This window comes from Sceloporus undulatus, chromosome 2 (genome assembly GCF_019175285.1).
Source record: "Sceloporus undulatus isolate JIND9_A2432 ecotype Alabama chromosome 2, SceUnd_v1.1, whole genome shotgun sequence".
In the NCBI taxonomy this organism is placed as follows: domain Eukaryota; kingdom Metazoa; phylum Chordata; class Lepidosauria; order Squamata; family Phrynosomatidae; genus Sceloporus; species Sceloporus undulatus.
In genome coordinates, this window is record NC_056523.1 from 128427166 (window position 1) to 128493198 (window position 66033).

The window sequence follows — 66033 nt, forward strand, 5'->3', positions numbered from 1 at the left end:
CAGTTTCAGCAACTTCTGTCCATACTGCATACGGAAATATTCGCTCAGATCCTCTTCCTCCATGGTGGTCATGATGTCAGCTCACTTGCTAGGTTTCCCACCCAGACACGCTTTTTAAAGGCCAACACCAATGCACAGAGCTGAAGCTGTCCTTTTTACTCTCTTGAGGATCTTATCACCTCACAGGGCCTTGTGAGGAAGCAAGAAACACCCCGGTGCAACTCTCAGATCCTGAAGCAGTTGGGGCTGTAGAATCCTGAGATGCAGGTCTGGAAGATGCAAAAGGTTGCTTAGAAACCATAGGGCTGGACCACACCAGGGATGATGAGGGTTCTTAAGGAAGCTTTCAGTCCTTATTTTCTCACACAGTGATGGGAACCAATACATCCTACCACCATGGTCATTACTTCCCTTTTGAAAGGGCTGGGCCAGCCAATGAAGCCAAGTAGGATTATCTTCAATCGTGCACTCTTAATGGCCTGCAGCCAGCAGTAGAACTTGGGCTTGATATCAGGACCAAAATTAGATGGGTGGGGGATGACTACCTAGAGAAGGCAGCTAAGGCAATGCTAGAGGCCACTAGAATTTGCTGAAAAATAAATTATAGTCAAGGAGCAGCCAGCCTGTCATGAACATGGCTACAGATGCTGATTTTTTTAAAAAATACTTTTAAAATACATCAATTTTTTCCATGGCAAAATGATGGTTATTCCCAGGTAAATTTGTTTAGCATCTAGGCAGCAAAGGTAAGTTTCAGCCTTTCCCACTGGCATGACAGTAGTATCTTTTAATTAGTTACCAGGGTAAAAAAAACACAGGCTTAGAATTTCCCTTTCTTCCTTATACAAATCAGAGTTGGGGTGAATCCTATTGTAGGAAAAAGATAGGATATAAACCCTTGAAAAAAATAAATTAACAAATCAAAATAAAATCAGGTGTATTCACTTCGTTGTCAAACACAGGGGCAGGACTCTCTTTAGATGCTGATGAACTATCACTATATATCCAGTGGAAGGAATCTGGAGAGCTACAGTCCATCAGTACATGATGTCCACTTCTGGTCTAATGTCAGGAATGTAGAGGCTGGAATAAAGCATGGAATGGCTAGAGAAAGCAAGTTTCAGAGCTGTCAGGATAATGGGAAGTGTTTGGGGGCGGAGGGAAAGCTAAATTAACACTGCCTTTACACAAGGAAAGCATTAAAGAACATACATAAAGATCTTTGAAATGATTGATGGAATCTAATTGGTGTATTATGCATGTATTTGTTTCTCTACAGAAGTGGTTGAATATTTTTGTCTGGTGTGGAATGGCTGTATTTAGTTCAAGATTGAGAAAGCAGAGGTCTGTATGTAATACTGTTTCTCACTAGTGTGTATAGCATAATGGTGCACACTGATTACACACATTGCACAACGATGCATGCAGGTGCAAACTGGGTTGTGCAATGTTACAGTTAACTTATAAGGTGACATTATACAACTGCGGCATAACTCTATGGATGTAAAGTTATGTTTTGTCATGTCAATGTAGAATCGCTGCCTTTATTTGTTAAAATTTTAAGAGTGATGTTAAAGATTAGTAAGGAATGATGTGTTCATTTAAGCTAGAGGACAAATGTGACAATGATAGCTAGCTACAAAAGGGCAGCCAGTGAATCAAAGGGGAGAATTCTTAACCAGAAATGTTTGAGTGCCTCAGTGGCATCACTAAGATTGGAGCTGGCAGTGGAGGGAGGGATCCAGCCATGGTTGCCTCCCTCCACCCATGGAGAAAAGACAGGAGCAGGAAAGCCCCCAGATTGGGGAACCCAGGGATCTCCATGGCCTTGCAGAAGGGGGAGGGAGAGACAGGGAGGAGGAAGAAGCTCTACCTGGCCTGATGCCCTGACAATATCCCTGAAGGCAATGTCATATGATGAGAGAATGGAAGGGGTGGTGAAAGAAGAAGTGGCACTAGGCAGGGAAGGGTGTTCACTGTCTGCCCTCCTCCTCTTGAACATCTTGCCATCCTCTCTGTCCTGGACAAGCTGACTGGTACAGACCTCATCCACCCCTTTCTGCCAGTCAGTGGTGTTGCAAAAGTTGGCATCACCTGGTGTGGGGTGGAAGTGAACTGCCTTGCCCTCCTGCCTGGCCACCTTCCCACCCATCCAGAATCTGGTGCAGCTGCTTGGAGAGCAGCCATGCTGGACTCAGTCCTCTCGGAAAGCCCTTCAGAATCCGGTGTAGCGGCTTGGGCCAGACCCTGAAGGCACAGCCCTCTCCCCAGCAGCTGTTGCTACTGAGGGCAGTGACATTGCAGCCTCCGGAGGGCCTGTTTGGGGTCCGGTGCAGCTGCTGGGTGAATAGGAAAGGGAGGCAATGCACTGTCTCACTCCTCCAGAAGCTGTGCAAGTCATCTTGGGTGTACTGCCTCACTGGCTGTCACCCCGTCTGGGTGGTCCTTTCTCTCATACTCTCTTAGTTATGCCTCTGCTACCAGCCAAGGTGCCTCTCCCATGTGTCTGCTGGGGCCATTGGTGGGTGTGGGGTGAGGCTGCCACTGCGCTGCCCTGTATGGGTCTTGGGACAGACAGTGAGTGACCACCCCACCTCTCTCAGTGGTCACCTGCACCTCCTAGTTATACCCCCATGCCTCTGAGCAAAGGGGCAATCTTTTTTCTGCATAACTGAATCATTACATCCCCTCTGTCTTCCTTTTCCCAGGCAAGGAGTGTGGTCTACAAAGATCAGTGGTAATGCAAAGGCCAGGGATCCCAAGTTCATTCTATTAGCTCTCAGTTCAGCTTCTGACTCTAAAAATGGCTGTAGTGTACAAAGGAAGAACTATAATTTAGAAGCCTAAATTTTTTCTGTTCATTCATCTGGAAAAATGGGCTTACTGGAAAATGGATACAGCACACCTACACTCACATACCTAGGAGTGGGCCTCATTTACTACAATGGGTCTGAGCAGATAAGGTGGAGGTGAGGATGCATTTAGCTAGCTGAACCATTTTGTCCTTAACTAATAGCTCCAACCATGCTAAGCCAATGCTAAGCATATGACTTACTGAAACAGGCTGGATGGGAAGCAGAATGAAGAATGAGATGTGTGTGTGTGTGTGTGAGAGAGAGAGAGAGAGAGAGAAAACGAGAGAGAGGAAGTGGGGGCAGAGAGAGGTCTCAATTGTCCAAGTGCCCAGCACTATGTGAACACAAAATGCTTCATTACAGTTCATTGCTCATGGCCTCCCACTACCACCCACAAAGAGTTACATACAGGCAAACAGGTGGATATGGAGGGTATGGGAAACAGCAACCTTCAACTTAAAGGGCCCTGACTGCTTCAGTGCCTTCTTGTGAGCAAAGAAATTCCTTTTCCCTACCACATTCTACATCTTCATTGCAAATCAGGACTCATTGTTTCTTCTTCTCCTCCAGTCTATATTTATTTAGATTTCTGTAGGCTACCTTGAGTTCCATTACAGGTGGAGTAGCCCTTATAGAATTCCAAAATCCAAAGCACTCCAAAATCAAAAACCTTTTGAGCCATAACACAGGTAGTGTACAGTCAGCCCTCTGTATCCACGGATTCAAGCATCCATGGCTTGAAAATATTTTAAAAATATATGAATTCCAAATAGCAAACCTTCATTTTACCATTTTATATATGGGACACTATTTTGCTATGCCATTGTGTTTAATGTGACTTGAGCATCCACGGATTTTGTTATCCACGGGAGATCCTGGAACCAAACCCCTGCAGATTCCAAGGGCCCACTGTACTACATACCTATACTGCATTTCTGAGTACAGCTTGGAGAGAGACACAGCTGTAGAGAGACAGAAGGATCTGTGAAATTGCAGGAATCCATGCCTCCCGCCATTTTACAAATATTCAGTCTCTCTTCAGCTTCACTGTGTACATGCAAATACAGGTATTCCAAAATACAAAAAATAAAATTGATTTTTAAAAAAAATCTGAAATATGGAGCACTTTTAGTTCCAAACCCTTTGGATCGGGTATACTCAACTTGTATTGTGCGGAAGGCAGGATATAAATGAATTTCATCTCCATGCCACCCCAATTGCTTCTTGCTGTTCTTGTTTCCTGGGCTCTTTTTGTCCTCTCAGCCATACTACAACAGACAGATTAGCCTAACAACAAAGTCATGTGATGCATTTTCTTAAATCCCAATCCTTCTTTTTCTGAAGTATTTGAATCTGGCCAGGGGGGGGGGGGGGTGGTGAAGGGTTTTTCAGTTAAGAAGAATCAATTGCAAAATGGAGGAATCAATGGCGCGTTACAGACTGCCGAAAAGCGGCGGCCTGCACTCGCCCCTTTCCCCGCCGGATCGGGGCCTCAGTGGCCAGAGCAGCAGCCGCTGAGGCCCCGATCCGCCGCTTTCCAGGCTGCGGGGAAGCGGCAAAAGGCCCCTTGCCTGCAGCCTGGAAAGGGGTGTCCTTGGAGCTTGAAACCCCAAGGACACCCCACGGCGGCGGGGAGGAGGAGAAAGGGGCTGCTTGGCCCCTTTCTCCTCTGCGTTGCTGGGCGCAGCTGTCTGAAGGCTGCGCCCAGTGACGCAAACGGCAAAAGGAGCTCTGTTTTGGAGCTCCTTTTGCGGCCGGGGAAGGGGCGTACTATGCGCCCTGGCAAGGCGTGACGATGTCACGTCCGCGCCGCCCCAGTGGTCTTGCCGTCGTAATGGCAGAGGCCGTGTGGAACGGCCACCACCATTTTGTGTGCGCTCTGCACATGCTAGGGTTGGGGGCGTCCGGAAAGGACGCCCCTTTCTAACCCTAGCATGCACGGAATGCACACTTTAAGGCCTGTCTGTAATGGGCCAATTGCAAAATGGCAATAACATTAAAGAGGTGCCACAAATGTTTTAAAATTTCATTCTGTAATTAAACACTGAGGTTGTACTTTGTACTCTGAGAATTCCCATTCTTGGACTTGCTATACAAAGTTTTTTGTGGGTTTTTCGGGCTATGTGGCCATGTTCTAGCAGAGTTTCTTTCTGACGTTTCACCAGCATCTGTGGCTGGCTTCTTCAGCTATACAAAGGCTAGATCCCAACTCTTTGAAGTTACCTGGAACCCTCTCTCTGCTTTTAATATGAGCTATTAAAATTCCCCTATTATATATTAATTTGTGGGTGCCATCTCAGTAACCTAGCAATTTGCATAACAGGGCATTGGACAACAAATTCCAAAGATAGTATTCCAAACTGTTTTCTCATATTATCTGAGCTTCTATCTGGGGATAAGGTGAAGAATCTCTTTGCAGTGGTCCTCTGAGATCCTTGTTTTGCTTCCATCTCAGGAGGTAACTGCTGAAATCACTGAGAAGTTGGATCATTGCTGTTTTCTGACTGGAACTCTTGCATTTTATTCTTAATGTTTAGTCCAACATTCCTTGTAATCAGTTAGCATCTCAGTCTTTTATTACTGTTTTCATTATCCTGTCAAGTCTCCAAATAGGACAAGGAACAGTGAGTCCTCCACTTATCCTGTAACTTCCAAAATGTTGGCAATGCTTAAACAGGATAATTGCCATTTCAGAGAACAATTGTCTGGCCACAAAATAGTGCTAGAATCAGAGGGAAAATATGCTAAGAATCAATAAGAGGTGAAAATCCATCCTTTATCTGTCAGCGTAGGCTGTTGGGTTGACATTCCCTATCTAGCCATGAAGTGGCTAGTGATTCTCTCTCTTTCTCTCTGTTTCACACACACACACACACACAATATTTGTTTGTCTTTGTTTTGCCTTGGCATTTAAGGATCTGATTCCAAGTAAACAAAGACATGTTGCTTGACACTGCTTTCGCATTAAATTTGGCTTCTGTGTCAGTAATATTTTTGGGGGGTGGGGAACCAAAACCCTACAGTTATAGTTGTCAGTGTAACACCTGATTAGCTTAATCCAGTACTTGTGCATTATATAGTGTGCATATAGCTGTTACTGAATGCAATAGGCCTGAGTAGACTTGCATGTGATTTGCACTGCCAATAACCCCAATTAATCCGAGTGGAAGAATGTCCCAGCTAGCCTGGACCTGGGTTTAGCAGCTTTAAATTCATACTCATTGTATGAGCATCAAAAAACCTATTTCACAGTGTTGCTTATAGATTCAGATCTGTCAACTGCATTCCCCTAAAGTTGCTTGTGTGTTTATGTGCTTTCAAGTCGTGTATTGATTTATGGCAACCCCATGAATTTTATAGGGTTATCTTAAGTAAGGAATACTCAGAGCTGATTTTGCCAGTTCTTTCCTCTGAAATGTGGCCTGCAATACCTGGTAATTATTGGTGATCTCCCACCCAAATACTAAACAGAGCAGGATCTGGTGCCTTCAGGGTATTTAGACCTCAAAGTTGGTTGAGTGGAAATTAATACTTCATTGATGGCAGCAGGATTAAGAGGCTGCTTGGATGTCTGGCTTGTTTGTGAAAATAGCAAGGGCAGTTCCCAAGGTGGCAGCTCTGAAATTGTGTCACTTTAATTGTTTTCTTGGGGAGCACAGTCCTAGACAGTCCTGTGAATCTGTCCTGTGGAAATGGGGTACTTCGTGATTCTTTGTGATTGGGCGGTCTATAAATAAATTATTATTATTATTATACTGAATTTCCTTTCAGTTGGCTTTGAATAAGAATTTAACAATGGTCTCAACTTCTTCCTTTCTTTTTAACTAAAGGCAGGAAAAGTCAAAGCAATTTTTTCCATTTTGAATCAATACAGGGCTCTCTATCCATCAGTGCAGGGTTGTAGTCAAGAGCCAAAGCAGAGCAAGGGTTTCTCAGACAGGTGTGCCAATTGGCTAGTGGGCATGGTGACCCCTAATAAGGTGGGAGGTATTTTTGCTAGTGCGAGAGCAAGTGAACCTCCTCCTCTTAGCTCCTTTCCCTTGAACTACCCTGCCTCCGATTTGAGACTACCACAGCACCAGCCATCCTGCAGAAATACCAGCTGGCCCTTAGCAAGGTGGAGGAGAGAGCTGCACAGTTTATTCTGGGATCTTGTCACTGTAAGAATCTAAGTGCTAGTTCTTGTAACTATCTATTGGGGGGAGTGTCTAAGATTTTTTTGAAACCAAAAGCTGATTCCACAGAGCAAGGACAGAATCTGCATATGCATCTAAACTGTAGAAATGATGTGGTTTGACACCACTTTAACTACCTTGGCTCCATCCTACAGAATCCTGGGATTTGTAGTTTGGGGAAGCAGTAGCACTTTTTGGCAGAGGTGGTGAAAGAACTTGTGAAACTACAATTGCAGGTTTCCATAGGATGGAGTTGACGCACTTAAAGTGGTGTCAAACTGCATTATTTCTACAGTGTACATGTACCCTGCATCTTCCAGCCCACCCACTGTAAGCAAAGCACTACTGATGAAGAAAGTCTGGGAGAAACTTGCTGATCATGCATAGAGCTGAAATGTTTTGGGACTGCAGCTTCCCAACCCCCCCCCCCCCCCCCCGATCAACTTTGAGAGATTTGCTGCAGATATATTTCCAATGGATCTGATTTTGCTATCCTTGAATTTTCCTGAAGTCAGTGTGGGAAAGGAATTGGGCTGCCTGCTTTCACTCTGCCCCTTGCCACCCTCCTTCAGTAACTTTACCTCAAGAGAAGAGAGTCAGCCTTGGTGAATGGAGTCTTAATGGGCTGTTTTTGTGCTTCACCCCTCTCTTCCTGTGGCTTTATCTCTGCTTTCTCACTGAATGTATGGCTTCTTGATACATTCATTGTATGTTTTAAAAGCTCTGCTTCTTTCTTTTTCCTTCTCCATGGCAACTGCATCAGCTACCCATGAATAAATTACCACTGGCACAACATCACTTATTAGAAGAGAACAAATGTCATTTCTGAGTCAGATCTTTCTGATGGGATTATTTTCCCCCTGTTTTGTTTCATCCCCCCTCCTGTCCAGTCCTTGGTGTGAAGAGAATGTAAGCTTGGCATTCTCTGGGTGGGCAGGCAAAGTGTCTCTCAGGGGGCAAGGGTGACTTAAAAGGTGGGCAAAAGCTCCTTATCTTGGTGTTTGGGGGCTGCTGAGAGATGGAAAGAGATGCTTGCTTGGCATCTGCTCCTCTCTTTTTACACTAACTTTTTAAATTGACTGCATTGATCTCAACATGCCGCACCCCCACATTGTCTCTATCCTTCCTCAGGGGACTACAAAGTTATAGAGATAACAGCTAGAATCTTGTTGATGTCTTACTGTAGCTTAACTGGGGGTTACACAAATGTAAGTACTTTGGGGGTGTTACAGAAAGAGGTAAGCAGTACATTCTTTTATTCACCACGCTGTGCAAAGACAACCTAGCAGCACCATGGTGATATCCATAAAAATAAGAGCTCATAACCCTGGTTAAATTAAGCCAATGCCCACACGGCAGGAAGGAGAATTTGTAGTTTTATTTGCTGCAGTGAATATATGTCAGTGGTCTCATGATCCATTGGGCCCCATATAAGGCATCAATGGCGGCCCCTACATCCACTCAGTAGCCTTGGGACAGAGGATTCGCCACAGTGCTGGCCAGCTGTGGTTGTGCAGCTGGGATAAAGGAGTGACCTTTCTGGCTCCTTGATACCTCCAGAAAGTGCATGAGAGGTCCTCTTCCCCCCAGATACAAAACTGCAGATCTATAGTGCCTGGCTTCCACTCAGCTTTCCTGGCCACTGAATAGTTGTTGGGGTGCCCTACAGCCAGGATAAAAGGGAAGCCTAGATCACCAGTTGCTGGTTGATCTTTATACTCCGCCAGGGTTTGTTGTTGTGGTGTGCTTTCAAGTCATTTCTGACTTATGGTGACCCTAAGGCAAACCTATCACAGGTTTTTCTGGGCAAGTTTTTTCAGAGGGGGGTTGCCATGGCCATCTTCTGAGTCTGAGAGAGTGTGACTTGCATATAGGGTCAAATTTGCCCTGGCCGCCATACACAGTTATTCTTGCTTTTCTGTGGCGTTCAGAACTAAATACTGTGGGCTGGTTGCCACCCTGGGCTGAGAAGCAGGTTATAAATTAAGTAACTGAGTAAAATTCTGTCTTTTGAGAACTAGGAAGAATTGTTTCCTAGGCATGGATTCAACATATGTTTGCTCAGCATTAGTACATATGCCTTAGAATGGTTAGGATCTCTTGGAAATCCATTTACACTCTCTTTGTGTGGTGACCAAACAGAATGACTTGGTGGCTCTTCTTTCTTATAAGGGCAATGTATTCCACACTTTTCTCTTTTCATCGATCCATCCATTCAGATAGCAGCATCCATGGGCAGGGGGAGCTTATGCATACATTATCTCCTAATTGGAACAATTTTAATGAGATAGCTTACAGCTGGATTTTCAGTTACCACCAATAAAGCTTTTGTGGAAGAAAGATGGATTCCTCTGTGTGATTTGTTAAATAAGAGCCCTATAAACTGAGCTCTGGAGCTAGGGCTCCATGTTTCACCAAACTAAAGTTGAAGCCATGTGGCTGACAACATGGTTAAGATCAAACAGCTACACCAGAATCAAAGAATTAAAATAAGCAGACAACCACTATCAAAGGCTTAGCAGTAACAGAAGCTGCTGGTGGTCCTGCACCCTAATCTCAACCACTAGGCAGGTGAAGGCTGTGCATTGAGACAGCCATGATTGTCTATGTGTTTTCTGATTTCTGTAACTTCACTATTGTTATTCTCAGATGACCCCAAAATGTCAAGGAGAAAGATCTGAATTCTATAAACAGAATGGTCCAAATGGAACTGTTGTCTATTGAATAGCGGTTGTTTCTACATCTCATCCTTCTATAACTTGAATGACCCAGACTGAGAAGAAGAATAAGAAGTAGAAGAAAATCCTACATTTCTAAGAATTAAAAGAGGCAAGACATACTTCAGTGATTCAGTGTAATTTTTGTTACAGATTTTGGGAGGAGGAAGGTTTATACTGCACTGTATTGAGCGTAAGGCGTCACAACAATAGACCTCTTTGTTTTAAGATTGAGGACTTTATTACAAAAGACTAAAAAGTGAGATTTTAACAGAATAAAAATGGTTTTGGCTGTTACTTAGTGCACAACATCATTCCATCCTGATGCTCCTTGCATTCCATTCATTACTCTTATGCACATTTTCATGGATGGGCAAAACCTGTCAATAAACTCAGCCTCACTCATTATTGCCTTCGTGTGATAGATTCTTTCCAGTGCAGTTCTGCTTTTCAGACAGGCTTCTGGATGTTGCTGGCTTGGCCTAGCTTCCTGAAGCCATTTGCTATATGCGCATTCACACTGCAGCTGGCATGGGATGGTGCTTGGCTGCTGTGACCACTTGTCCCTCCTTTTCCTCCCAAAGGCAGCATTTGGCAGTGCAGAAAACAGACCATGCAACTATGTATGGCTAGGGTTGCCATAAGTCAGGACCTCCAAACTGGGACAAATGTAGGACAACATTTTCATATGTAGGGCACCCTTTTAAAAAATGGAGGGAACACGAAAAATTTTGATGATTTTTAAAAATATGTTAATATAAATGCATGTTTCTTAGGCATGATCAAAATGAAGGACATTCTGGCATTATTCCTAGAAAGATGGCAGAAACGTACTTCCCTTTCTGCCCAAACCACCCCCCCTCCATTCCAAAACACACAGGACACACATTTGGGCATTGAACATGGCTTTATTTAACATTGTCTCTTGCATATTTCAGAGGCTTATGAACAAACAGTGGGCACATGCCTCAGAAGCTGGCTAATATCAGTATCACCATCTTCATCATCATCACTATCACTGTTAAAAGTGATGAAGGCCTTGAGTTCTGGCCCCACAACACACTCCAGCTCCCAGAATTCCACAGCCTTGAGCTATAAAAGAGTCAGGGCTTGGGTTCTGGTCCCCACAGCACACTACAGCTTCCAGAATTCCACAGCCTTGATACATAAAAGAGTCAGGGCTTGGGTTCTGGTCCCCACAGCACACTCCAGCTCCCAAAATTCCACAGCCTTGAGCTATAAAAGAGTCAGGGCTTGTGTTCTGGTCCCCACAGCACACTCCAGCTCCCAGAATTCCACAGCCTTGAGCTATAAAAGAGTCAGGGCTTGGGTTCTGGTCCCCACAGCACACTCCAGCTCCCAGAATTCCACAGCCTTGAGCTATAAAAGAGTCAGGGCTTGGGTTCTGGTCCCCACAACACACCAGCTCCCAGAATTCCACAGCCTTGATACATAAAAGAGTCAGGGCTTGGGTTCTGGTCCCCACAGCACACTCCAGCTCCCAGAATTCCACAGCCATGAGCTATAAAAGAGTCAGGGCTTGGGTTCTGGTCCCCACAGCACACTCCAGCTCCCAAAATTCCACAGCCTTGAGCTATAAAAGAGTCAGGGCTTGGGTTCTGGTCTCCACAGCACACTCCAGCTCCCAGAATTCCACAGCCTTGAGCTATAAAAGAGTCAGGGCTTGGGTTCTGGCCCCCACAGCACACTCCAGCTCCCAGAATTCCACAGCCTTGAGCTATAAAAGAGTCAGGGCTTGGATTCTGGTCCCTACAACACACTCCAGCTCCCAGAATTCCACAGCCTTGAGTCAGAAAAGAGTTAAAGCATTGCCAGCCAAACTGGGTTATTTCTCTAGTGTGGATGCAGCATGATGGTGCCACTCCCGTCCCTCCCTCCCTCCTGGGCTCCCTTTTGCCTGGTGCCTCCCTCTCAGCCCCCCCATGGCCCCCACGAATCCTGGCTTCCCTCTTGTTGGGAAATGCAGGCCTGGCCAAGGAGGGAGTTGGGCATACAACAACAGCAGCAGCAGCAGCAGAGATGGAAGGGGGGAGGAGGAGAAAAAAGACAGGAAGGAGAAAGAAGGAAAGTAGGAGAAAGAAGAAGAATAGGAAAAAAGATAAAAAGAGGAGGGAGAAGAGGAAGAGGAGAAGAAAAAGAATAGGAGGAGGAGGAGGGGAAAGAAGAAGAGAAAGGGGGGGAAATGAAGAGGAGGAGGAGGAAAAGAAAGAACAAGAGAAAAGGGGTGAAAAAAGAAGAGGAAGCTCCTTGCCGGTAAAGCCCTCTCCATGCTGCTCAGCCTTGGGCCCGCGTGGGGAGGAAAGAGAAGCTCCTCCTCTGGAGGCTGGCTGGCCAATGGGAGAGTGGAGCCGGAACAGCCCCGCCCCCTGCTAGCTTTCACAGGCTCCTGCAGCAGGCCAGCCAGCCTGAAGGGCAGGAGACCCTGCTTAGGGCGCAAAATGGAAGCACTGGAGGGCTGCAAAGGCCGCAGCAGTGGCGGCTGCAAGAGTGGCCACGTTGGTGGCAGACTGGCAGTTGGCAGCAATAGCTGCAGAGTGGCTGCAGCTGCTGCTGCTGAGGCAGGGACCAACTCAACCCGGGGCAAACCTGGGGGAGGGGCAAAAACGGGACGGGACCGTGCCAGGGGACCAAAAAACGGGAAACTCCCACCCCCAGGCAGGATATGGCATCCCTAGGTATGGCCAAAGAGTTATCATGGAGAAAAGTATGGAAAAAAAAATGCCAAATCTGTATGCTTCTATTCTTAAACTAGCGGGATTGTGGCAGGACCACAAGATGGGGTGATAATGTCCAGGGGCTACTGGCCAGCAGGTAGGGTTTTTTGTTTGTTTGTTCTTGCCCTTCAGATACACAAAGAAAACAAGGGGTCATTAGTGAGACCCACAAAGCTGCTCTCCTAATCCCCTTTGCTTTCTACAAACAATATTTAAATTGGCTATCTTAAAAGAAAGGGGAGCAGTTCTTCCCTGACTCCTCTGTAATTCAAGCTCTATTTAAAATGAGTTCTCATCTTCTTCTCCTCCTCCCCTGCACCCTCAGTCTGGATTGAAGAGTGTGCCCTTCCATGTAGTTTGATTTTCAGACTCATCAGTCTGTGAATGTGATTAATTACCGGGCTGCCTTATTGGCCTTTGGATGATCAGATTACAAGGGCAGGAAGACACTGGGTTCTGTGACCTTTGCTGCAAATTTAAATTCAAGAAAATGATAAAAGAGAGGATACTGAAATATTTGGCTTCCAAATCCTCCATGATGCCAAGACCATCAAAAGATTCCCCTTTATTAACTCTCTGTGTTTACTCTCAATATTCACTCAGTATTTAGACCACTTGGCTTATAATTAGGTTTTCTGACAGATTTCCTGTGTTCCATTTGATTTTCTAGATAATCTCTACTGTGGCAACTGATGCCTGATCGGAGGAAGGGCGGCATATAAATAAAAATTTTATTATTATTATTATTATTATTATGCCTTTGGCACAATTTGAAACCTAATTTATTCTTAAAGCAAAAATATCTATGTTGTCCATGAAAAAAAATCCCCAAATCCATTTTAGTGTAATAAATGGATTAGATCAAACAAGAGAGCACAAAAATGGATGTAAGCTTTTGAGATCTCCTGATCTCTTGATCAGCCAAGATATCACAAAAAGGCAGGGAGAAGGAAAAATAGGCTTGATTTTGAAGTCATGATTTGTGCAAAGTTTGGAAAAGTTACTTTTTGAAATAGAGCTGCAAAAAGCTCCCAACTGAGTGGGGGTTCTGGGAGATACAGTCCAGAAAAATAATCTTTCCAAGACCTGGGTGTCTGAATGATGTTCTGAGATGGGAATGAGGAAGTAGAGGTCATATGGACATTGAAATAAAAAAGTTCTAGCTGGTAGTTTCACCTGAAATAACACCTAGCAATGTTATGAGCATCATTCCACAAAATGGGGACACTTTTGCAGATTGCAAAGAAAATGGTCTTCTCAGAGGAGGTAGAAAAGAGGTGGGATGTGATGCGATACTATATTCAGCAAACATAACTAAGCAGGGAGTACCTCTGGAGTGAGTAGAAACCTAGATAATGAAATTAAAGTGAGGGCTGCCCAGTTTCACCTAAATATGGGGGAAATGAGCTTCCTTTGCTAACTCTGGGGAATGGTTTAGATGTCAGAATAAGTCAAATGTGACATTGGTCTTCCTTTAGTGAGTTTGCAAGAGGCAACAAGGACTTTGAGGAAGTGGAAATGGACACTTACAGGTCTAACAAGGTACAAGGGATGAATCACAATGAGAAGCAGATAGTGAAGAATCAGGACCATACCCAGGGAAATGCTTGTGTTGTTTTAAAGGTAATTTCTTAAAACGGTGCTACTCAAAATGGCAGTTGGTCCAAAAGCCATCACCTGCCAGTCCCTGACAAGTTTTCAAGGAAGGAAGGAAGGAAGGATGGATGGATTGTAGCCCAAGGGCACAAATATAGTCTTGGTTCCTAGCATATTTGGAAACAAATGGCTGGTTCTCCCAAATCAGAAAGCTTGAGATAAACCACATTAGAAGAATTCTTTTTTTTAAAAAAAAAGGGAGAGAGAGAGGGAGGGGAAAAAAGAAATGTGGCAGCACCTTTAAGTTTAACTGGTTTTTATTTTAGCACAAGCATTCATAAATATAAACCCACTCCTTCAGAAGCAGTAGAAGTGTTCTTTAGAACTAGCACCAAGGAAGATCCTGCCTGCTTGAGGCCAAGGTCCTGTGGGTGACATACACTGGGAGACTTATAGCCAGCATAAGCCAATTTGGCAATGTTAGAGAAGGAGGTATTCAGTGCCTTTTCATGCAATACATGCCTCCAGAATACAGCTTTCAAGCAGTGGACCATGCCCCCAATGAAAATTTCCTGTCAGGGATGATGGGAGTTGTAGCTCTTCACCTCTGGCTCGAACTCACCACCTTGTTACGCACCGGTGCTGACCAGTTTTGGTCAGTGGTTAAAGCTTTGCTCTAAAGCAGCAGAGTTACAGAGAATAGGCTGAAGACCCTGACAAACTCTCCAAGCCTTCTCACTCTTGCTTCCACAGAAGTCTTCACCCTTCTTCAGGATCCAGCTGGCTCTTGTAGCTTGACCCAAGACACCAGACAACTCAGTAGTCTTATATAAAAGATCTACTTTATTCTACTATATACAGCTCCAAAACTATCCAACACTACTCCTCAGCTACCCACAAAATACATTGGGATTCATAGCCATTATTATAGTCATTGCAAGATACCACCCACTCTTGTCTGTTTCCACCCAGTGGGCGTGTACAACCATTTTCATTGGTTCTCTTGGTTCATCCCACAATTAATGATTTCATCATTTCACCTTGTCCACTTTAACAATTCTCAGGTGCTTACAATTATCCACTTAGCATTTCTGTCCTTGGCATTTAGGACTTGTTAATTGCATTACCTTTTACACCTGTGTGGCTCCTAATTGCTTCTGCTGAGTCATCCTGACTCTCACATACATGTTTTATTTCTTTCACTGTATATCCCATGTTGCTTTTTCCTTAACATTTCCATCAGTCAATCTAGATCTAAAATTGTAAAGAGTGAAATGTTGACAATTGTTCTCACACCTGGAACTCTTCTATTTACTGTGTTCACATCCTTTGGTCACTTTGTCTGCCCTCTTTTCTTTGGATAAGCTATGTTTCTAAGTGCTTGACTGAAAGGTTAAGTTACTGCAATGCTTGAGATTTGGGGTTGTTGTTGTTGTGTGTATTTTTCATTATCAATTTATGGCAAAAATTGAAATGCAACATTTGCCTTCCTCTGAGGCTGAGAGAGTGTGACTTGCCCAAGGTCACCCCTTGGGTTTCCCTGGCTGAACAGGGATTAGAACCCCCTTCTCTAGAGTCCTACTCCAAACCACTACACTACGCTGGCTCTGGAAATTTGGAGACTGAAATAAAATTTCATTTGGGAGGGGAAAAATTCTTATATGGAGGTGGCAATGTCCTCATTTTGCTCACCCTGGAGCTGCACCCTTGGGTTCAATGACACTGGCTGTTTTGTTTTGTTTTTTGCAAAATGAAGGAGACTGAAGCCAATGGCTGAGGTTTTCATTCCCTCCCTGGCTTGTCCTGCATATGGCCATGCTAGGTGAGAGTTATAGTCAAAAGCATAACTTTCAAAAACATAACTCATTGGCCGTAGTGGAAGTTGAACTAAAGGGGCTTTGGGTCTGATCCAGCAACATGGCCCTTCTTATGTTCCCTGTCATCCCAAATACCATTACATCCAGAGCACCAGTCATTCAAAAGACACTACCTATCAGGTTTGAGATAGGGGACATCAGTAATCTGTAGCCAATCTATACATGTTTGTTTCTATCGAGGATAGAGTCAGGCAGTTTGTTTAGCAACTCACGCTCAGATTTTAAGTAGCAAGGGGCTACATTTTCACATGTCACTGATTGGCTCCTTTATATTTTCATGTTAAGCAGCTCAAGGTGAGAGGACATTTGTCTGGTTTGGTCCCCAGCCAGGGTTGTCAGTTGAAATATGGGACAGAGCTTCTGTCTCTTTAATGGTTGAGCAGAAGAGGGAATTTTAGCACAGATTGCTTGTTTGACACAACCATTAAAGGGACAGGATTCCTGTCTCTTGTTTCTCCTGGTAATCCAGTCCACAGCATGGTTCTACCTACATGCAAGATAGAAATTACTCCAAGGATGTCTCTCTAAGTTGTGTTTCATCTGTGATACGACACATGGTGGTGCTGTTGCAAGGCATCCTAGCATTGGCTGGAACATAAACATTTTGCTTTGCTCAGCAAATATTCAGTGGGCCATGCTGCTCAGAGGTGGAGGAAACCTGAGGGTGGAGTGCTTTATGGTTTTACTCTTGGAATTTTCTACTGTCATTCTGTCACTTTGGCCCCTGTTGTAATCATCTTCAGTCAAGTGAATACAAGAAAGGTAGCCACCTCTAGGCAGATTTGATGTTATTAAGCTTTGATTTTATGGGGAAACACAGAGTCTCCGAGGAATCTGGACTGTAGCCTACTGCAATGACATGCATATCTTCCAGACACAGATTCTCACACACATTTTGTTTTCTTTTAGCAATGGAGACAGATATCAGTTGAAATGATGGTCAGGCTCTTTGCTGCTCTTCCAAGTGAGCCAGTTCATTGTTTGCTTGTCTTTCTGTTGCTCTTAGCTCTCATCCACCCCCATCTTGCACACCTGGTAGACAATTAGGTCAAGTGAGGAAGCATTGAAAGAAGGAAAAGGAGGAGGTAATAGTGTAACAAAAATTTCAGGAAACTTAAAATTCTAGGACTGACAGAGCAAAGAATTGGCAAGAGGACCTAGTAAATTTAAAATCCATAAGTTTATTTCCAATTGTCGACAAAGGAAAACATTGAACTCAGTGGAATTCAAGTTCCAAAAAGCTGAGATCCCGAACAAGATAAAATGGCTCTTTTTATATTATTGAAGACAAAGAAGCTTCTTCAATACACCTGATTGGCTAATTACAATTTAAACATACAGAATTCTTACAATCAGAACAGAAATACATGCATACATTAAAACTGCATCATCACTCCTTACCCTCTCCTTCAGGAATTTAGTAGCTTTCCTTCTAACTTTGCTTCTGAACATCAACAATGTATCCTTATCTTAAATTGTGTATATTATGTCTAATTCTGTTGGTGCCAGCTTCTTACGGGTCATGAGGCTCTTTTTACTCCTTTGCTCTAATTTTTTTTCTAAACTCCAAGCCTCTATTTTAAAAAACCTATTTTTCTTTAACCAAAGTGACTCCATGTTTCTATGGCTTTTTATTTCAACAAGGAATTTCCACCACAATAGTTCATCTATGGAAAATAGTTCTATCAACATGAGGTTTTATAGGGTGTTGTTATTAATTGTTTGTGGGACTGGATCTATAGCAGGTGCTTCTGTTTCTGACTTGGGTGTACATTATCAGCAGCACTTGGAAACAGTCCTGGAAAATGGATAGATTTGTCCCCACATGGGACAAATCCTGTGCCAACAACTGTGAAACGGTCCCAGTGGTGATCCTCATGAAGAAGTGTGTGGCAACAGAACAAAACAGGCTGTGATCCATGTGATTCTTTTGTGATCCACGATATAAATCCCATGCATGTGTCCTCTTCAATAGTCACTTGTTCCCATTATAAAGGAGGTAGTTTGCTGTGTGAAATTAATGTCCCTCTGAATCTCAACTGAGTAATGAAAGCACAAATTCACTTAATCCCTTTTCCTGGTTTGTGTTTCTTCCATGATGAGACACTAAAAAACATTAAGTGCTGTTGTAAGAGCACTGCTGTCTGCTGCTGCCCACAGATAATGACAAGGCACTTGGTGACTTGTAGTGACTCATCTGTGAGGCTGTTTTACACAAACCATTTTCCAATTTTAAGCCTATTTAAAAATGTCCATTGGGATGTCACCACAGCTGCTCCCAAGGATGCACATTTGCACACACAGTCTTAGGGCTTTTGTTTGTTCTGCTGATCCTTTCTGTAGACAGGTCTGTTAATAGCCTTGACATTTAGCTATCTTTGGCACCAAATTGAGAGCTACCAAAATCCCATTTTCCTGCAGGACTTGAGTCTACACTGAAACATTTAATGGGTTGGATCTTGTCTTAGTCATGCTCAGACCAGGTCACTGAAATTGATTGGACTTGTTCTTCATGAGGCTTGATTGATTTTTTAAATAGAAATATCTGTATTACCTAGAACTCTTAGGACATCTTCAACTGAAAGGGGGAAAGGGTTACATTTGATGACCATGGTTTCTGTCCAGTTCCCTGACTTTTCCAACCTGACTTGACATGTAAGTGTTCCTTTATGTGTCATGCAGCCTTATCCTATGTATATTTTCTTAGAAGTAAGTTCCACCTTCTTCTTAGGAAAGTTTACATCAGCCTGCAGCCTGCATACATATACTTTGCTGAGAGCAAGCCCCAGTGAACTTAGCAGTCTTCACTTTAAATACCATAATATACTTTACTACAAGTTGACTTCTTGTAGAAGTCAAGGATGGGTTTTGAGGCCAAAACTATGGATTTTGACATAACCCATGGATAAGTTGAGGGTAAAACATAGGTGCACATAACAAAGGGTCTAAATGAAAGGATGAAGTGAACAGTGCCCAAAAAATACTTACAAATATCCAGCAGATATGTTTGTGCTCATAGTAAAGGCTGGATGGATGAGAGAATAAACGGGGATCAGTGCTTCCAGGAGATATTATGCTCTTGCCTTTCACCAGGGAATGGTTCCTTTTTAAAATAAGAGTTAAAGTACATATGTTGACCTGTGGATAAGGTGACTCAGTTTTTGGAGTTTTTGGTCAACCTTTGTGACTAAAATTTCCAGCCTTATACATGAAAACATAGAATAAATATGCTTAAGACTCAGCAGATACTGACCATCAAGTGGCAATATATTAAGATCTGAAATTTTTATCACATTCTACTGATTCAGATCTACTTTAGAATTAATGGTGTAAGCTGATCCAGAAGAAGGATGCCTTTGACACTGTGCCAAGCCACAACAGCAGTTATTAGGCTAAGTTACAATAGCATAGATTCCATTTGAAAAGGCTGTACATTTAGTTTATTGCAATAATAACCAACAACACAGCAACTCCTTCCTAAGTCATGTATAACTGCTATGAAATTGTTGACATATGATGGTTGGCAACCCATGCAGTTCCCAATCCCCCCCCTCTCTCTAAACAACAAGTAGGTGCTGAATTGAAAACTAGTCACACAAAGTTGACAAGAAGGAACACATAAGAACACAAGTTAAGCAAAGTGAAATGAAAGGAAAGCAAATGAAATTGGTTGGGTCACTGTGTCTTGTGCCAAAAACTTGAAAATACAATGACAATACAAGCTCTCCTTGGTCATTGGTTAGAGGTAATGGTAACACACCTATGCAGGATACAGTGGCCATGTACAGGAAATCATTATAATACCTCCAGAGAGCCCAGCTTGCTAGCCAGGATGCAACCTGCTACTCCCTATATTCATCTCTCATATATCTCTGAATATCTCTGCCTATATTCATATCTGATGAACACAGGAAAAAGACCAAGCTGTTAATGTGACATAATGTGGGGTTGTCTGTCAGGGTACCATTTAGGAAAGAGAGGGGACTGTCAAATCAATATGGTTCCTCATGAAGGGTATCCCCTCCCTCTCTCCCCCCTCCCTCTCCCTCCCTCTCTCTCTCTGTGCATTTCCTTCCTTCCTTCTGTTTTTAAATTGTTTACATTGTATACTGTGCTGAGATCCTGTGATAAAGAGTGGCATAGAAGTATGTTTGTGTAAAGAAAGATAAGGAGGGAGGGAGGGAGGGAGGGAAAGAAAGAGTTTGCTCCCCTTCAGGAACAGGAGTCCCAGGGTAACATACAATTAAACAAACAAATAGAATTAAGCCATTAAAAAGGAAAAACCAATAGTGCAAACAGATCAAATGAAACTACTAGGCATTTGTTTCTAGTGAGCATTATGAATTATTAGTGATCTCCACTGATCCACATAAGTCAAGTGTGCCAGTATTACAAAGCTGGAGGTTATTGTTGTATGGCTGAATTCAGGACCAGTCTGTTGTGAATAGATGGACCTTGCTTCAAGAAGGAGCTTCTCCCTGATTTTGAGGGGGAAACTGCCTCCTCAGTACATGTGACCCCTTCAGCAGCAACATCCATCATCCCTGGATTCCCTTTGTAGCATTTTCAAAGGGCTGGAAGGCTGTCATGGGAAGGATTGGGGGGGGGGGAGGTGACAGCAGTGGTGTGTGTGTGTGTGTAAGTAACTGCTGGCATGTGTCTGTGTTGGTATCCAGCCATACATAGTATTTACTTGAATAGTTCTGGAGTAGTGTTGTAGTTCTGTATAGTAGTTCTGCAGTGGTGCTATTTGTCATATTCTGCATCTTTAAAGCAAGAGTGCACATTAAAGTTTTGACTTCTAGCTGACCTATGTTGTGATCCTGAGTGAGCACTGTTGATTTAGCTATGCAAAAAGTATGTAAAATGTAGAACAGATCAGATTACACTCATCTATTTCTGCATTCAGTCTTGCTTTCTAAGGCAGGAAAACAGAGGTGTCTGAAGTCAGGGAGCAGTACTTTCAGGCTTGCAACTAACCAGCAGGTCTGTGGGGAAAAGTGAAGTCCATTCTGTTTTATGGGAGGCATAAAAGAGCAGTCACCAGGTAGGCCACAGTTTGTCAGTGGCGTCACTAAGGGTGTGTGAACCACACTAGGTGACACCCTACCACTGTTCCTCAAATATCTGCGTTTCGGTAGAAAAAAAGACTGTGTCATTCACTTGTTTCTGTTTAAAATGTTGTAAGAGATGGGGTGAGGGGGAATGAGGCTCAGTGAGAGGAGAAAGGAAATTCCCTAGTGACATTAGACTCACAGAACAGCACATTTTAAAATTCTCAGATACAGGGCTAGGAAAAGTTACTTTTTTGAACTATGGCGCGTTACAGATGGGCAGGGGAAGACGTCTTGAAGGTGTCTTCCCCTGAATACGGAGCCTCCAGACCGCCTGCCCCGGGGGCGTGGCTAAGGTGGAAGGGGCTTCCACACTGGGGGTAGTGAAGACACCTCACCTGGGGCCGTTTCTTACCCGCAGCTTCCATACCGCCGCCTCGCAGGATGCTGCAAAGAAAGAGGCAGCTTCCGCACTGGCGGCCGTGAATGCGGCTTTTTTTCTTTTGCCGGCTGGCGGATGCGCAGCTGCGCCAGTCAGCACCGGCGGCAGAAAGCGTATGTGCACATTTAAAGCACCCAGGCCCCTTTAAACTTTTCCCCCCCGCCCTACCCAAGAACAAAGGTGGCCTCCTGCCAGCTGGTGATCAGCTGGTGTTGGCATCCTTGTCCGCTTGCACGTTGCCAGTGTCACCAGCATCATGGATGCCTCCTCTCCTTTGGTCCCCGTGCTCTTGCTGAATCTGCAATGCACAGCCACAGCTGTCGCCGCTGCCACCGCTGTCCCCCTGCCATCCCCCATCACCTCCCTTGTACATATGTAAATATTTAAAGTGTTAGCGTTTTTTTATTGTTAGGTGAAAATGGCACAGGAATGTGTGTAGGGGTTCACTTTAAATTCCAAACTTTCCCTTATCACTTTCTCCAACCAAAACATCCGCCAGCAAAACTTACAACTTTTCACGATTCTAGCAGTGCATGTGTACATGTTGCTCTAGGGTTAGGGTTACGAGCATTAAAACAGGGTGCAGCTGCGCCGCAGCTTCCACATCTGCATGGCATCTGACGCTCTAATTAGAGCCTCGGTGCAAACTGCGCATGTTCCAGGACCCTGACTCATTATGTGACACAGCTGACTCGGAGCCTTTAAATGGGCAACTTAAATTTGCGGCATGACAATTGTGGCGTACCGGTGCAGCAGCTTATAGACAGAGATGCGCAGTTGCGCAGTATATAGAAAAGAAGCGGAAAAAAGCGGCACCTTTTTAATGCTGCTTCTTCCCGCTTGGGGCGTACAGGCAGCGCGTTCATGGCGGCATTCAGGTAAGGGCCGTCTAAAGGCTATACCTTCATGATGTCATGAGCACACCCCTTTTTGCCTGTCTGTAACCCTCCTCAGTTTCCCAGAAATTCTGGAGCTGTAGTCTAAATGGTTCCAGTATCCTGAACTGTTTCCAGGTTCTGGACACCAAGGGGCCAATCACACTATTAAACAATGTGAAGTTGGGATCTTGTTTGATACTGATGGAGTGTAAAAATCCATCAACATACTAGCGCAGGAAGTCCACAAGGATTCGACTGTCAGCCTGGAAGTGGCACAGAAGAATTCTCTCCCTGCATCCCCAAAGCAAATCAGTGACTGTTCAGTAACTCCAGCTGGAAGCCATTGTAAAGCTGGGTGAAAATCATTCTGCAAAAAGTTCCTGGTACATTTCAGAATATCTGAAAAAGGAGCTCCTTTGCATAATCTCTAGATATGCCAGCATAAATCAATAAGCGATTTATATCTGAAATTGATGCAATATGAACCAGTTTTGGATTCAGGATTCTAGAGAGGAGGGACAGTGGTGTCAGTAGGGGTTCAGTCTGCACTAGGTGACTCCTCAAAAGAAGGGAAAGGTACCTGGTTGGACCCTTCTCCTGCTGTGGGGTGACAAAGGATTTCACTTGCATAATCTTCAGATATACCATCATAAATCACCAAGAGATTTATGGCTGAAATTGATGCATTGTGAAACATTTTCAGATTCAAGATTCTAGAGGGGGGGTACAGTAAGTGCAGCTCTCATCGGGTCACATCTGGTTGGGCCCTCTCCTGCTGTGGAGTGAGAAGGGGCAATTGCACCCCTCTCTCAGCTTCACTGTAGCAACAGCTTCCTCCTGAGGAGGAGGCTATCATCATGGAGAAGGAGAAGAGCTAGTGTACCCTTTTGGCTACCCCCCTGCAGCCCCCCAGCACTGAGTCACACCAGGATTGGGGACGCCACTGGGGGAGGGTGATGTTTACCCATATTTACTTTTTATCAGCGCATATTACATAAAAACGAGAAGAAGACAGGATATAAACTGGATATTTTTAGTTTAGGTATGAAAATGTCAAAGGTCAGTACTGGGTACTTGTTCTGATTCTTGGGATTCTAAAATAAGGATCCATTATAAAATACTGTCCCACGGTGTTATCAAAAGGACAACATTTGGCAGTTGTTCCCAGATTGCTGTCACTATGTCATGCCATTATTGGTGACAATCACCTGAGAACCACTTTGCTTTGGCAACCCCTGAAAGCTGAAATTTGACATGATTGTGTTTTTTCTTTATTTATTTTGTTTTGTTTCAACAGTAGTGAGATGGAAGAAGTAGTGAAAATGTTGGAATACTCCCACAGTTTGTTTTGCCACCTGCTAAAGGAAGCACCACAAATCACAATATTTTGAAATGTCACTTACTGGCTAAATCATGAACCTGACAACATGCATTCCAAAGTTCTTTGTTGTTGAATAAGCATGTGGGGGTGGAATGGGAATTGATATATTTTCTGTCTGTTGAAGATATACAGTGCACAACCTTTAATGCTGTTCTGTTAGAAGAAGGTATTTCAAGTTGCTTCCATCCTTGTTATAGAACAGGGCAGTTCATATATTACTCAGGGTTTCCTGGCTATCTTGAGGGCTTGGGCCTACTCTTACACTTGTATCAGCAGTTTAAGACAATGTCAGTGGATTCAATGCACCAGAAAATTGTTGAAGTGCTAGCAGTGCTCCAGTGCAAAGAAAGTAATATGAATGCTGTAAGATCTTTGTGGTGCTGGGTTTGAATCCTGGTTCAGCCATGTAAACCCACTGGGCAACCCTGATCGAATCACATTCTCTAAGCCTCAGTGGAATGCAATGGCAAACCCCCTCTGAAGAAACTTACCAAGAAAACCCCATGATAGGTTCACCTTAGGGCCACCATAAGTTGGAAATGACTTGAAGGCACACAACAACAACAACACTAATGCTGTATCATCTTTATGTTGATAGCAGGACAGTCTGTTAAACAGACTGGTGGGGCAACTTTGAACCTTTAGCTTTCTGTGGTTCATGGAATGTCAAATTCTGGTCCCAAGACTATCTATGATCTCTGTCCCTCAATCTCCCCTCTCACAAGCTACTGAGGGGCAGGGCATGAGAGACAACCCTCTTCTTTCATTTCCTATTAGTGACTAGAAGGGGAAGTGTAGGCAAAGCATTTTATATTTTAGACAGCACTGAAACTGTTTTATACATTATATTCAGCTGGGGAGTGGGGGTTAAATGTTGCAAACTTTAATACATTCTTGTTATTTAAACCAGATTGATTTTTGTTATGGAAATACTGGAGCCATTTGCAAATGACAAATACCCTCCATTTCCATTATTATCCTGAATGGCAGGGTGGTTGGTGACTCAGATCTTTCCCCACCAGCTGAAATGAAGCATGCAAATTACCTGAGGGCCAGATGGTGAATGATTGTTCAATTGATGATGTCAGAATTGGTCCACTGAGTCCTAGCCTGCTTGGAGAAGATATGTCAATAATCCAGAATTTTGTTCGTCTGTCATGCCTCATTTGAAAGTAAAAGACCAAGTACAGGATGTGCATTTATTCTTCTCCCGCAAAAAGCAGCAGAAGTACAGAATAAGCTATTTATGAGTTCATTGGGCAAATGTGTTGGGAAGTTCTGACACTCTGGCCATTGCTTGCATACCATGAGGCTTGATCTTAACCTGGTCATCTTTTTCTTTCAATGCCTCCAATGAGTCTTTGTCCTGCTTGTGCCAGGAAGGAGATTCTGGGAATGCCATCTGCCTTTGGCAGAGATGGCTTCCATGACAGTGACAGGATTCCACACTAGTCTGGATAGCTTCTGTAGACTGGGTGAGGGGGATACCATGCTGGGTGAGAAACGTCAGTGTCCTGGACTCTGGGGAGGGTTACAGGTTAATACAAATAGCTGTATTTGAATACCCACAGTAGCTTTTGGATGGTGCTACTGAATAGTGAGCTCTCAAAGGTTTAGAGAACATAGCCAATTGAATATTATGTCCAGGGTATAACCATCAGAGAAAGACCCAGACATAAACATAATTCATATTCACACCGTTACAAATTGAATGAAAGTATTCATAGATTAACTTGGCTTATCAGGTAATATGGCACTTGCTGAATCACCATCACCATCCTCTTCCTCTTCCTTTATTTACCCTGGGACTAGGGAATTAAATTGAAACAGTCACAAACAAAAGTTCAGATCCTTAAAATATGCCCTTTGCTCTCTTTGCTTCCCTTCTGATGGTTGTGATTTCTTCCTGGGTGACCATGCTGGCTGGCTGCTTTTATTTCCCCCTGCAGATAACAGCTTTTCTGTAGCCACCAAGGGATAAGATGCTACAAGGAAGTTAATTCAGAAGGGAAGCAATTTGACGTGCCATTACATTTTGCACATATAATATAGTCGGTGTGGGCATTTTTCTGAACGGTCATGAGGCAGGAATGTGTCAGGATTCTGCAACAGTGATGCTGAATGGGTTTGCTAGCAGAGAGGAAGTTTAGTTAAGGAAGTTTAGAATGCTACAGGTATTTGGAACAAGCCAGAGAAGCCAACTTTTCTAACCCACAATCCATACCTTTCCCTACACTATATGCTAAAGATCAGAGCAGGATCAGTCCTGTCATTTGGCAGAATGAAGCTCACTGTGGATACTCTATGACTGGGCAATATACCTTTATTAAAACCAATCTAAATGGAATAAAATAATGAACACATTTTTGAGTTCTCCAGAGGTTGTCATTACACCAGATATGCTCCTGCCAACTTCCTACAAACATTAATTCCACTAGCAAACTCATTCATGTTATGTGGCTAGTCAGTGTGCCTAGACAGAAGGCTCCCTGAGAACCCCATGTATGCCACCTCATGTTTCACGATGGAAGAAAAGTGTGTATAAAGATGCTATGTAAGTGAGAGCCAGCATGGTGTAGTGGTTTGAGCATTGGGCTATAACCCTATGGAGATTAGGGTTCAAATCCCCACTCAGTCATGGAAACCCACTGGGTGACCTTGAGCAAGTCACTCTCTCTCAGCCTCAGAAGAAAACGCCAACCCTTTCTGAACATAGCTTGCCAAGAAAACCCTGTGATAGAGTTGCCATAAGCTGGAAACAATTTGAAAGTATACAACAACTAAATAAAATGTTCTAAATAAAGTGAAGCAGCAACTGAAGATGAGAGATTTTTTAAAACTGTGTTAATGCTGTATCCATAAACTCTGGTCTTTTTAGAGAGAGAGCTGAGGAAGTTAGTAAAGGATGTCCAGCCCTACTTAAAATCTCTCCCTACTGAATCATCAGTTGTACTGTATTGTTTGAGTTTCTCTGTATCTCTGACACACAGAAACCTCAGCAAAACGTCACAGCTCCCCATTTGTCCACCTTTTTGAATTGGCCATGATGGACTGTGTGCCAAAGTTCAAAGACATAACCATGTTAATCTGGAAAGTCAGTATGCAAGGGATTTTGTAGCACCCTTGAGACTAACAGTGGAGTTTATCACACCAGAGGAATTTCTCTTAATTTCGAATGAAAGGAAAGTGTGGCCAGAACGCATTCATATGAATCCGCTAGTTCAGCGAATTTACGTGAATTCGAATTTCCTTCGAACTGACTTCCCATTGCCCGAAAATAGCTTGCCCTTGCCTGAAATTGTGTGTGGTAGTCTATCACGCAATAACGTGAAACCCCATTATTGTGTTTGGATTGCCATTGGATTATACTTCTAAGCAATTTCCCTTGTCTGATAAACTCCTGAAAAAAAGAAGCTGGTAGCATGAGCTTTCAGAGATTTGAGTCTACTTCCTCAGTTGTGTTAAAAGTTCTGGTTGATAAACAGGAGCTTTCTATATTGTGGTGTCCCTTTTTACATTACAGAGGCTGTTTGGGAACCGCTTGTTCATTGGTGCTCCCAACAGCACCACAAAGGTAGGGCCAACTGTACATATTCCTTCCCTCCCAGTCACAATGCCAATACTTGCACGAGAAGGAGCTGCAGTTGGTCCTGCCCCCTAGCTTTTTCATTTTCAAATGCCATGGCAATGATGTGAGAGCAGGCCATAGAAAAATGGCTGTACCATATAAAGGCACTTGGCAATGACATGTTGATTTAGGAATGTGCAGACAGGTTCCGTAGCAGGACAAAAAGACACTCATGTATCCAGACAACAGTGTGTAGACAGCAAGCAGCAGTCGTTAGCTTTCAAACAGATCCTTAATCTGTATCTCCATGACATATATACATGTTCAAGAAAGTGGCAGAATATCTTGTATGGGCCTGAGAATTGCATATCCTGGTTTATGCAGGAGGCTTGCAAGCTACATGTAAATTTCTAGTAGGAGTCAAATATTTGTGAAGATGTGGCTAGCAGAATGCTCTGTCTTTCACTTCTGTGTAAAACTTATTTCATAATACTTTCCCTTGTTCATTAAAAGTGTGGGCTTTTCTTTGTAAGTTAACTGACACTAAGAGTCCATCTACCTTCAGGTTACACCAGTCTACAGCAACCATTGGCATGGCTACACACTCTGAGGCAACTTCAGGAGAACCATCCACACAGTTCTCCCTTTCAAACACACACCCAATCCAATAAATTGCAATATGTGTGGCTATGCCAGTTTTCTTCTCTGTACCCCCCCCCCTTGCATGTACGTGAATGTATGTATTTCTGAACCACTTCCCAGCCTTACACTGACATTATTATGGAGTGCACTCCACACAGACATGCAAATATCCAGATCTCCTAGTCAAAACCAGGATGAATTCCCTGCTTTTTGCCTGTGGATTAAAGCTCTGAGATGATGAAAAGGCCTGGATTTAGCCCCAGTCATGCTATACATTATTTTATCTGCCCTGTGTAGACACATCCTAAATTGTTACTTAGCTAAGAGATTCCTGCACCTGTAGCCAGAAGGTAAGGTTTATTTCCCCCCTCCTATGCAACTATTTGAAGGGCAACAGTATGAGCCATTGTCAAAGTTTATACACTTAAGATGGGCAGATTCCTGAAGATGGGGTGCTGATACCAAATTTGGACCAATCCCATAAATTCCATAATGACAGAATGTGGGGCCATTCACACTGCACAATTATAGCAGTTTGGAACCACTTTAACGGTCATAACTCCTCTTATGGAACCCTGGGATTTGCCATCTATGGTCACTAGTACACACACCTCAACTGCACCACACAGTCTCTGGTGCAAAATTCTAAGTACCTCACTAAACTACAAATCCTAGAATTCCATAGGAACCGTGGCACTTAACATAGTACCTAAATACACCTTCAGGTGTTCTAACCAATGTCGCACAGTCATGGGGAAATATGCACACTCCAGAACACAGAACATTGTAGCCATGTTAGTCTGTTATAGCAAAAACAACACAAAGTCTTGTGGCAACTTGAAGACTAACAAATTTATAATGACTTAATCTTTCATGAATTACAGCCCACTTCATCAGCTGCATAAAGTCTGTACACATGTATTTATCTGTGCATGCATGTAGAGACCAACAGACAGATGCATGCACACAGCATTGAGTATTGCGGTGGTGATAGAGAATAACCAGTGATGTCAGAGTGCTATTAAAAGCATCTGTGTATATGTGTGTGTGTGCACGCTTTTACTAAGGTATTCATCAGTGCCTGTACTTTTGATGCACATCTTTGGAGAGATAAAAATCCAGAAAATTGCCCCCATGCTTTCACCTGCTGTGTAAAAGTGTGAAATTGGAAGAGTCCAGTTAGGACCTAACAAAGTGGTAGGGAAATCCTATGTTTTTTTTTTAAATGAGAAGGTAGTATAGAATGATACTTGGAAGAGGATACTTGGAAGAGGAAGGAATTAGCGAAGGTGCTTCTAGAGAAGTCCCCAAAGTCAAATCTTGAAAAAGGCCAGTAAGGAGTTAGAAGTGTCTATGAGCCAGGAAGGGACATTTTTCTGATATGTCATTTAGTCCCCTTTAGAAGGCTCAATGATAACATGCTTTTTAAGGGAGGTGTAAAGAGTATGTGTGTAAACCACATCCTGTTTTCCTTTGCCCTCCAGAACATCAATTTCTCCCTTCCTCCCCAAATTTCATCCTAATCATTTCAATTTCATCTCCTTTGACCACTGTGTCATTCACTTCTTGCAGCTGTGATTTTCATTTTCTCTTCTAACTGGAGTGTGAAGCCATTAATGCAAGTTTCTTTGATCTAAACCTTTACTCCACATTAGCCCTCCAAGCTTGGATCCAATTTTGTGAAGAGGGTGGTGTTTTTAAAATGACATATTGCATCCCTGTCAATACCCATTAATTGTTGCTCTTTGGAGTAAAAGGAAACCCACTTACTTCCCAGTCATGATCTCTGTCCTTTGGAGTGTGAGCCCCCTCGGCCATCTCCCAGAAATCCCACAGAAGATATTCCATGAAGCTGGAAAAGGTGGCCATGATATTAATGCAGAGATCCCTGTGTTTATTCATCTGCACACAATTTTTCAAATAAAGTCATGGATGTGCAGGGATTCTGCAGAATTCCCATTCAGTTTGACAGCTAGAAAGACTATCTCAGGTTTGGCTTTATTGCTTAGCCCATCCCTGGAAAAGGCTGGTATTACAAAGATTATAGCTAGCCAGCCAGCTGTCCAGGGCACACTCTTTCAGCTTTGTCTGTCCCAGAAATTCCAGGCATGTATTTCTGATGCTGGCAGAAGCACAGGCATGAATGAAGGAAAGCTGAAGCTCTCCGGACTACCTTGATGACTGCCTGGAGATGTGTGGGAAAGGATTATGGAGAAGAAGATTCTGTGTGAGGCCCTGTTTCCTGACATTAAAGTTTAGACTTGAAGAGTGTGACGATGTCCATGACCAACCACATGGCTGTGGCATGAGGCAGGACAGAAGGAAAGGCTGTAATAAATTACTGTAGAGGAAGAATATCAGTTTGCTAGGCAGCAACTGGTAAGAAGCAGATTGCACCAATGGGAGGTGGACTTTTTAAAGGCATGAATAGCTTCCTTCTTTTTTTCTTTTTCTATTAACTGAAAAATGGATATGAAGATGCTGTTGAAACTTTCCACGGAATTTTCAATGAGGATATAGAATATGCCATGAGAGGTGGTTTAAGATTAAGAAATTTATCATTTCTGGGAGGCCTATGTTCATTAATGCATGCTCTTTCCATTGTATGTAGAGAGCCAAGCCCTACTTACAAGGCAGAATGAGGTAGCCACCTCAGACTTCAGAAATGGAGTATTGTGAAAAGGCAGTAAATGGTTATTAACATGCTATTGTTGTATTTTTACTTCCAAGAACATAGATAGAGGTGCTTGTGCCATTCTTTCCCCTCATTCGACACAATAAATTGATTTGGAACCAGCCCTCCATATCCAAAGATTTTGTATCCATGGATACAACTGAAAATATGTTTTTACAAAAATAAATTCCAAAAAACAAAGCTTGATTTTACCATTTCATATAAGGGACACCATTTTACTATGCCATCATATATAACGGGACTTGAACGTCCACATATTTTGCTATCCACAGGGGGGTCTTGGAACCAAATCCCAGCAGATACCAAGGGCCCACTTTTCTTGATGGGGGGTATAGCATTTGCAGGCAGCAAAATTTCTTGGACCAGCCCTGCTTGTATGAGAACCTCATCATATGTAAAGATTATACAGGTGTATATTGTACCATATTAGCATAATGCTCATATAGTTACAGTGAAACACAATTGTGTGCATTCACACATGACAATGTGCATGTAGATTCTTTTCATCTAGTTCCACCTAGGTAGGAAAGCCATCAGCAGCCTTTGATTTTTACTACTATCTTTGTAGTAAACAGAACAAGAATAAGGGTGAGCTCTCTGAACAGGATCACTGCTGGTTGGTAATCTAAGAAGAATGCTGTCACTTAAGTAGATTGCTGACATTTTGCACGTGGAAGCAGGCTTGGTGGAGATGATACAGTACAGCAAGAGAGCCCCACAGTTGCTAGGTAACTTCACTGGAGCAGGGCAATCTGTCTGTCACCTGCTAACTAAGGAATAGATTAAGAGGAGCAGCATTCCCCATGACTGGGCTTTGGGAGCGGGAGTGGTTCTGCAGTGGTTCTCCCTGCTTTCAGATCACCTGGTAATAAAAGAGAAAGACTTAAATCCTTCTACAGTATGGGCAGAGGGGGAACCCTGGCAGTAATATTTTATTCCCATTCTACTAAATCTTTCTTGATTGTCTCCAGTAGCCTATTTGCAAACAGCATCCTGAATGAGAAGTCCCCATCATCCTCTCTGTAGTATTAAGGGTTGGGATAGACAGCCATCTTAAAATTTTGTCCATATTCTCTCTCTCTTTTAGCCCATTATCACCTGGATTGTATATGGTTCCTTCTAAAAGGCAGAGGGTGGATATTCATCTCCTGGGGCACCAGATGGTTTCCACATGAGCTTCCAATTTCCATGTCTTCTGCAAAGAGAGTCCCTTGTCTCTGCTCTGTAGGCTTGTGAATCTGCTATGATTTGAATGGATCCAGTCGACCAGAAGGTGGGCAGGGCTTACCCATGAATGTGTCTTGTGTTGAAAGGAGGGAATACTGACAACAGTGCCAGCCTACATGACAGAGCAGGTAAAGCCACAACACTCCTTCAAAAGGGTGAGGCCTGTCTTTGTTACATACGGTGTAGATGTTTGCTGTCCTCTTGACATCACCTTCTTCTCTTTTGCAGGAGCTGTGAAGAAACAACTGGTTATAGCTGCTATAGGACCTCACTGTGAACCATAAATGTGCTTAAACACAATTTCAGTTCAAAGTGCATTGAAAGACAGAGCTTTGAAGCTGGATCATTACCAACATGTTTGTGCCCTGAGAGTCATTTCACAATCTGAATAAACCATTTGAAATAAATAGGATTGCAGTTAGTTGTGTGACTAAGCAGTCTCATTCTTTTCAAGGGTTTACTTTAGCTAGATGTATTTTTGGATTAGTGTTGTGTGAGAGCAGCAAACCACCATTTGCCAATGAAAATCCTAACACCATTTCACAAAGAGAATCTGTCAGCCCTTTCTGCCTGGTTTGTACTTGTACAAAATATGTACATTGAAAAGCTTACAGTTGACTTTTTTGGTGTATTGCAGTACCTCTTGGGTATAGATTTGAAAAATACCAACTGTGAAGTAGCTGTGAGAAGGCTGCAGAATGAATCATAAATGCTATGAACAGGACAAAAGTATATGTCTCTGTGTGTGCTGGCTGGCTGGCTGGCTGGCTATTTCCCTTCCAGTACTTTCTCCTGTGTTTTAATATGGGAATACCAAAGATGGTCTCCATGTTCACTGATTCTCTCTCTCTCTCTCTCCCCTCATATACAATCAGCCCTCCATGTTTGCTGCTTTGACTTTTGCAGATTTTATTATTCGCAAAATTGCTTAATATGATCTCTCTAGGAATCTCTAGGTCCTCCAGCATGACTCTGAGGTCAGCTCCTGCCAGAAGTCACAGTGGAGGACCCAGAGATTGCCAGAGAGAACATTTCTCTAGGCATTTGTGGGTCCTCCAGCGCAATTCTGTGGTCTGCTTCAAGCAGATGTTGACCATAGAGTTGTGCTGCAAGACCTAGAGACTCCTAGAGAAGTGTTCTCTCAGGTAAAAACAAATAGTGTTTTTTTAATTTGAAGGTTTTCCACTTTCACAGAGGCCCCTCGCCCCTAACCCCTGCAAATATGGAGGGCCCACTGTATATGGGACATTCTATAAACGGAACTAAGTGTATAGCACAAGGAGTAAGCATAGACCAAGAAGTATCTTTCGCATGCACCTCTACTATTGATTTGGAGCAGGCATCTGAAATAAAAAGCTGTTTAAAGACTGGGAAGGCTTTGCTTGGGAAAGAGCCCTAGTTTGCAGAGCAGGAAGTTTTTTTGTTTTGGTAATTAAATACAGGTTCTGATTTGCAGCCAAAGAAACTGTTCCATGGGACAGAAGCTCTGATTTGTGGCCTGGGAAGATGTTTTATGCAAGTGAGCTGCAACCTGCAGCCCAAGAGATTGTTGCACTAATGATCGTTCCTCAGAAAACACACATAGAATCGAGCCGTTCTGTGTAGGCCTTAAAGCCATAGCACTAGGTTTTATCCCTCGGTAAGTGGGAAGACACCCCAACTAGATTTATTTCTAGCCCCACCCACTTCTGGATTGCTCCCAGCCCAGAAAATGTTCCCACTCATGCTCCATCCAGCAGGTTGGACAAGACTTGAACTGAAATGGCAAATTACAATTTCAAAAGAATGATAGAATCATGGAGTTGGAAGAGACCACAAGGGCTATCCCATCCACCCCTCCCCTGAGCTTGTCAATATTCCTCTTGAACTGTGGTGCCCAGAAGTGGACACAGTATTCCAGGTGAGGTCTGACCAAAGCAGAATAGAATGCACTATTACCTCCCTTGATCTAGAGACATCTAGAAGGCAATGCCATAATCACAAAAAGTCAACATGGGTTTCAGAGAAACAAGTCATGCCAGACAAATCTAATCTCTTTCTTTGATAAAATTACCAACTTGGTAGATGAAGGGAATGCTGTGGATATAGTATATCTTGATTTCAGTAAGGCCTTTGACAAAGTTCCCCATGACATTCTTGCAAACAAGCTTGTAAAATGTGGGCTAGACAAGGCAACTGTTAAGTGGATTTGTAACTGGTTGACCGGACGAACCCAAAGGGTGCTCAACAATGGCACCTTTTCATCCTGGAGAGAAGTGACCAGTGGAGTCCCACAGGGCTCTGTCCTGGGGCCAGTACTGTTCAACATCTTTATCAATGATTAGGAGGAAAAAATTGGGGGAATACTTATCAAATTTGCAGATGACACCAAAGTAGGAGGAATAGCTAATACCCCAGAGGACAGGATCAAAATTCAAAATGACCTGAATAGACTAGAAAGCTGGGCCACAGCTAACAGAATGAACTTCAACAGGGAGAAATGTAAGGTATTGCACTTAGGGCGAAAAAATGAAATGCACAGATATAGGATGGGGGACACCTGGCTTAAGGAGACAACATGTGAAAGGGATCTAGGAGTCCAAGTAGACCACAAGTTGAACATGAGTCAACAGTGTGATGCAGCAGCTAACAAGGCCAATGCGATTTTAGGCTGAATCAATAGAAGTATAGTGTCTAGATCAAGGGAAGTAATAGTGCCACTATATTCTGCTCTGGTCAGGCCCCACCTGGAATATTGTGTCCAGTTCTGGGCGCCACAATTCAAAAAGGAAATTGAGAAACTGGAGCGTGTCCAAAGGAGGGTGACTAAAATGGTGAAAGGGCTGGAAACCATGCCCTATGAGGAACACCTTAGGGAGCTGGGTATGTTTAGCCTGGAGAAAAGAAGGTTAAGAGGTGATATGATAGCCCTGTTTAAATATTTGAAAGGATGTCATATTGAGGAGGGAGCAAGCTTGTTTTCTGCTGCTCCAGAGACTAGGACCCAGAGCAATGGATGCAAGCTGCAGGAAAAGAGATTCCACCTCAACATTAGGAGGAGTTTCCTGACAGTAAGGGCTGTTCGACAGTGGAACACACTTCCTAGGAGTGTAGTGGAATCTCCCTCCTGGGAGGTCTTCAAACGGAGGCTGGATGGCCACCTGTTTCGGATGCTTTGATCTGGATTTCCTGCATGGCAGGGGGTTGGACTGGATGGCCCTTGCGGTCTCTTCCAACTCTATGATTCTATGATTCTACTCTCTTACTGATGCAACCTAGGATCATGCTGGCTTTTTAAGCTACTACTTTCTCTCAGGAAGAATCCTCTGAGGGTCAAAGGGGAACAGACTGCCTCTGAAAGTGATGAGCTTGCATTCATAAGAGGTTTTTAGCAGAGGCTGGATGGGGTTGCTGCTGGTTTATATGCCATCCTTCCTCATGAGAGTCCAGAGATGATTATGTAGCAGAGGATCTCCTGCCCTAGCTGAATTTTGGACTAGAACACCTTTGAGGCCCTTTTCAGATCTCTGGTTTTATGTTGTTGTTATTTTTTACTTTTGATATACAGTTTGCATGCATGATACAAGAATGACTGTGACAAATGGTGCCCATGTAGAAAACAGGTTGGTTGCTCAAAATGTTAACAGATGGAGGCACTGAATTCTCTATCTGCCATAACCAAAACAAACAAACAAACGACACCTACACAGATGTGTATCACTTCTGCATTATGTCGGCAGCAAAGTATCATCTGCTGGTTTGTTGCTGAATGTGCCAGTTTATGGGCTAACCTCATAGCAGCCTGATAACCAAGTGGTTGCCTGAATCACTCACTACTACAAAACAGCAAATAACAGAGAGAACAAATGTAACTACAAAGGGACTTGTAGCACATCTGAGACTAACTGAAAGAGAGAAGTTGGTAGAACAAGCTTTCATAGACTTTTGCCTACTTCCTCAGATGCAAATATGTAAAACAAGACAAATTATGCAAACTAATTTTGCCTCATTTTTACAGAGCACAAATTGCAATGTTTCTCAGTCTTCTCTCCTTCCCTGTGACTATATGTATGTTTGGCTGTGGATGTGTGGCTGCACTTACCAAATCCATAAGCCCCCACAGGGCTGTGAAAATAGTGTTATATGTACAGTGCACCTGCATCATATGTGAGTGCATCATATGCGGCTTTCAGCATACGCTGAAAGCCGCGCTGGCAGAAGCCTCTGTGCACCCTGGAAAGGGAAATGGTGTGCGCGCCTATGGCCTATTTTTAATGGGGCTCAAGCATACGTGGAATTCCCCTTACGCAAAGAGGGTGTGTGTCCAGAACAGATCCCCCGCATAAGGGAAGAGACCACTGTACCTACCTGTTTTCAGAACGGAGGTTTTGGAGAGTTTGTTCTTCAAAAACTCAGCCATTTCCTTGTCTTCTTCTTGTTCTCTGTGAAAGGAAGAGGTTGATTACTGCTCCATCCATGAGATCAGCACCATAGCATGAACATGCCTTGCTTGTGGGTGAAGATATGATTACAGTCCACAGAGCTGGGGGGAAGAGTTGGATTCAAGGGATATGCAGTTGAATTCAGAAAAAGTTACTTTGTAGAACTACAGTTCCCACAATCCTCTGGCTAGCTTGGCCACTTGACATACTATAAGGGAGATTCTGAGATTTGGAGTCAAAAAAGTAACTTTTGCAAGCTCTGCTTCCTCATTACAACTCTCCAGATCTTTCCAAAGAAACAAGCTGTTTTGTTCATCCTTGATTCTGGGAGTATCACATTTAATTTAATATAACCTCGGAGCCCTTCCAGGTTTTTTTTACTCTTCTTTAAAATATCTTAAAATGACTGCATATTGGGTTTTACCTTGACCATTCTTCTGAACCCATTTCTACTAGTACCCCACTTTCTGTTGTCAACCTTCATTGGAAAAGCTTCAATTATCTGTAACAGAAATTTCAGGAAACTTAGATTTCTAGGATTAGCAGAGCAAAAGGATTAGCAAGAGGACCTAATAATTGAAAATCCATAAGTTTATTTCCTTTGTCGACAAAGGAAAACATTGAACTCAGTGGAATTCAAGTTCCAAAAGCTGAGCACCCCGAACAAGACAAAATGGCTCTTTTTATATTATTCAAGACAAAGAAGCTTCTTCAATACACCTGATTGGCTAATTACAATTTAAACATACAGAATTCTTACAATCAGAACAGAAATACATGCATACATTAAAACTGCATCATCACTATTTACCCCCTCCTGTAGGAATTCAGTGGCTTTCCCTTCTAACCTTGCTTCTGAATGTCTTTATCTCAGTAGTTTATGTTATGTCTTTCTACTGGTGCCAGCTTCCATCTAGGTCAAGATGCACTCACTATTCCTTTCCTCTAGTAACTCCAAGCCTTTATTTAAAAACTATCTCTCTGGCTGACAAAGGTGACTCCATCTTTCTATAGTTTTTATATTTCCAAAAGGAATTTCCACCACATATCTTCTTTACTATATGAGATAGTTAATTTTAAAGTATGCAGAATTAAAATTGCCTTGTGAATACAAATAAAACAGTGTGATTTGGGACCCACATCTGTATTTTTAAAAAATCATATTGTTCTAGCAGTAATCCTCTCCAGTTGAATGAATGAGATGCTGGAGATCTAAGGAGAGCTGGATTCATATCTCTGGTCCCTTGGCTAATTTCCTAGGGGAAGAACACAATTCAAACAATAGCTTTGAGCCAGGAAACAGGCACCCATCTTGTTTTCCATGTGTACCTGAGCCTTTCAAACTCCACATCATCCACAAGGAAATCACGGGTCTCTACAAGTTTGTGAATCTGCTGCACTAACTCCTCCTCCTGCTTTTTGTCTTCTTTTGATTTCTTATTCTCTGTAATGTGGGGAGAGAAAAATACACAGCAATACATTCATTGTGTGAGAAATATGTCAATGCCTCCTTTGAGTGGAGGTGGATCAGAGACACTGTCTTCTCTTTAGTTGTATCTCAATTGTGGAACATTCTCCTGCAAAAGGTTCAACCTTGTTGTTTGAGCTTTTTAATACAGTTTTAACCTTGATACAGTTTTATAATGTTTGGGTTTTTATGATTTAGGGTCAAGATCTTGCACCACCACCGCCACCATGATGACAGAGCTCTATCAGTATCCCCCCAACACTACCTCTGGAAAGTGTCAGTGCCCTGCCAAAGCATTTCTGAAGTGCTGTAAATGGAAGCACTGGGAAATGTCAACCACTATGTGCTCCTGATTGTGATGTTTGTGAGGTGCCTTGAGAACAGGCAGCTGGAGAGAGACTTTAGGGTCTTGCCACTACTTCTTGACCCAAGGCATCCTTGTGCAGTGGATATTTTCTAGTGCCCTGATCTCCAGCTCCTCAGTAACACTTTAGTTGGTACACTGACAGGCTGTGAAGGAAAGAATTTTTTGGAGTCATTCATGACCATAAATGTTAATCTCTGTACTCTCAATATCCAACGTCCAGCTTACAATATCATAACTGCTGAACAGGATGCCATCAATGCTGTTTTCTTGCATTTAATTTATCACAGTTTTTGTATTTAAATTTTAATTACTTTTCTCCTTTCCATAAGTTAGCTTGCTAAAGAATGACATAAAACATTCCTAATAAGGAGCCCTGGTGGCGCGTGTTTAATGCCTGTACTGCCGCCATTCACTCAAAACCACAAGGTTGCGAGTTCAAGACCAGCAAAGCCCAAGCTCGACTCAGGCTTGCATCCTTCCGAGGTCACTAAAATGAGTACCCAGACTGTTGGGGGCAAATTAGCTTACTTGCTAATTAGCTTACTTGCTGTTCACTGCTATGATCTTTGGAATAGTGGTATATAAATAAAACAAATTAATTAATTAATTAAAAGCTAATTCCGATGAAAAATTTTCACAGTGCTAAACAGCAGTTAATGATTTCTTTTTGAAGGACAAGTATTCCCAAAAATAGTTGTACCTTCTCATCTACAGTGTGAGTAATTGTTTGAGCAGGGGGATTAGAAATCAGAGCAAAAGGACTGTAGGCTGTGGGTTCAGCACTGCTGTTAAAGACCTAAAAGTTAAAGCTACAGATGGATGAAGTGTGACAACTGAGGGAAAATCACATTCTGGTTTATTAGTTCTGGAAATGTGGACTGCACAGTTGATATTATGTTAAATGGGCCTAAATTAATCACATTCCTCTTCTCCCTGTCATCTGTCTTGAATCTAGGGTCTGGACACAGAAGACCAATCTAATAGGGTACCATCATGAGACTGAGGTGGATAATACTGAATGACACCATGGTGAAAAGAAAGATAAAATTCTATTAAAATACAAGGATATGGTTGAGAAAAGAGTGATTCCAAATGCTGACCCCAGTGTGCCATCTTGTTAACCATGTCTATACATTGTCAATCCAACTTACCATATACAGTAGTAGTGCTTTGCACAGTTGAGGATTCGTAAGAGCAATGTGTCACTGTCTCTTTCAATAATGGCCGGTGAGTCATCCACCCTCCTTCCATGATAATGCCTCTGAATTTTTCTACTCTTCATATCTCACTTCCTGATAATGCCCTTTGCCTGGGACTGACAGATGATTTTATTCTCGGGACATATATTCATGAAACCATTAATTTTTCTTTCATCATACTTGTAGGAGAATGGGATTTATACATTTATCAACCATTCTACCTTTTACACAAATTCCTATTTTTCTCAGACCTTGTTTAATATAATAATGTAAACATTCCCAGGTTTGAGGCTAGTAAAGTCTTGAGTAATTTTGCAGGTAATTGTATATATGTTCCTTTTCTGCATCCCCTCTTGGGGTGGGTAGAGAAAGTAGAGGTAGTCAAATGATCCTAAAGAAGGCAAACCTCATGGGTAGATCTGGCTCTTTGTAAGTTCTGGCACGAATGTTTGGGAGGAGTAGATCCTAAAGTATACAGGTCTCTCATGGTGGTTTGAGCACTGGATTATGACTTTGGAAAGTAAGGTTTAAATCCTGGCTTGGCCAAGAACCCCATTGGGTGACCTTCGGCAAGTCACACTCACTCAGCCTCAGAGGATGGTGATGGCAAGCCCCCTCTGAAAAAACCCGTCAAGAAAACCTATGATAGGTTCCCCTTAGGATTTGGCATAAGTTGGAAATGACTTGAAGGCACAGAAGAACAACAACACACAGGTCTCTGGGAGAGTTGTTGGAGGTATGAGCCTTACCTGGCAATGCAATCAGTTTCTGTAATTCCTTTTTCAACCTGCTGATTTCCTTACAAAGCTGGATATCATCCATCCTGTGAAGACAAGGGGAGAAGAAATCTTCAAAAGATCACATGGGTGGATCCAGCCTTATCACAGGCAAACTGGGCCCTCATCTCAGGTGATGGTTTAAAGGAGGAGCCTTTGGGTCCTGCAGAGGGAGGGAATACTAATCTGTGCAGTGCCCACAAAGGGACATATGCAGGCATGAGGGAAATATAGGCACTAACAGGAAGCCAGACACTGATAATATTTTTAAAAAAGAATATTAAGATCCAGCACTGAAAGATACATGTGTTTCAGTTATACTTCTGTAGCTGCAACTCTTGATACTAACAACCCAAACCCACCCTGTAAGCTTCATAGTCTCCCGCAACACAACCATCAGGAGTGGGTCCAGCTATTTTCCCTTAGATAGCCATGCAAGGACCTCCAGAGGGCCTTGTGGCATTCCTCCAAATGACATCCTTGCAGTCTCTCCAACTAAAGGAAACAATTGTACTTAGATGCATTATGCTGATCCCACCTCCTAGTGCTTCAACACCCCAGATGTAACTGAGTGGGAAGAGGGTTGTGTGGGCAGGGTCATTGAAGACTCATATTTCCAATGTATGCAATGTCCAAAAAAGTGAGTTGCAATGGCATAAGTTGGATTTAATGTCATCATAAATCACTAGCAGGATGCCAGCCTCACTCTATAAGCTGATGTAGTTGTGGGGAGCACTGAGCACATTGTCAAAGAACTGGGAGATCAACATCAGGTCTCTTATCTCAGTACTCCCTATCTCCCACCCACCCACTAAATGGCCATGGCACCATGTTCTGGTCACTAGGAAAATATAGGTACTAGCAGAAAGTCAGACACTAATAATAATTTTTTAAAACAAATATTGAGATCCTGCACTGCTGCAACTCTTGAGGATAACAACCCACAACTACATTGCCCTGTAATGCTTCATGGTCCTCCACAACACAACCATTGGGATGAGTCCAGATATTTTCCTTTAGCTAGCCATAGGGACCTTTCAGAAGATAAAATAACATGGAAATTCCAGGGTGGAGCATTACCCTCTGCCTGCATGATATAAGATGCTAGTCTAGGAGTTATAGTTCCAAAAGATAACTAACAAGCTCTTGGTCTAACATTGTACTTTCTACATATACTTTAGTTTTTAGTTTTACACACAATTTAGTAGACTATTATCAAAAGTCAAGATATGTGGAAGGGAAATTTTGAGAGAGAGAGAGAGAGAGAGAGAGCACTTGTTTTGGATGTAGTTGATCTAAACTAATACTTATATAGCCCTCAAACTAATAGGTGTCTTTTAAGCAAGTCAGTGTCTCTGAGCCTAATCTGCCTTAATGCACATGACAGTAAAGGGCAGAAACAGTGAACTATGTCTCTGCCTCTCTCTATTCCAGCAAGGTGCAGCCAGTTAAATTTAATTAACCTGACTCCTTGAACAGTTCAGTCACTAGATGCAGTTTTAAAAATGGCACTTTTTTCTAAATAAGTACCCCAATAATTTTCTGGTCATCCTAAGAATACAGCCAAATTTGCTGATGCTGTTGCTGACTAAAAACCAAGAGGAATAATATTTTGCATCAAATTATATTCTGTTGTTATCTTTCTCCAAGTAAACTCCATCTTATGGCAACTTTGTCATAGGGTTTTCTTGGCAATTTTTATTCTGAAGAGGTTTGCCACTTTCTTTTTCTTCCAATTCCAACACTCAAACCACTATACCATGCTAGCTCTATTCTATCAGGCTCAAACTGGAAAGTAGCCTTTTATTCTTTTGCCTTTCCCTCCAAATCTCAGTTAATTTGGCTTTAACAATCTGGTACATTTAGGATTCTTGGAAGCATGCTTGGACACTGTGTTTCTCATAAGGGAGCTAATAACTCTGGATTGCTGTTTTTGTTCAGAATTATTAATATAAGTATTCTGTTGTCATACAGTTTTGGGGATTGGGCACCACAGGGCAGAGGATTAAGATGTATTAAGAAACTTAATTTATCTCCATGAAGATAAAGCTAAATGAGGCCATTGGGATTTCCAAGCAAACATACATTTGGTTTGCACAAACTTCAAGCAAGCTATTTGCAATTCAGAGGGCCAATCCAGGTTGATGACAGTTAATGGCAAGAAATATAATCACTGCCAGGTACAACTCAGAACTTTGGAAGGCAAAAATTATCTATATTGGTCAGTGCTTGTTGATCATAGTGATGCTAGGCATGATCTATGACCAGCAAGCCACAGCCAAGATTTAATGACTGTATGCTGGGAGTGTACAGGACTATACAAGGGAACAATTTGCCATCCTGGGGGAATTTGAAGGATTTTATTTCTTATATCACTGTTCCACAACCTTTCATGATCATCTCCAACATGGGTAGGCAGAATTATTGTACTGATTTTCATTTCATTTAATTGATTTCTTAGCTACCTTGTAAAATCAGTCTTCCATGACATCTTTGGTTTACACTATATAAAAGACTCTCTTAAAAACAACAAGGTTGTTGCTAGCATTTATTTATTTATTGGCTAACTATACCACCTTTTCCCCAGTGCAAGGCAGAAGGGACTTACAAAATGAATTAAAATAGAGTATGATTTTTTTTTTAAAAAAAATATTAAAATAAAGAACTGAAATAAAGCAATTTAAAACAAAACAAAGATGAAGTGATATTGTGTGTCTGTTTGTTGTGCAATCATGGAACCAAACCACAACAAATACCACTGATAGTCCCCCATGCAATACTAACCAGGGTTGACCATGCTTAACTTCCAAGTTCAGACAGAATCTGGTGCCTTTAGAACCCACCATTAAAAGATGCTTCCAGACCAACCAATTAAAGTCCAAAAGTGTGTCTAATTAATAATTTGTAACAATTATCTGCTGGTAGAAGGAGAACAGAGACGAAGCCAGGCAGTACTATTTCCCTCCTGGTGTGAGAGCTCCTGCTTTTGAAAGGATACTCTAGCAGAAATGTTGGGCTTTTGAAGGGCATTAAAAATATTCCTGAGCAGTCTAAGATTCTGTCCTCTCCCTGCTCTAGGAGCATGACTGAACAAGTAGACATGGCATTTGATTTGTAAACGTTCCAAGTATTTTTATTCACAAGGGGCGGGGGGGGGGAGCCATGCAGCTATTTTTACACTCAGCTGGATTTTTGTATTACTCACTGTAATTTGAAAGTAAATGTGTGCCTTAGTGATGTGAAATTTAAAAGTAAAACTTCCATTCTCTGCAGCCAACACAATTAAAAATGACTTTCTCCTGTATAAACAAGCACATGCAAGCAATGTGTTACAGAATAAAGGTGTTTTTTTAGTGTTGCCTGAGGACATGCCTGAGCAAGGAGGTGAGCTGGATTATTTCAAATATTGCTTAATAGGGCAGACATCTAGTTTGTAAGCCACTACTGCAGAAGTCATGTGGCTCAGCAATTTAGCTCCTGTTTTGGGTTGACAATCTCAGTCCAGTGTAAGCTTATGATACTTCTTTATATCCTTCTTTCTGAACAGGGGCATAGTTCATGGACCAGAGTTCTCAAGGGAGAAAGGTGCAGAAAATCTGAGTGTATATAGCAGAGCAGCCATCCTTAGCTGCTCAGCCTTGGAGCATCTCCATTAAATCACTCTTTCCCACATAAAATATAAGTTTGCCCCAAAGAGTTTCAGATCATAATTCTGATATTGGCTGCCTGTCTTGCTTTGGCTTCTGAGTGTGCCAACCCATGGAGCAAACATAGGCAGGCAACACTGCAGCCGCGTTATGCTATTCTAAGAGGTTGAGGCTGTTTACAAAAGATATAACTAAAAGGAGCCTTCAGCCTTAGGAAAATCCACATTGAAGGAGGCAATGATCTATTTCTTCAGATTTTTCCTCTGGTGGGAGGACAAGGCAAAGCAGCTTTGAAGGAGATGCCTGTGTCAGGAGAGAGAATTGAAAGCATGGGGGGTCACTATCAAGTGTCACCTCTGTAGGTGGCTGTGTGGGAGAATTCATTAGATGTCAGGAAAACTTGGAAGGAAGATGCAGTTAACAAGCCTGAACTGTAACAAGGACAAAATATATCTGGTGGCTGCTTTGGCAAAGTCCCTAATGAAGCTGGAGGAGGGAAACAGCAGCTCACAGGCTTGCACAGATGAGAGATGCCATAACTGTGATCAGTGGGTTTGCTGTAACCCTTGCAGATCCAGTGAAAACTATAGCCTGCTCCCAGGCCCTAAAAATGATTTTTGAGAGAGAACTTGGCATTATTGCCAGATTTGTCTTTCACCCACTTAAATCATTTGGAGGCCTCCCCAGTTTGGGGGAACCAAGCATGGGGAAACTACTACTGAATGAAAGTAGATGCTCTACCAGAAGCTGCTGTACCAGGTGCTTCAGCTGGGAACCCAGTTTTACTCCTCTTGCACCTTCTTTGTGTAGTAGGGGAGTGAGGACAAAAAAAACCAAACCCAAGTAGGCTGGATGTGGTTGGCTTCCCATCTCCTCATACAATGAAGGAAGGAGTACATAAAGGTATCTTGTAGCACCTTTGAGACTAACTGAAAGAAAGACATTGGCAGCCACAGATGCTGGTGAAACGTCAGAAAGAAACTCTGCCAGAACATGGCCACATAGCCCGAAAAACCCACAAAAAACTATGAAAGAAATACATTGGCAGCATGAGCTTTCCTAGACTTCAGTCTACTGAGGAAGCTCATGCTGCCAATTTCTTTCAATTAGGTGCTACAAGATCTCTCTATGTACTGATTCTACAGACTAACATGGTTACATCAATGAAGGAAGGAGGCTTTCCTTGTAGAAACTTCTGGAAGGTAGCCAAATCCCAGCTAGTGATCAGTTGGCTCCTGGAAGTGCCAGCAGGCAATGGGCAAGAGTATTCCCATTGCCTTTGATCAGGGACTGGGTATATAGGGACTCCTTTCCATGCTTCTCTTAGCTGGGCTTAGGGAGGGATGAAGAACCCTGCGGATCTGTGAGCTGGATCTGGTCTCTCTGTGGTACAGAATTCACTTTCCAGGCCTAGAAGGACCAGACCTTGTTCCTTTGCTTCATTTTTCTGTAGCTTATGTGTCTGATAACTGCAATCCATACTACACAGAGCTTCCCCTTCCCCTTCCCCTTCCCAAACATTGCATTGAAGGTAAGATCAACACAGAATAATAAACAACATATTGGCAGCCATGATAGTTTCCACAGAGATGATTCAGAAGGTTCATCTGGTACAGACCTACTGGTAAGTTCCGGAAGGTACAATCATGTTCAGCCTGTTCTGCACCGGGCCAGTTGGAATGATTGCCAACATGTTTCTCAATTCAGTTTCTCACTGTTGACTTTCAGCTTGCATGCTTGAGCTTCCTGATTCCTCAAGGATTGGAGCTCATTTGTTTGTTGTGAGGGCCTGCCATCAGGCTTTGCAAGGGCAAACAGCAGCAGCTCTGATGCCAGTGCATGATTCAGAGCATCATCCATCATTCTTCCAGTAAAGGGTAGAAGAGATACTGCTAACTTTTTTGTTGTTGGTAGTATCATAAAAATATTGGAACTTTACAAGAAGTTTAATGGTTATTTCTGGAGTATATCACACGGAGCTTTCTGGAGATTTTCCGGCTCAGTTCCGATGTGACTACACTTCCAATGATGCGCATTCACGTCGTAACATGAATGTGTTATCAGATGCCATTCCTTTCTATGGGAGCTCCTTGCAAGGTGCTTCCGTAGTGATTCCAAAGTGACTTCTCATTTTGGTAAACCCGGGGGGGGAAAGTGACTTTACAGAATTCACTTCTAGGCTCACTTCGATTGCACTGCGAATTGGTCTGGTGTGGAAAACCACTCCAATGTCACCCCCCTTGGCCCCCTGCGTCCTGCTCTGTCATTCCCCTCCTCCTGCTTTATGTCATCTCCTTCTCTCTGCCAACCAGCCGATCCCATCATCCCCTGTGTCCCCTGCGTCCTCCTAGACCCCGATCTGCTCCTCTCCTTCAGCCTGCCACCGATCCCATCATCCCCTGCCTTCTCCTAGACCCCGATGAAGGATGACAGCTAAGGAGGGGGTAGGGAAGGAGGGCAGTGTCCAGAGCCCCACTGAGCATGTGCAAGGGTGCCGATTCGAATCGTTGAACCCTCAAAGTATGCTCTGGTGTGGTAATACAATGTGCACTCACCCCCCCTTTGCTTGAGTCCGCATCATGTGACTTGCTTGGAACCGAACTGACTTCGCTTCCCCCTCAATTCGGAAGGGCAACAGAAAGGCAACCAGGTGTGGTAAAACATATGTTTTAACCTTAATTTGCATTGCTAGACAGGAGTGACTCTGAATCTGGTGTGAAAAAAATCACGCTTTGATTGCTAGAACAGGAGTGACTGCGGATCTGAGCTGCAAAACCCCCTCCCTCCTCACACACGTGATAAGGTCCTCTGTTATACATGTGTACAGTAGGCCTTTCACGTTTACTGGAATTAGGGGCACAGGACCCCTGTGAAAGTGGAAAAGCCACAAATTTTAAAAAAACAAATCTTTAAACCTGAGAGAACACTTCTCTAGGAATCTCTAGGTTCTCTGGTGCAATTCTTTAGTCAACATATACTGGAGGATGAGAACAGAATTGTAGAGGATCTACAACTGCGTAGATAAGTGTTCTCACTAGGAATCTCTAGGTCCTCCAGCATAACCTCTGGTGGAAGCTGACTACAGAGTTGTACTGGAGGACCTCAAGATACCTAGAGAGAACATATTAATCAAATCCGCAAAAGTCAAACCTGCAATTTGGAGGGCTGACTGTATTTTTAATAGTATATTACAGTGCTCTGGTTATGTGTGCTTTTGTCTCTTTGCACTTGTATTTACAATTAATTCATTTTTTAATGATGGTTTTAAAGGTCAATTTTTGATAGTGTTCTTCTGTGGCTATTCGATTTTCACCTTTTTTTCCCTGTCTGTCCATCCATCCATTTTATTGTAAACTGGTTTGAATAACTGGAAAGTAGTAATAGAAATATCATTGGCTCGTTACAGACTGCCAAAAATAAAGCTGCTTCGGGTCTCTTTGGAGGTATGCTGTTTAAATGATGCATGCATCCTAAGAATCCGGAAGCTGCACCAAAGCTGCACTCCAGTGCTTAGGAATGGAGTGTGGCTTTGGCGCGACCTCTGAACTCTTAGGATGCATGCATCATTTAAACAGCATACCTCCAAAGAGACCCAAAGCTGCTTTATTTTGGCAGTCTGTAACAGGCTTTAGTGAACAAATAGGAAGCTTTGAAGAGAACAGTTTAAGAAAAACATGGATCCAGGAAAGGGGCTTCCTACATTTCAGCCTTATGTCCAGGGGTCCGGTAGTAACTGCAAAATGTCCTCTACTTTGAGCCATAAAACTTTTCTTTGTGTCATCCTCTAGCTAAACAGATTTGTTACTGCCCCAGCTGCTGCAAAAGGCTGTGGAGAAGACTGTTGCTGACCATGTGGTTTTTTTTGTTTGTTTATTTTCTTACTGAGGTGTGGAAAGGAATGGAGGATCTGGGTTGTTGAAGTTGATCAACAGCACCAAGGGGAAGGAGGGGCCAAAGTATATGATCTGGGTTGAGGAAGAAGCAGGAGGGATGAGAGAACAAATACATTCAGTGAAGGGTTTGTTGCTAGTAAGGTACAATTTTAAGCATTTCTCTTGCTCAGAGTTCTGTAAGTATATTGCAGGCCAACAAGGTATTTTAATGAAGACAAGTTCATGGGAAATATATGGTTGGGTACACAATAAAATGCAACATATGTAATATTTTTGTTTGTTGTTATCCACCCTCGAGTCAATCTCGACCCATGGCGATTCTGTAGATGAGACATCTTCAGGACTCCCTATGCTCAATAAATAAAACATATGAAATGAATTTATATTTATATTAGTGATTTTAGCTTTTATTTCCTAATGCTCTATGTTTTTTCTCAAATGACCTACATTTTGTGGTGTTTTGTCCTCTTTTCCAGTTATGACATCTGGTCACTGTAAGCAATAAGAACATACCTGGATGCTTCTTTGCCACCCCCTGTCTCCACTGATGAGTAAATGGCCATTGGAAAGGAAAGCTGTAGCAGTTTAAAAGGTGGATTTGTGCAGAGTGGGTGTAAGAGGGAGACATGTCATAGTTCCACCTCTGCAGAACAATATGTCTCCCAATCGAGGATCTCAAGCAACATTTCATTAAACTGAACCCTGGAGGTCCTTAAAGTACAACAATGTGGGATAACCAATGCTTTAAGTAAGCAACATAATGAAATACTATAATGGTCATATAGCCTTGGGTGGGTGGACTGTCTACTTATGCTGTTATGTTTTTATTTGCCCCTCTCTATGATTTTAGGCATCATGTTATTAAGGGTAGGTTGCCTTGAAGTAAATGATGATGGATATATAAAATCTTAGCACCACCTTTTACCCTGGTGATACCAAGATGTACTTGTTTTCCAAAGCTTTGGGGGTTTTAATTTAATATTGTTTTATTGTCTTGTATATTTTAATGATATACATGTCACTTTGCTTTATTTATATTATATTGGTTTTTTATTATATCCCAACAATCTGTTCTATAATGGTATTGTGTAGTTTTATTTTGGAATATTTTAGATTATATTCCTTTGGCAGGGGTGGCTGTTTTTGTTGTTGTTTTACTTGTAAAGCACCACATAAATGGATGACGCTATACCATATTCATAAATGATGATGATGATGATGATGCCACTTTCTGCCACATTCACATTTGCTTTTAACACAAGTTCAATTATGCCCCATATCTATATACATTTGAAAGTTTATTTTTAACCCCATAAATATTTTTTCATGTGCACACACACTTTAAAAAAATCACATTCTTGTACACAACATCTCTCTAACAGACACATTTATGCAAGTCATTTTTACTATTGTGAACATTCTGAATGCAATTTTAAGTAACGTATGCATTTTTTGGAAATTAGTAAAGTGTGTCACAAAATTCAGAAAAAAGCAAACAGCAAAGAATAACTGTGTTCTGATTCACGTATTAGTTTGGGAATTGTAAATTAGCTTAGTCCATATTAAAATGCAAGCCATGCAAATTTCCATCTCTGGTGTCATGATACATCCTCTGATAGCATTAATATAGAAAGCTAATTTTATAGTCATCTTAGAGTTCTAAATTGCTGTGCTGTCACAGTCAAACCTAAGATCTGGGACAAGCAAAAGAAGACACTCTTTCATATAATGGAAAATGCAAGTGTGTTGTTAAACATGATTAGGAAAAGGGTTTGAAAATAAATGATATTATACAAAATGTTTGATGGGTCACATTTCAATCACTTCACATATTTTCTGAGCTTCCCATCTCAAAATGTTCACTAGAGAATTCACAAAATATTCACAACACTAGAGAGTTAGAAAAAGTAATTGAAAACTGCACCCTCAGAATCTCCCAGCCAGTGTGTGTGTGTGTGTGTGTGTGTGTGCGTGTGGGGGGGGAATGGGTGATGCAGTCCCTTTCATGCCGACTACCACCTTTGACCCTTCCAGCCACCATCAAATGCCCCTCTCTACACATACACTTTTAGAGGAAAGATTGCCCAAAGAGTGCCTGGGAGAAGGTAATAAAATTTCCTCTTTGCCCTCTGCTTTGGCACTAATGAGAAAATTTTGTTCACCATGACAAGGAATGAAAAAGATTAAAAAACTAAGACAAAGAAAGAAATAACTCCATGTTCATAGAGTATCTTCATTCAGAGTAACTGTGAAATTTCATGTTCATAGAATAGCTGATCAATTTCTACTTTCCATGAGCATGTATTTGGCATAAGTGGGCTGCTTTCAACAGAGGCTTATGTTAAGTGAAAGTTGTTAGTCTCAAAAGTGTTGCAAGATTCTTGGTTGGTTTTGGTGCCACAGAGTAACACAACTAAATGGTGGCTAATGACCACCATGGCAGTGGAGCAATGGATCTGCTCTGGATTGTTAGTATGAACTTCAAAAGAGGAGCTGAAGGTATTTGGGGTTAGGTTTCAGCACCTCTGCTAGCTCCTTTAAATTTCAGATTAAATTTAGAGCTATCTACTACTCCTCCCACTAACATGAAAGCCACAACTATCACTGACACAACTCTCCCTCCCCAAAATATGAGATACTGAGTTCCATGTACAGCCCCTCAGTGCTTGCAACATTTACACAGCCCTGTTCCATGAAGCTCTGTGAAAAGGTTTGGAGGTGGCAGGCAGGACAAGACACCCACTCCATATTTTCCTTATTTACAGAATTTCATTGACTGGATAAGGCTCAGAACAAATCCCAAAGAACAATTCCTCTCCAGCAGTTCTTCTTCTGAGGAGCCCACTGCACATTGTCTCATCTGCTAAGCATCTTCTGCAGATTTCAGAAGCCTCTAAGGCATGATCCATGATACACAAATTGCCAAGCTAAGGCCAGCATGGCCACTTGGCATGTGGGTATGAAGTGTGGGATGTTTTCTGAAGTTGGCATGTGCTCTCTGGGAAATGTGGAAGCCCCACCAAGAGGCAGAAAGAGCAAGCAAGCAAGGGAAGAGAAAGAGCTTTCCTGATTCTCCGAGGTGCCTTCCCACACAATCGAGCCTACAGTCCTTTTAAACCACTGGCCTTCAAATTTTGATCCTCCAGATGTTTTGTACTTCCATTCCCAGAAGTCCCAACCAGCTTGGCCAACTATCAGGAATTCTGGGAGCTGTGGTCCAAAACATCCAGAGGACCAAAGTTTGGGAATCACTGTTTTAAACAGACTCAGAGAGGATTAAAGTGATGAACAAAAAATGGGAAGTTCAGAAGTAACAAGGGAAGGAAGAGGTCCTAGAGGAAGCTGAACAGATCTGGAGGAAGAAAAGGAGGAAACAACACTTAGAATTGCTCCTCACATTACTTGCCCCTTTCTACCTTAGAAACTGAGGAGCATGAATATAGGAAACTAAGGCCTGTTACAGACAGGCATAAAATATGTTTCTAGGACGTACTGGGGTTAGGAAAGGGCGTCCATTCCAGACACCCTAATCCTAGTACGTCCTGGGGCCGTACAAAATGGTGGCGCCCATTCTACATGGGCACCGCCATGGGGATGTCACTACCGTGCTGCCTCCAAACCGGGGGGGGGGGGGGGGCAGAAGTGACATCCCGGCACGGCACAAGGGCGCCTGGGGCACCCTTTCCATGTAGCCGGAAGGAGCTCCATTTCGGAGCTCCTTCCAGCTTTGCATCGCTGGCGCAGCCTTCAGATGGCTGCGCCAGCAACGCAAAGCAGAAAGGGGCCAAGCGGCGTTTTGCCGCTTCCCCGCGGCCTGGAAAGCGACGGATCAGGGCCTCAGAGGCTGCCGCTGTGGCAGCTGAGGCCCCGATCCAGCGGGGAAAGGGCCGGATACAGGCCACCCCAAAAGGGCGGTCTGTAACGCGCTTAACTTTCCCCCAAGATTTTGCATCTTAATCAGTGATCTCATGTGCACCCTGGTTTCCCTTTTCCCTACTCACATGTATCTCAGCTCTGATTCCCTCCGCACCAGGACTTCACGGATCCTCTCAATTTTGAAAAGCTCCCCTTCGATGTCGTCAACAGTGGTAGTGGAGTCAGCCATGGAGACAATTTCATCTTCTGAATGCAAAACAGAAAAAAGGAACTACATTACAAGAAGGGACAGGAAATATGAAGCAGGGGGAAAAAAACAGTGCTTCCAAGTGAATGGATCAGAGAGGCAGTCAGAAATATATTCACTCAAAGTGACAATGGTTCAAATGTTACCCTGGTGTGCCTGAAAGATTTTGACAGCTGCCAGATGGATTGTATGGGAGGTCCTAAGACAGGGTGCTCAAATGGTAAAGAAGAAGAAGAGAGAGAGGAGAAGTAGCAGTAGCTTATGTTATCATAAAGAATGGTGCTTAAGAAGTGGGAGAATTTGAAGCATGCTTTCCTTGCAACCTGAAAATTCTGTATCAGCAATTCTTCAGCCTCACTTTCCACACTCCCCTTGGAGAGATATATTCCTTCCACAGTCAGGCCCCAAGGGCACGCTTCTCTATTTCACTCCTCTCATGAAGTGCCTTTCCCTTCATCACTTGACACATTCTTCAAGAGACTGCTAGTAATTTCAGAGTCTGAACTCTCAAATCAAGACTTCACTTGCTATTATCATCCCTTGGGAAAACCTCTGAAGCAAAACCAAAATTATTAGAAACCAAAATATCTGTGTATGTCTTTCCTCCCTCGAAGGTGGTGAGAAAATAGCACGGTGGCATTTCTGTTGCATCATAGGACCAAATAAATAGATCCTCATTTTAAAACAGGGGTGGCCATCTGTCAGAGGCTGGGGGTTTTTTCCTGAGAAGACTTGCACCCCTTCAAACAAAACAAAACAAAGTTTTTTGTGGGTTTTTCGGGCTATGTGGCCATGTATGTATTTTCCCTGGAAGAAGATTAACCATCCATTATGAAGCCAAGCCCTCCCTCCAGTCCATCTGCCTTGGTCCAGGCCTTGGAAATAGAGAGGAACTGCTGGACCTCTTACCCTTTCCCTCCACCACTCCCTTCTCCTTTTGTGTCATGTCTTTTTAGATTGTAAGCCCGAGGGCAGGGAACCGTCTAATTAAAAAGATTGTATGTACTGTGTAAATTTACAGCGCTTCATAAATAAAGGTTAATAATAATAATAATAATAATAATAATAATGTTCTAGCAGAGTTTCTTCCTGACTTTTCGCCAGCATCTGTGGCTGGCATCTTCAGAGAATGCTTTGCCTGGAAAAATTGGGTGTATATATACCCTGTGAGCCTGGGAATGCAGGAGTGATTTGCATGTGTATTGTTCTGTGTTAATGGCCGGCCTCAGGCTGGGAGGCTAATGCAAAAGAGGATTAATGTTTGCTAATTGGTGATCATTATCTGCTGGCAGTATATGAATTTAACATGCTCTCACTTTTCATTGGTCACCAGGAAGTAAACATGGGCTCAATCTGCAAGTCTCATTGCCAAGACATGTATTGGCTGGGGAAATCCCATTATGCAAAGAAACCCATGTTAGTTGTAGTGCTACATATTTGGTTTACTATCTGGTTTGACTATCAGTGCTCCACACTAACTGCATCAGCCCTGTCAAATATAATTTGAGTGGACAAAGGGACACACTTACAACAGCATAATCTGTATACATTACCAAGACCAACTATGCATCCACTGCCTTCCCTCATTCTCCTTTTACAGCATGTACTAAGAGAGCCGAGTGACAAAATCAATACTTCATTACTGAAGCAAAATGACCTCCCAAGCAGGTCTGTGCCAATGAGTCAGACCAGAGGAAGGAGCAAACTTCTGAGTTAAATGATACTGTGATCATTGCCTGGGAAGAAATTGCCACTAACGAAGAAAGGAGGAAAGCTGAAAACCTCTGTTTGGTATAGCATGGGAAAAAGAAGTTGCTCAGCCCATCACAGCCCAAGCTGAAGTAGTCTGAATGGGAGACTGCTGGATACTAGCCAAGGGCTGTAGCTCAGTAAGCAGGAGGTAGGCTTGGCATGCAGAAAGTCCCAGGTTCAATTGCTGGCATCTCTATGTAAGGCTGAATTAAAGATAGCTGCTACAGTCACTGTAGACAATATTAGCCCAGATTAGAGTGACACACTCCCACCAGCAACATCCTAGCCAGAATATTTAAACTGGGAGTTGTAGTTCACCAACATGTAGAGATCTACACAATTCCCACCCTTGATTTAGATGGACTGATGCTCTGACTCAGCATAAGATAGCTCCTAATGCTAAAACTAAAGAGCGTATTCTAGTCCCAATCTTCTTGGCTGTGTCCTATGAAATGACAAGGGCTGCAGCAGCTCCTAGTGAAACAGAGAGACAATTAAATAGTCATCCCCCAGAGGGCCTCAACACAAGCCTAAAACAGCCCTTGCAGAAACATATTTCCCAAGAATGTCCAGTGCACAGCCATTTGTTGCTATGTGAGTTCATATTCATTCTTGACTTATAGCAACCCTATGACTGTTTTTTCTGGGTAAGATTTATTTTGAAGGCATTTACTGTTAGCTTCCTTTTAGGCTGAGTGAGAGTGTGACTTGTCTCAGGTCATTCACTGAGTTTCCATGTCTGTGTAGGGATCTGAAACTTGATCTCTCAGAGTTCTAGTCCAGCACTCAAACTACTACACTAGTAGTTCCCAAACTTTGTTCTTCCAGGTGTTTTGCATTCAGCTCCCAGAATTTCAGACTGTTGGCCAAAATGTCTGGGGCTTCTGGGAGTTGAAGTCCAAAACACCCGGAGGACCAAATTTTGGAAACCACTGTATTACACCATGCTGGCTCTCAAGTGCAACTTTAGTCTTTTCCAAAAGCAAAGAAGGAAGACTTTCCACTAAAGAGGGTTCACAAATTCAGTGCTCTTCTGATTAAGAACTGTTATTCACTCCACCTGCTAGGCTGAAAAGAGTGATAAAACCCTGGTCTCTTTGCCCCACACCATCCCCAATGTCAAGAGCTGCCAACCTTTGGTATGTGGTTAGCTCAAGGGTTTTGTTTGTTGTTTGCTTGGTTGGTCTTAAGCATGGCTGAGTGCAGGCAGAGAGCTTAGCTTCCCCCATACATTTTGTTGCCTGAGGGGTCAGAGATGATGGTGCTCCTTTCCCTGTCACCTGTACAGAAGATGGTGAGATAGAGTCGTCCCTCACTCCTGGGGATGACCAGTTAATTTAAGAGTCTGTGCAGAACAGATTGAGTGATAGATACCCAGCTCTGTCCTCCAGCAGATGAAAAAAGGTTCAGGAGGAAGAACCACAAGGTTGCTGCTTTTCCCACCATGATCACTGGAGGTTGTTTCCTCACCCTGCCCACTAGAGAGAGCATTCCTGCATGACTTGAGTGTGCCCAAGAACTCTTCTGGAATCACAGAACATACCACTTATAGCACACTCAATTTATTCAGCAGACAAGCCAAGCTGGGAGTAGCACCATGGCAGCCACAGTGGGAGTAACACAAAGTGTCCTCCTGGGGAAAATGCTGGCTCCCATGTCAGTGAATCTGTTTCAGGCTTTGGTCTGAACTATAAGGGCGTGCCACACCTATTCTGGGATGGATTCATCATCCTGGATATCTCTTTTAAAGCTCACTGTACAAACCTGGAGTAGATTCACTATCCCACTGACATGGAATCCATCAGTTGCTCTGACCTAGACCATCCTTTCCAGCAAACTAGCCTTTCTTGCCAGGCTATTAGTTATAATAGGCACTTTGGGTGGCATTACGGGTGCCATTTCCCTGCTGCTTGCCAGCTTCTGTGTATGATCATTACAAAAATAATAGGATAGAGGATGGGTGGTGGGTCAGAAGTGGGTGAGGAGGGGGATACACACGACCCCCTAGTCCTTCTCTTCTGTTCACTAGTTCATGGAAGGTTTGAGAAAGATGCTGGCGTGTTTTTCAGGCAGAGTACCCCACTCTGAGGCAGGAGGAAAGGAAAGGTGCCTTCACCACCAGGTCCTGACTGCCACTCAGCTGTGGGAAGTGTTTTCATTGGCCCTCTGCTGCCTGTTGTCAGAGTCCATCTTCCTAATTGCCTGACTGTGCCCATTCACAAATACAGGGACCTGGCAGCAACAATGGCACTTAGCAGAGCAGAGAAGAAATAGATCACCCTCATTGCCTGGCATCCTCACAACAGAGAAAGCCCCAAGCCAGGAAATAAATAGATTCCATTAGGGATGCACAAAGGAACTTCAAGCTATTGCAGGAGCCCCAAATAATAATTTCCTCTCCAGTCAACGATATATGCTATTTCCCATCAGATGGCTCTCTGCAGACACATGCCAAGGAATCTGCCAAGGCACTGGTGCTTTGCCAATTTAGTGTGCCTTGCGGTCATAACTCTATCCTGCAAGAATATGTGCCAGATGCTTCCCCTCTTCTCTCTCTCTCTCTCTCTCTCTCTTTTTGTGAATGAACAGGAATCCAAGCATTTGGCCCAGAGCCAGCATTCCAACTTCATGTGCCTGAGAGCCTTTTTTTTCTCCATCTCCCTTCTGCCCATCACAGCTAAATACAAATGTGCTCAGTTTCTTGCACCAGTAAATCAAGCAGTGGACCAAAGTGCCTTTCTCAGCCTGAGGACACCAGGAACTGGGTGAGCAGAAGGACAGGAGGAATCCCATCAGTAGTAGCAGCAGCTTTGCACTAAAAACTTTGACGGCAGAGGGAACTCAGCGACATCTTATGCACATAACATGCACAGGCACATACCCAATCCATACACCTGACACATATGTACGTATTATCCAAATCTGCAGGGAGGGTGTACCCCACTGCAGGCAGGGTATGAGGAGAAAATAACAGGAGGGGCTGTTCCCCAGAGTAAAAGATCATCTCACCTTTGCCTGTTTCTGCTGCTTGCCACTTAGTTGACTCCAGGGATCCATACTGGGTGGATGCCTTGCTCTCCTTCTCCATCCTCTCCCCTTCCTTTGTTTTTTCTTTTTCTTTTTTCCCAATCCCTTTTTTCTCCTCTTTTCTCTCAGAATTTCCAAGGAAGGAGCGTGTCTATAAAGCACAGACTACCAAAGGCCAGAAACCATCCTTTGAAAGAGAAATGGTTACATGGAGAAAAGGGAATCAGAGAAGCACAGGACAGGCACAAATCAAGCCTGGCAGCTGCTGCCTACTAGTTTCCACACTGAGATGCTTTTGCACAGCTGCCTGGAGATGGAATAGAAATCAGAGGATGTAGGAGCAGAGTAGATGGTGGTCCATTACTGCACTCACGGGCTCCCTCTGGTGGAAATCAGGATTAAGCACTTCCCTTGTAGTCAAGACCTTTAAAAGAAAAATGAAGAGCCAAAGCATATTCTGCTATTTTCTTGGGTCTCACAGGCTTTGGCTGCTGCTTACTCAGCCACCCATGCTGAATATTTAAATGGTCTCCCTCTCCCTCCCTCTTTCTCTCTATGAAAACAGCCAAATTCCCTTAAACAGCTCTTTGTGAGTATACTCAGCTGATCTGTACTTTTCAAACTGACTCTTCCATCCAAGCTGTAGGTTAGCTGGCATCATGAGAAGCCACAAAATATTGTGGAGTGAAGCACATGTGTACTAAACTCATTTACATTTCCGCACCCTCTCACTGAACATTTTCAATCAAAAGAAATGAAGAAAAGGCAACTTAACACTCTTCCTCTGGACTCACCTCCCCAAATTAGACAACACACAGCCCTCTGCATTTTTGCGGGACGGTTCCTCACACTCCAACTATCCTTTTTCCCCCTTTGCTAAACTGCCATTATTCAAATGCCGCCATTAATTGCCATAGACAAACGGTTCTAATCTTATTTCCTTTCTGTTCTTCTTCCATGTAAGATACTATTTCAGTGCCAAGGTGGGAAACTGATGACCCTCTGGATTCTATCCCTGATCACCAACCATGCAGTCCAGGAGCAACAGAAGCTGAACTCCAATCTGGTGTATGTGTGTGAGTGTGTGTGTGTGCACAGGTTCCCCATCCCTATTCTAGTATGGTATTCATGAGAAATGAAGGTCACCCCCCCTTTTTTTTTTTGTATTTGTTTAGCCCCCATTCCATTGGTTGCAACATGTAATGAGTCATGAGTTATGGAATGAGTGAAGAATCATTCATGTTAATTGAGAGGTATTGTGGGCTTTGATTTTTCATTAGCACTCTACATACTCCATCATTTAACATCCAGGAAGTATTCAATCAGAACACCCTAAGAGTTGCACCAGATTAGTAGTACATTTCCCCCACACTGACAACTAGATGCTTCTGAGGCACACCAGCATTTCAATACCCTGAAACAGCTGGGTTACGCCAGCGTGGATTTATAAAGTTGCTTTGCAGGTACACTGGTTTGGAGAAGAATGTCCACCTGGTTAATTTCATTTATAGTTGATAACAGTGTATGTGTCTAGACCAAAAGTGAGAAAAGTGTGCCTCTCCAGATGCTGCTGGACTGCACTTCCCAGCAGTCCTAGCCAGCACAGCCAAAGGTAGGTGAACATCTTTGATGGCCACAAGCACATTTATACTGCATGCAGTAAATCTGAATTAAAGGTGTAACACAGCTATTGATTATTGACATCATGTGATGTTTTCTTTCCTGCTACAACCAATAGGTTAGACTTTAGACCAGTGGTCCCCAGAATGTGCTCTTTAAGGGATTTTGGACTTCAGCTCCCTGAATCTCAAACTATTGGCCAGCATGGTTGAGGCTTCTGGGAGTTGAAGTCAAAAATCTCTTAAAGGGCACAGTTTGGGGACCATTGCTCTAGACAAAGCCAACTCCTTCATTCACTTAACATTTTCTTGGAATCAGTAGGTAAGTGTGCATGGGTATGCACACATGTGGGCATTTGACCCCAGTCAGCTGTTGGAACATTTCCACTTCTTTGGGTCTACCCAGTGGGTTTCCAGGTTCAAGTGACAATGTGAACCCTAGTCTCCCAGAGTCCTAAACCAACACTCAGACTGCTACACCACGCTGGGTCTCAGTGGAAACATGACTGAGGTCTATAATATGCATGAAGGAAAGAAAATGAATAGGGAAAGTTATTCGCCCTCCCTCAGAATATTAGCACACTGAGTCATCCACTAAAGCCAAATGGTGGGAGACGCAGGCCAGACAAATAGAAATACTTCTGCACACACCACATAGCTAAACTTTGGCATTTGCAACAACAAGATGTTATGCTGTCCACTTATTTAGGGTTGAACTACATGCTGTTAAATGTTGATAAAGCACCCCCCCCCCCCCTCTAAAGTATACACAGCCCTGATCCAGACTGGGACCTTAGCATATATATGGAGGAAATGTAAGTCTTCCATCAATTTTTCATTTCAAATCTAATCTCTGTGTCAATGTGAACAAAAGTGTCCCCTCCCCAGTTTTACCATCTCCCATATCAGTATGTGAATTTTTAGATAACAGCCAGATACAGGAAAGAGTACCATCATCACTACATCATTCATTGTGGTCCTCATCCAGACTTGGGCCACATATACTTACTCAAAACATTGATCTTTATCATGTGCTATGTGTTTAACCCTTAGATGTCTTTAAAGAGGGGTTAGATAAATTCATGACAGATATGGCTTCTAAGCATTTCTTCTTTGACCATCATTCACGGCCAAGTAGCTAATGGCTGTAACCCTCAGTGTGTCTGTGGGTTGCTTTAATCAAGAACCAAGCAGCATGGCCAAAGGCCACAGTTATATGAGTTGATTTGATCCAAAACATCTTCCAGATATTGATATGGGCTGGAATTCCTATATACGTTGTGTAGAGCATGAAGCATTTGTTTCTGTTTGCACTCCTTGACCTAGAAAGTGGCTAAACAGGTTCAGATCTTAAACAGTGCATAATCTAATCTCTCTCTATGGATTAAAGGCTTAATAAAGATTTTTTTCATTTTAGAGCAGAGTGCCTTAATATATTCAGAGGAATTGCCTTATAGGGATCATGGTCAGAAATGTCAGTCCAATAAAGCCACTGCAGAGAATGAGAGGAGCCCAGCCTCCAATCCAGGTTGAGAAAACCAGCCTCATCCTCCAACTCAACATTATGATGAGCCTGAAGTCAGTACTATTTTTCATCCAATTGCAACCCAGTGCCAAGCACTTACCTAGAACTAGAGGTCCAATGAATTCATTGAGCTGAACAATGTGGAAGCAACATCAAAACAGTCTTAAAGGGACTTCTGCCTCCTATTTGTTTATGCTGATCTGTTGAGGGCATTGTCGTTCTTTTTACTGTTAATACGAGATGCAGCAACTTTAGCACAAAAGCTTTACAAGAAATTCTCAAAACAATTAAGAAAAATATGGAAATTAAAAGCCAAAATCTGTTTGGCCTGAGCAGGAAATGTGCTGTTGGACATAAAAGGAAAGTCAATTCTGAATAGAATTTCTTTTTTGTGTTTCCATCAGCATCAGCTCTTGCTAGTTCTCCTCTGATGATGACAAGATTATTTAGTAAGGCAAATCAAACTACAGACTGATAGTCTCATAAACCTGGGACTAGCTATCTCATCTATTATGAGACTACAATCCCAGGCTTGTAAGTGATCTGGAATAAATCTACAAAGGTTGCCAAACTTTCATGTCTGCTCACAATGTTTTCTACTCTAAAAAAGGATGGGGGGGGGGAACCATCTCCCCAGCCTTAAGTTCTTAAACTGCACTTTAACATTATCTATGCAAAACAGAACTATAAAAGCAAATGTGAGATGACATGGGATGAATGCTGCATTTAATGAGATGAGTCATTTCTATTGGCTGAGACTCTTTCTTGTTTTATGTATATCATTAGGATGCAATAATGGTTGCTTTTTTAAAAAAAAAATTGCAGGTGCTTCTGATTTAACAGGAAACATCCATTTTGTTTCTCTATGGTGGTTTGGCACGTCTCTCTCCCATTTGGCAGGCAGTCTATATAAACACCAAAAGATGATACAGTCACTGAGAATACTGTGCTACATGTAAGATGCTCCAAAAGTTTAATGATTGCTCGTGAAATACAGATGCTGAAAATATTTGAATGCTGACTCTTGGCTGTAATCCTGAAAACGGCATTCCTCCTCAGTTGAGTCAGCTGTGTTTTGTTTCACTAATAAACACCTGAATTTATAAGAGCAGTTTGTTTTAGTGTTTGTTTACAGGCAGGCAGGTTTATCTGTATTATATATAGGCCTGCCTCTTAACAATTAGACAGAGCACAGCCTCTTGTGTTGTGTGTGGTGTCATGGTGTTAGTTTTCAAGACGTTTCCAATGTGTAGTGATTCAAAGATGAATCTATCACAAGGTTTTCTTGGCATGTTTCTTCAGAGCAGGTTTTCTATTGCCATCCACTGAGGCTGAAAGACTGTGATTTGCCCAAGGTCACCCAGTGGGTTTTCATGGCCAAGTGGGGATTCAAACTCTGCTCACCAGCGTCATAGACCAACACTCAAACTACTACACCACACTGGCTCTGCCTCTTGTCCTGCTCTACAGTATATCTTGTTTAAAAATGTCAATGGGTTTCTGCTGCCTATTTCTTTATCTGGAGGCCCGAATAGGGAAAGAGAAATATCAGCAAAATTGTTCCTTGACCTGAATTGTTTGCTTCCAAAAATGCTACCTGGACTCTTTCTTTCTGATTCTTTTGACACCGAATTTTAGGGATCGGGTACATTTGAATGCAGATGTTTTGGAACATAACTCTCTTGGTCATGATGGCTGAGGTTTCAACTGAAATTTTAAATTACAGCAATGCTAGAAATTTAGGGACCAAAAGAAAATTTCAATGGGAGGGCAAAATTCTTATTTGGAAAGGCAACGTCTTCATTTTGCCTCTCCTGAAAGAACATACTACTTGGCGTCCCTCCCACCACTCTGTAATTGCACAGTACCTGAGGTCTGAGTATAGTATAGGTGCTTCTAAGGAAATGGATTGTAAGCAATTAAAGCTCATGCTTAAAAAAAAAAATCAGTCGTAAGAGTGTCACAAGATTCCCTTTCCATTCTTTCTCCTACATTTTATACTGAAAGAGACTAAAATGTCTCTTTCTATGAAAAACTGAATGTAGTGTATCATTAAGAATATAAGGATGTTAATAATGATGCATCTAAAAGGTAAAACCAATAGGCTACAAACTGGAAAAACTATTAACCAGCTATTGGATAAAAACAAGTCATATCTAGTTCTTTCATGGCTCCCCTTCCCATTCCTAGACTTTGTCTGATTTCTTGACTGCAGTCTCCATTCTGATCAATCTTTGATCCAAGGTATGAGAACTCCTTTACTATTTTGATTTCCTCATTATCTAGGATGAATTTATGTATATATTCCATTGTCATTATTTTTGTTTTAATCATGTTTGCAATGTGGTCCCTAGTGCCTCTTCCTTTTCTGAACCTGGCTTGTACTCTCCCGCTACTCTCATAGCAGCTTGGAAGCGAACCTCTTGAAGGGGTTTTTTTTAAACAACTCTTTTCTCTCCCACCTGGTGAGGGAGGAAGGCTTCCAAGGGGCTGGGAGAGTATAAGGAACTCCCTACTACTCTTGCAGTCACTTGGAAATGAAGTTCCATCATTCTGCCTAGTCCTAGGCTCAAGCAGCACAGCCACACACTCACATGACCTCCTCAGCTCAGCTCACTGCTGGACTCCTTTCTTTTCCTCTCTTTTCCCGCCTGGCTCTTGTACACCTGTCATACCACCTGGAGCTTCCAGCATGGAAAAGTCTCCCTCCAGAGCCAGTCTTCTCAATATGGTTTCTTGCATTACTGCCATTGCTGCCATAGTCACTGCCTGTGGCCTAAGGAATCCAACATTTACTACTTCAACAACTGGCTGGGATATATATATAGTCCCTTCAATCTGGGATTTTCTTGCCTTTCTAGGAGAAATGGCAGCCTTATAACTGGTACTACAAATATGTCTTTCAAAAGTTACTTAAAATATATATTCAACAAATAAATAAATAAAATTTAAGACCCACTGCCACAATCAAGTCAATCCAAAGCACCTTTTCAGAAGTGACTTCATGAAAGAGTTAAAGTATCCACTGTGCAGTGCAATCTTATGCACATGTTCTCAGAAGCAAGACTTACTATGTTCACAGTGCAGTTTATAGGCAGGAAAGTGAACACAGGGTTACAGTCTGACCACCTTTTCCCAAATCAAAGTAATTGAATCTTTCCCTTATTTAAGTATTTCAGTGTATCCAAGGACTTTATGGTCCAAAACACACCGCAGTGTGTTTGAGACCACTTTAACTGCCTTGGCTCAATGCTAGGGAAATCTGGGAACTGTAGTTTTGTGAGATATTTAGCCTCTGTCAGAGAGCTATGGTGCCACAATAAATTAGTTTCCAGGATTCCCTAGCACTGAACCAGGACAGTTAATATGATCTCAAACTAGATTATTACTGCAGTGAGTTTTGGACCTATTGTTCAGCTGTGCTATACTTCAATGTCCTAATTTTACACAGTATTATATCTAGGTTATTCAAATTAAACATTATCCATCACCACTTACTTATTCAGGACTAGTTCTGATGTAACATTTCGATCTACAAAATGCCTGTTGAAATTACTTCTTTGGATGGATACACATGAAAACATTTGTCAGAATGAGTCATGCTGTTTGTTCAAGGATGAATCCCTAGAGCTGGATATATCAAGAATACTTCACTTCAGAAATTCTTTAGCTGATTGTAAAATGCCTTCTGTACAACAAAATATCATTTGTATTAATTGGTGGCCAGGAGTGCATTTACACAGTGAAAAATGAGCGTGCCAGCAGTGCCCATTCCTAGAGAAGTCAGGGCAAGACAAATCCCTTGATTACACTGAATTTGAATTACCATAATACTCTATGCTCTATGTGGATCTCTTTCGGAAACTGTTCAAAACCTTCAGCAGGTCCAAAATGTTGCAACCAGTGTTGACTGGGGTCAGTTAAAGGTATAACTCCCTTGCTGAAACAGCTTTCACTGGTTACTGGGCACATTTCAAAGTGCTTGTTATGAACTATAAAGCTCTATACAACTTAGGTCAAGATTATTGGAAAGACTGTATCTCATTACATGAACCTACCCGAGTCTTAAGATCCTCAGGGAGGATTTTCTCTTGGTCCCATCACCATCACAGGCCTGTCTGGTGAGGACACAGCAGAGGGCTTTCTCAGTAGCTAACCCCAGTCTGTGGAATTCTTTCATAGGAACCGAGGTTGCTCCCTCACCACTTTCTTTTCACTGATATGCAAAGACATTTTAGCTAAATAGGCATTTGATGAATGCTTGGTTGCAGGAGTCTTTTGAAGTGTGTGCTGTATTTTTATCTTTATTGTTACGCTTTAAAAATTACTTTACACTTTTTAAAATGGTGCTTTTAATATGATAGTTTGCTTCATAGAATCATAGAGTTGGAAGAAACCACAAGGGCCATCCAGTCCAACCCCCTACCATGCAGGAACTCTCAATCAAAACATCCCCGACAGATGGCCATCCAGCCTCTGTTTAAAGATCTCTAAGGAAGGAGATTCCACTACACTCTGAGGGAGTTTGTTCCACTGTCGAACAGCTCTTACTCTCACAAAGTTCTTCCTAATGTTGAGGTGGAATTTCTTTTCCTGGAGCTTGCATCCATTGTTCCGAGTCCTAGTCTCTGGAGCAGCAGAAAACAAATTAGCTCCCTCCTCAATATGACATCCCTTCGAGTATTTAAACAGGGCTATCATATCACCTCTTAACCTTCTCTGATCCAGGCTAAACATCCCCAGCCCCATGAGTCTTTCCTCATAGGACATGGTTTCCAGACCCTTCACCATTTTAGTCGCTTTCTTTTGGACACACTCCAATTTCTCAGTGTCCTTTTTGAATTGTGGTGCCCAGAACTAGACACAGTATATGCCACTAATAGCAGCCATATAGAAGCAGAGCATGTGTGCAACCACAGGAACCATCACATAGGCCTTGTTAGCTGCTGCATTGCACTGTTGACTCATGTTCAACTTGTGGACTACTTGGACTCCTAGATTCCTTTTACACGTAGTCTCATTCAGCCAGGTGTCACCCATTTTTAGGTTGTAAGCCTGAGGGCAGGGAACCGTCCAATTAAAAAGATTGTATGTACAGTGCTGTGTAAATTTACGCTTTATAAATAAAGGTTAATAATAAAATAATAATCCTATATCTGTTCATTTCATTTTTCCACCTTAAGTGCAGTACCTTACATTTCTCCGTATTGAAATTCATTTTGTTAGCTTTGGCCCAGCTTTCTAATCTATTAAGGTCATTCTGAATTTTGATCCTGTCCTCAGGGGTATTAGCTACTCCTCTTAATTTGGTGCCATCTGCAAATTTGATAAGTATACCCCCAATTCTGTCCTCCCAGTCATTGATAAAGATGTTGAATAGCACTGGGCCAAGGACAGAGCCCTGTGGGACTCCACTGGTCACTTCTCTCCAGGATGAAAAGGAGCCATTATTGAGCACCTTTTGGCTTCAGCCGATCAACCAATTACAAATCCATGTAACAGTTACGTTGCCTAGCCCACATTTTACTAGCTTGTTTGCAAGAATGTCACGGGGAACCCTGTCAAAAGCCTTACTGAAATCAAGATATACTTTGATATTCATTGTTTTACTTTTTTTTTTAGCTCCATCTTGTTTTTGCCTTCTTGTAAGCTGCCTTGGGTCCCATGTCAGGAGAAAGATAGGAAATAAAATACAATAAATATTCACCCACAAATACGAAATCATGCTGTGGACAAACTATAAGAAAGAATTATTCCCAATATATTTTCAGCTGTTTAAAGCCAGGTTCTGGGAGTTCCTTTCTGACATTGTGTAAAAACCAAAACCATCAGGGAGTCCCTCTGGCATCTTGAAGGCTAAAAATATTTCCTTGGCATATGTTTTCCTGGACAGCAGCCCACTTCATCTGATGTATGGAGTGTTCCACAACACTCCACATATATAACAAAGTGGGCTGGAATCCAGGAACGCTTGTGCCAAATAAAACTTGTTAAAGATTTCTGATGCCTCTTTGTTGTTTTTGCAGCAGTAGACGAACATCTGCTCCCTAACCTGGGAATTAATGTATGTATATGTGTGTGTGTGTGTGTGTGTGTGTATATACACACACACACACACATACATATACATACATTAATATATATATACACCTGGAATGTATTTATGCTTGTGAAGAATGTACATCTTCTCATCCAGGAGGACTTTTCAGCAATGCCTCCTGGACTTAAAGTCAAAGTAAACCAGCTACAGCCTGAGACACAGGTGACAGGGACAAAATGTTCTCCCATCACCAGGGTCATGAGTTCTTCAGACAGAATTATTGCTCCCTTCTCACTTGTAAGCCCTTATACTGTATTTCTCTTCTGTTCAAACA

General features: G+C 42.6%; 2 protein-coding genes across 3 annotated transcripts in view; both read right to left on the minus strand.

Moving 5' to 3' along the window:
• Positions 1–7712, minus strand: part of CCDC42 (coiled-coil domain containing 42) — a 17500-nt gene extending 9788 nt beyond the window's left edge. Inside the window, exons 1-2 of the mRNA XM_042455145.1 lie at positions 7612–7712; positions 1–269 (exon numbers count right to left, since the gene is read on the minus strand). The exon at positions 1–269 is cut by the window's left edge and continues 5 nt beyond it. Coding sequence (XP_042311079.1) covers positions 1–72 — 72 coding nt within the window. The 5' untranslated portion in view covers positions 73–269; positions 7612–7712. The remainder of the gene's footprint in view (positions 270–7611) is intronic.
• Positions 7713–31941: 24229 nt separating this feature from the next.
• LOC121924065 (bMERB domain-containing protein 1-like) lies at positions 31942–56815 on the minus strand. Of its 2 annotated transcripts, none has more exons than XM_042455146.1 (6): positions 56498–56815; positions 51615–51735; positions 40047–40120; positions 37593–37707; positions 36190–36263; positions 31942–32073 (listed from the first exon to the last, which is right to left on the minus strand). In XM_042455146.1, the coding sequence occupies exons 1-6, from the start codon at positions 56574–56576 to the stop codon at positions 31955–31957; spliced, it is 582 nt and encodes a 193-aa protein (XP_042311080.1). In that variant the 5' UTR covers positions 56577–56815; the 3' UTR covers positions 31942–31954. The 2 variants fall into 2 exon arrangements, with proteins under 2 accessions (XP_042311080.1, XP_042311081.1); XM_042455147.1 differs by lacking the exon at positions 56498–56815 and adding an exon at positions 51883–51970.
• Positions 56816–66033: the final 9218 nt, after the last annotated feature.

Excerpts from the sequence above, each read along its gene's own strand:
- LOC121924065 (XM_042455146.1), bottom strand. The coding sequence starts at position 56,576 with ATGGAGAAGGAGAGCAAGGCATCCACCCAGTATGGATCCCTGGAGTCA. Across the intron at positions 37,708-40,046 it reads GAAACTGATTGCATTGCCAG|AGAATAAGAAATCAAAAGAA; the intron begins GTAAGGCTCATA and ends CCCACATTACAG. Across the intron at positions 32,074-36,189 it reads AACCTCCGTTCTGAAAACAG|CTCCTGCAAAAGAGAAGAAG; the intron begins GTAGGTACAGTG and ends GTTTCTTCACAG.